This window comes from Thermothelomyces heterothallicus, assembly GCF_042370625.1.
Source record: "Thermothelomyces heterothallicus CBS 202.75 unplaced genomic scaffold P884_scaffold_4, whole genome shotgun sequence".
Classification (NCBI taxonomy): Eukaryota; Fungi; Ascomycota; class Sordariomycetes; order Sordariales; family Chaetomiaceae; genus Thermothelomyces; species Thermothelomyces heterothallicus.
Genome location: NW_027192565.1, coordinates 78 through 70257, shown reverse-complemented (window position 1 = coordinate 70257; position 70180 = coordinate 78). Strand labels below are relative to the sequence as shown.

General features: G+C 43.8%; 9 protein-coding genes across 9 annotated transcripts; 6 read left to right on the top strand and 3 right to left on the bottom strand.

Annotated features, from left to right (window-relative positions):
- Positions 1 to 41712: 41712 nt before the first annotated feature.
- P884DRAFT_194205 (major facilitator superfamily domain-containing protein) lies at positions 41713 to 43433 on the bottom strand (the record flags this gene model as incomplete). The annotated part of the gene is made up of 3 exons (XM_069437815.1): positions 41713 to 41895; positions 41971 to 42112; positions 42226 to 43433. The coding sequence occupies 3 exons, from the start codon at positions 43431 to 43433 to the stop codon at positions 41713 to 41715; spliced, it is 1533 nt and encodes a 510-aa protein (XP_069299891.1).
- Positions 43434 to 45452: 2019 nt separating this feature from the next.
- P884DRAFT_267397 (uncharacterized protein) lies at positions 45453 to 46507 on the top strand (the record flags this gene model as incomplete). Its single annotated transcript, XM_069442106.1, has 5 exons — positions 45453 to 45604; positions 45777 to 45805; positions 45881 to 45891; positions 45924 to 45962; positions 46160 to 46507. 5 exons carry the CDS (start codon positions 45453 to 45455, stop codon positions 46505 to 46507), a joined length of 579 nt encoding a protein of 192 aa, XP_069299890.1.
- Positions 46508 to 47116: 609 nt separating this feature from the next.
- Positions 47117 to 47272, top strand: P884DRAFT_193644 (uncharacterized protein; the record flags this gene model as incomplete). The annotated part of the gene is made up of 1 exon (XM_069437772.1): positions 47117 to 47272. The coding sequence occupies one exon, from the start codon at positions 47117 to 47119 to the stop codon at positions 47270 to 47272; it is 156 nt and encodes a 51-aa protein (XP_069299889.1).
- On the top strand, positions 47212 to 48975 carry P884DRAFT_217967 (uncharacterized protein). The gene is made up of 3 exons (XM_069439367.1): positions 47212 to 47268; positions 47355 to 47595; positions 47653 to 48975. The coding sequence occupies exons 2-3, from the start codon at positions 47359 to 47361 to the stop codon at positions 48838 to 48840; spliced, it is 1425 nt and encodes a 474-aa protein (XP_069299888.1). The 5' UTR covers positions 47212 to 47268; positions 47355 to 47358; the 3' UTR covers positions 48841 to 48975.
- A 512-nt stretch (positions 48976 to 49487) lies between these two features.
- Positions 49488 to 51535, bottom strand: P884DRAFT_318284 (uncharacterized protein; the record flags this gene model as incomplete). The annotated part of the gene is made up of 6 exons (XM_069445334.1): positions 51061 to 51535; positions 50905 to 50987; positions 50584 to 50683; positions 50371 to 50529; positions 49774 to 49787; positions 49488 to 49566 (listed from the first exon to the last, which is right to left on the bottom strand). The coding sequence occupies exons 1-6, from the start codon at positions 51490 to 51492 to the stop codon at positions 49488 to 49490; spliced, it is 867 nt and encodes a 288-aa protein (XP_069299887.1). The 5' UTR covers positions 51493 to 51535.
- A 1013-nt stretch (positions 51536 to 52548) lies between these two features.
- Positions 52549 to 54175, top strand: P884DRAFT_282935 (carbohydrate-binding module family 1 protein). Its single transcript, XM_069443624.1, has 3 exons — positions 52549 to 52926; positions 52984 to 53622; positions 53721 to 54175. Exons 1-3 carry the CDS (start codon positions 52782 to 52784, stop codon positions 53981 to 53983), a joined length of 1047 nt encoding a protein of 348 aa, XP_069299886.1. The 5' UTR covers positions 52549 to 52781; the 3' UTR covers positions 53984 to 54175.
- Positions 54176 to 54835: 660 nt separating this feature from the next.
- On the top strand, positions 54836 to 55136 carry P884DRAFT_255900 (uncharacterized protein; the record flags this gene model as incomplete). The annotated part of the gene is made up of 1 exon (XM_069441023.1): positions 54836 to 55136. The coding sequence occupies one exon, from the start codon at positions 54839 to 54841 to the stop codon at positions 55076 to 55078; it is 240 nt and encodes a 79-aa protein (XP_069299885.1). The 3' UTR covers positions 55079 to 55136.
- A 37-nt stretch (positions 55137 to 55173) lies between these two features.
- On the top strand, positions 55174 to 57449 carry P884DRAFT_282934 (major facilitator superfamily domain-containing protein). Its single transcript, XM_069443623.1, has 4 exons — positions 55174 to 55495; positions 55571 to 55632; positions 55687 to 56102; positions 56162 to 57449. Exons 1-4 carry the CDS (start codon positions 55316 to 55318, stop codon positions 57076 to 57078), a joined length of 1575 nt encoding a protein of 524 aa, XP_069299884.1. The 5' UTR covers positions 55174 to 55315; the 3' UTR covers positions 57079 to 57449.
- Positions 57450 to 58017: 568 nt separating this feature from the next.
- On the bottom strand, positions 58018 to 59096 carry P884DRAFT_318282 (uncharacterized protein; the record flags this gene model as incomplete). The annotated part of the gene is made up of 2 exons (XM_069445333.1): positions 58018 to 58699; positions 58962 to 59096. Coding segments are annotated over 2 exons (390 nt in total), but the record flags the coding sequence as incomplete, so codon positions are not given.
- Between the last annotated feature and the right edge of the window lie 11084 nt (positions 59097 to 70180).

Sequence of the window (70180 nt, the reverse complement as noted above, 5' to 3'; positions counted from 1 at the left end):
TCTAAGCGCGGGCGTTTCTGGCCAGTGGCCGTAGGCAGCGGTAGGTGTACTACCGGCCTAGTAATCGAGCTCGGGGGAGCACCGCGTCTAGTGGTAGCCGGCAGAGGTAGGTAAGCTATAGGCTCCTAGCTCCTAGAAGCCTTCTATAGTATAGCAATTACTATAGTACGCTTGGTAAGCTAGGCGATCGTTTCTTCTAATTACTATATCTTCTTGTCTACTCCCTTCTTCTAGTTAAGGGTGGCTATATAGTTATTATTTATAACTATAGAAGCCTCCTTTAGTTGCTTAAGTTCTTCCTTAATTTAGTTAAGGTCCTTTTTAACGCTATTGATAGCCTTATCCTATCTTTAGACTATAGCCTGACCTATACTAAGAAGGTCGGCCTTAGTAGCTAGGTACTAGCATTTGGCGAAGTCCTTGTTGGTCTTGTTATCCTTAGTAGTACTATAGGCTATAGTGATATATATAGGTATAGAGTATAGGCCCTAGTGACCGGTCGGGCTATAGTGAAGGTAACCGAGTTTAAATAGGTAGCTATTGACTAAGGTATTACTATCTCCCTTTAGTATATAAATATAGGCTACTAGTAGTTCTTTAGGCTCTAGTATACTAGTAGGTACTATACTAGTAGTATAGTAGGCCTTATATATATTCTCTAGCTTTTTCTTAAGGCTATATATAGCTATATTAGCCTTATATAAATCATTACTAGCCTTTTAGTAGAAATGGTAGATCTAGTAGTAGGTATAGATAAGTATTTCCTTATTACTATAGTATTCCTAGTAGGTATAGGTAAGGTAGTCCTTGATAGGTCTAATTATTATAGCTATAGACGGATATAATAGGCTAGACTTGATGATATTAGTGCTAGTAAAAGGGTCGAACTCTATGCCTATAAGGGTGTTTTCTACCTCCTTGAGGCTGTTAAAGGTAATATATGTATTATTAAGCCTGCCCTAGGACTCGGCCTCCTCCTCTTTGTCCTTAGTATCCCTCTTAGTCCTATAGGCAAATCTGCCGGTAGGTACCTTATATTGCGTATACCTAATAGGTGTAATAGGCTAAGGTATAGGCTTAGGCGGTTAGAGTGTCGAATCTGGCTATAATAAGGCCTAGGCTATCAGGCTAGTGGTAGTATTAGCTATAGTCTCATTGATAACCGATATACTCTCTTCGTCACGCTACTTGGTATCTTGTAGCATAGCTATAGGTAAACTAGTATATATATATATATATATAGTTGTATCCTAAGTGGCGTTGGTAGGGCCGGATTCCTAGTAGTCCTACTCTAGTTAGGCTATATCCAATTTATAGGACGGGAAGTTGGTAGGCTTAAGCGTTAGAATTACCTAGCACATGGTTAGAGGTGTCAGAGGCCTCTTCTTATTTACTATGTCCTATACCTTAGTAATAGTAACCTTGATTAGCGATAGTAGAGTCGGTATAGTATCCTTATCTATAGGAATATTAGGGAAGGCGTTAGCCAGCTACTTATACTAGCGTACCTTGATTATATCGATAGGGACCTACCTAGTTTCACCGACACGTTAGGTATATATAACTATATAGGTACCCCCTATCTTATATACTATATTACTATCAGTAGTACAAGGCTAGAATCCTCCCTATTGGTTTAAGGTCTTATAGTGCTTAGCGAAAAATAGCGCTAGTATAATATAGTTATTATTACTATTAGTAGCCTTATATAGGTTAACTATAACAGAGGTACCTATAATAATATTAAACAGTATTACCTTTATATCGCCCTTAATCTTAATAAAAGCAAATTTAGCCTCTAAATAGGGAATCTTAGTAGCGTTATCCTTATCTATACTATAGAAGGTCTTATAATTAGCTATAGTCATTTGCTCTCCCTATAACTAGCAGCTATTAAACTAGTGCTAGCCTCTCCTAGCAGTAGTCACATACCCCCAAGACCAAACCTCCGTCTGGTCAGATAGAGAGGAGTGTTAGCTCAAAGTGTCCAGTGTATCCAGGCACTCGTAGATACAGCAGACAAGTCTAGCCTCCTAGACAGCGGTTACGATAGACGTAGGGACGGCGACAACAAGGCCCCTCTAGGCAGATATAAAAGAGCCTACCTATATAGGAAAAGATAACCAAACTTATAAGTAAAAGAAGAACCTTATCATCGTATAAATAATACTATAGTAGTAGTCTATTACTATTACTATTAATCTATTCTATAAAAACTATCTATCGTCCTTATTATTCCCTAGTACCTCCTAGATAGGCACCCCCTATTTATATCTAGTATATATATAACTTGTTCGGAACCGGAAAAACGAATCTATAACCTATACCCCTCTGGTCATACCAAGAGGTTCCTACCCTAGTCTATACTTCCCCTTTGAATTCGCTCTAAGGCTCCTACTAGCAAATTCGACACTTAAACGCCCTCCTTTCTAGCCTCCTACTATCTCGCTCTCTTAGCCCTACTATCCCCCTCAGGCGATAGTCGCTTCTTAGACTATCGACGCCTCTACTAGGCTTTAGTCTTAGCCTCTAGCTTATCCTAGCCTATGAACCAGGGTAGGTATTTAGGAGCTAGCTCTAGATCTTTAGGCCTAGACTACTTAAAGAGAGGGGGTCGCGTCTACTTAGTAGGATTATCCTTAGGGCGATACCGACATACCTAGCCTTTCTTAATAGTCTAGGGCAATCTAGCCTATACCGATATACTTGTCTTAGTCTAACTAGATAGCCGTTATACTGTCGAAGGCTTCTACTTAGCCTAGTACTACTTCTACTACTACTAGGAGCCTAAAGGTTATATCTACCCTTATATACCTATAGCTATAATTTACTCCTCTACCTATATTACTACTTGCTAGTAGATATCTATCTTCGGCTTATAGGGGTACTCGAGCGCCTATTATAAGAGCTAGGCTAGTTTAAGCCCTTTAGGCGCCTTGCTAAGGAATTACTAGATAGCTATATCTAAGGGAACTTAGGTATCCTTTTTAACCTTTAGCTACTCTTACGTTAGCAGGGGATTATCTTCTTCCTCTGTCTAGACAGAGATAACCGATTTTACGTATCTAAGGGCTAGCTATAGCTACTAGATAGGTAGCTTCTACTACCTATCGTTTACTAGCTATCTAGGTGGCTAATAGGGATTAATATTACCCTATAGAGTCTTTGGCTTTTCCGTATATAAAGGATCATTAGGCCGGTAGCCTAGAGCTATCTAGATCGTTCTAAGCTAGAGTATTAGTATCTTATTCTTAGTAGCTATTATCTTTAGCCCTACGTATAGATGGCCTTTCTGCTAGGGGAGCTTAAGACGGGCCTTATCCTTCTATTATATCTCCTAGAAATAGAACCAATAGAATTTAGCGACCTAGATCCTATATTCCTATTATCCCTACTATCTTGACGTCGCCTATACTGTAGCCTAGACTTAGGTATCCTTAGGTAGAGGGAAAAGGGAGCTTAGGCAGATAACCTTGTCCTATAAGTCCTTATATAGGTCTTTACAAGCCTACTTGTCAGAGAGGTATAAATCTATATAATAAATATAGTACTCCGTCTGGTTATATATAGCCATTACCTAGTATAACTCCTATAGGTAGTAGATAAGGACCTAAAAGCGTTTACCTATAGCCTCCTTTTGCTTCTTTAGGGGTAGAGCTACCTACTTAGGCCTCTAGTTAATTATAGTATCTAGGAAGATATATATATATAGCTTATAAGCTATTAGTATATAGTAAAGGAGATTTAGGAGGTCGAAGCTATTTAGGTACTCCCTTCTTAATATAAGCCCTTTAATATTATAGAAGCTTACTATAATGTCATACTATGGCGTACTAAAGTATATCCCTCCCTAGCTATATAGTCCTATATATAAGGGGAAGAGGTAGCTAATAATCCGCTCGTTTGCCGATAAACTAGGACTTGTAATCTAATCAGGCCTCTATTATAATACTCTGCTTAGGTAGGGAATAGGCCCCTTATGCGGCTCTTTAAAAAGCCTATTAGAATCGCCGGGCCTAGGGTAGTTTCCGGCCTCTAGTCCCGGAGTCTAGCTTATAAGGAGGTACTATAGGAACTATCTTAATGTTTCGGGGTCCTCTCCTAGGAGTAGCAAAGACAGGCTGGTATTTGGCTAGTTCGGCCCTCTAGTCAGATGGAGAGGTACCAATCCCTCTCTTCTTCGGTGCTCTAAGTCTCTAATATTGTCGCTAAAGGTATTTAACGTTAGAAGACTTATATAGAGTCGCTTAAAACCTAGACTATTAACATTTAGAAAAGAATCGCTTAGTAGAATACTTACCTATTAGCTTCTAGCCTTCTGACTAGATATAGAAGACATTTTGTTTAGTGGTTTTTATAAGCGGCCGATTTATAAAGTGGTTAGTTATTAGTTAGAAGTTAGAAGAAGGAGGGGGGTTTAAGTTAGGGGTATTTATAGACCTCTAGGTTCCTCCCTAATTCCTTCCCTATCTAGTTATTCTAACCTGATTTTGCTATTTCCGGGGCTATCTAAAGTAGCTACCTAGTTAGCCCTTATATAACTAGGTCATTCTTTATTATAACTTTAGGGTATAATCCTAAATTGCTTTTTATCTAGTGGTAATAAAGAGGTATAACCTATTATATAGTAGGTTATTCTAGCCTAGGTATACCTTCTTTATATAGGAATCTATGGCTTCTAGAGCTCTAAAGTAGGTAGGCATTAAAGGATAAGTAGCCCTCTTCTCTCCCTAACTTCTTCTAGCTTTCTAATCCTCTAACCTACTCCTTACCTACGTTGATCTTCCTCTGCCTAGACGGCTAATACCCTTCTCTTATATTACTTCCCCTTCGAACTTGCTATAAGCTCCTATAAGCAAGTTCGAATACTATGGTAACCAAGAGAGTTAAGCGCTAGAGATATAAAACCTCTATCTAGGAAGACGTAGAAGTTGATAAAGATGCTAAGCCAGTTCTTCCTATAATAACCAACTGACCGGTAGATTTAACGACTACCTAGGATAACCGTTTTCTTATACCTCCTAAATTTGTATAGGTGGTAAGAGCGGCTTACCTAGAAGATCTTCCTATACCCTTAGATAGTCTAGAAGTAGCCTTAATATAATACTAGTATAAACTTTTTCTTCTATATTATAGATTCTTTACTATTAAGCACCCGAAGATATGGCTAGTTCCTTATATCTATTAGGAACTAAACCCTAACCTAGATACTCTAGAGAGGCTATTTGGAATCCTAAAGCTTGCTCCTTCCTATATAGAATTCTTTTACTATTATAAGGGAGCCCTAGTGAAGCAAATCTACCTAGTATTTATAGAAATTAACAATAATAATCCGTTTAGCCGGTAGATTTATACTATAGTCGCCTACTAGGCTCGAGTCCTTGGCCTGCTTATTTAGGTATTAAGAGATACGTAAAAATAGGTCTCTCCCTCTAGTTATATAAAGAGCTAACTAGGGGACAGGAATCTAGCGCCGTACTAGGCCTATAAGTAGTCGTACCGAAGGTTAACTACCGAGGTTACTCCTCCTAGTAGCAAGAAACCCGTGACGATTTATGCTATATGGCCGTTCTACGGCTACGTTTCCGTAGGTCCCCTTCTAGACGGATAGTACGGAAACTACTACTAGACTAATAAGAAGTATTCTTAGGAAAATGTAGTTAATGACAGCTCCTAAGATCCTGACCCTCGGCTCCTAGGGCGGGCTAAATTTAACCTAAACGGTTAGCCAAAGAATGTCTAGCTTACTATATAGAAGAAGGGTATGTAGATTTTAATAGATTTAGAAGAGGCTGTTAAGAATTAACGGGCTATATATAATTAGGGTAGGCATAGGATAAAGGTAGATGCTTAAGGGGTAGAATAGGGGTAGTAGACATTTATATAATAGGGGGGAATTTCAGGGGCTTAGGTAGTAACGAGTGATTAGAAGTGAAGTTTAAGGGCCTATTTTTCGTATTTTCTATTAACCAAAATGTTAGAATCCGGGTGGTCTCCCTCTGGTTAGTTTGACTATAAGCTCCTATTATTACTATCGCTACTTATAGGCTTTCGATCTAGTAATTCGTTTGGTCGGCTATAGCTAACTAGCTCGTCCGGATACCTCCTCTTCTACTACCATTTCCTCGAGTGCTTCCGGTGGTAAAGATCTTATCTTATAAGTCTAGGGCCCTTAGTTGGCTAGCAAACCGTTAGATCTGTCGGCTTCGAGCCAAACTCTATCCCGCTTAAAGAACTTCTTAATACGGTTCGCGGCGTATAGTATCCCTATAGTTATATCATCAAGAGTCTCTAGGAGGTAGGTATTTCGGCTCCTAACCTCCCAAATATAGTAAGGACTATACTACTAGTACTAAAGTTTTCGAAACGAACTTATATTAATCTACCGGACATTATTATATACTAGGATAAGATCCCTAACCTTGACTTAGGCGTTTTTGGCTCTAAATTTCTGACTATAAGCTTTGTTCTAGCGTTTAGCTATTTGGCATCTTACCTTTATAACTTTTTTGGTAGCAATTTCTAGGTCGAATTCTATGTCTAGTAGTACCTTGGTACGGAGCTCTAGTAGCTATAAGCGGGCTTCTCGTTAATCTTCCCTATCTAGTTAGACGGCTATAGAGTCCTAGTAAAGAATTTACTAAGTTAGGACATCGTTTTTAATCAGGCTAATAGGGTTATAGTTATAGATAAGGTTAAAGGGTAAGCGGCTATAGCTATTTCAAACGGTAGTTCGGTTAGTATATAGGACGTAAGGAAGAAGCTACTACTAGTTCTTTCTAGTCCCTATAGTTATCTTTGCTAGGGTAGCTATAATAGGTATATACCCTACTTTACTAATACTATTAGCTCTAGAATTATAGGGAGAGATAACTATATGTTTTACTCCTAACTCTTCTAGAATAGCCTTTACTTCCCCTTTAAATTTAGATCCCCTATTAATAACTATAACTACTAGGAGTCCCTAGTAGAGGAGAATGTTTCGGTTAATGAAGTTCTTAACCGCTTTAGCTGACTTATTAGGTAGGATCTCTACTTCTACAAATCCTAAGAGATTGTTATACGCCTCGAGAAGGAAATAGGGCTTCCCCCTCTAGTCAGAGGGTATAAACTAGATATCTAGGTACCATTTTGCGAAAGGAATTAGAGAAGGTTACAAATATAAATATACCTCCTTAAATCTTTAGGCATCCTATGCCTAACATTCTAGGTAGGTATAAATCCACTCTACTACGTTAGTATACATTCCCTTCTAGTAATAGTAATTAGTAACCTTTCGGTAAGTTACTTCTCTACCCTTATAGCCTATCTTATTATGGTAGAACTAGAAGATTCTTCTCCTTTCTTCTAGGGTATCTACTATATAGCGAGGGTTCTAGCTATTATTTATAGGGCGTAGGAATAGATATCCCTTATCTATAAAGTATTTAAGCGCTTCTTTCTTAAACAAACGTTACCACTAGTATAGTCAGATAGCTATAGGTTCTTCTAGAGTAGCTAAGTACTATACGATCGCTCTAGAGTAGTTAGAGTATCTATCTTTAAGGTTTGGGTCTATAGGCTCGGGAGGATTACTAACACGATTAGTATAGATTTACACGTTAACCTAATCGTTAATATCTTCCTTGTTTGCTTTCTCCCTCTAGTTAGAGGGACTAGGAGGCTTCTACGAAAGGCTATTAGCTATCGCGTTCTTAGAACCCGGGATATATTTAACCTCAAAGTCGAACAGCCGAATCTACGTAATCTACCGTATTATCAAGGCTCCTAGGACATCACTAGCTATACCGTTTAGCTAATAAACCAGGATAAGAGTATCTGTTTCTATAATAAAGTAAACGCTAAAGAGATAGCACCTAAAGTGTTTCAATAGGAAAAGTAGTCCCCGAAGCTCCCGTTTAGTTAGATTATACCGTTTCTTAGCCTTAGACCAAATCCTACTTTTAAAACGGTATAAGTACCTCTTCTTGTTAGGGCTAACTTATTTAATAACCCCTCTCTAGCCAAATAGACTAGCGTTAGTCATTAGGTATATCTAACTATATCTAGGATTATCGAAAACAAGTGGTATAAGGACCAGGGCGGTAGTTATCCGCTTCTAAAGTTCTTTTATAGCTTCCTACTAAGCAGGCCCCTATTCCTAACGGGCATTCTTCTTCATTAGGTCGTAAAGGGGTTATATAATGGTAGTAAAGTGCTCTATCTAGATCTGGTAGTAGTTAACGATCTCTAGAAAGGTACAGATATCCTTTAAATCTAAATAGGAAGTCTATTCTAGGATTTTCGCAATTTTGGTATTATTAGGAAGATACCCTTTAGATATATAGAGGTAGCTAAGTAAAACCGCTTATAATTGACATCACTAGGACTTTCTAGCTATAATAATAGCTTTAGCAAGTTTAGCATTTAGGAGAATTATATCTACGTTCTAGAGGTATTTAACTATAAACTTCTATAACCTAGGGGTAACTTCTTCCCCTCTATAGTCTGACCACGGGCCTTTTATATAGATATTATCAAGGTAAACGCGGTAGATATCTAGAATTAGGTTCTAGAAGATCCTGGTTATCGCTCTTTGAAATTAAGCTACTAAGTTTATTCTACCTATAGGGAGAGTATATATCCTAAAGAGGCTAATAGGCGTCTAGAAGGTAGTAAGGTCCCTGCTTCGCTTATCTAGGCTGACTTAGTTATATCTAGAGAAGAGATCTAAGAGGGAGATAATCTTATAACCCCTAAAGTCTTTACTAAATTCCTCTATAGCCGGTAGCACGAATACGTCCTATATAGTTATAGCGTTAGCCTTCTAGGCATTATTAATTAACCTAAGACCTCCGTCCTTCTTAAGCACTAGGAACTAGTTATTCTGGTAGCTCCTATAGCTAGGCTTAATGATCCTACGCTAAATTCTCTACTTTAGGAGTTTGATAACCTTCGGCATTAACGGCTTTAGGATAAGGATACTCTTTGATTACTATACTATATAGGGAATAGTCGGGATAACCTAAGGAGGAACAATATCAGGGTAAATCTATCTATATTTAGTGAAATCCTATGCTAGAGCTGCTTCCCGGTTCTATAGGATATATATAAAGAGTTTCTTCTCCTGGTTAGAGAGAAAACTATCTATAGCTATAAGAATTTTCTCGAGACGCTCGTCCGTTAGCCTAGTTCTAGGCTTTAGGTCCGAAAACCATAGCGTAACAAGGCTATCCTACTCCGATTCGAATTTCATTTTCTTAATAGCTTCTTCTAGGTATCGCTCCCTCTAGTTAGGGTTACTATTAGGTACTAAGCTATCGCTAACGGCTATATCTATAGGATAAACTTTCCTAGCTACTATACCTAACGGTACTACCAGCGGCCGGCCCGTTATAGCCATTGCGGCGTAAAGGCCTACGGCAAGGGAGGGAAGACTAGGGAGGCCTAGTGCCCTACCTACTCTAACCAACTCCCTTATAGGTATACGGCCTGTGGGGGCCCCTATATAGCCTGGTATAGAGGCTGCCCGAAGAAAGTCGAGGCCTAGGAGAGGGCTAGGGAGGCCTACCAGTATAGACCTCGAACCTTCTAGCCACTAGAGTAACTATACTAGAAGGTAGCCTTCGAGCTTAGCAGCTAGCTAGAGGACGACGACCACTACCAAACCAGGGCTAAACACCCCCGCGGGAGGCCTACCCTAGCCCAATAGGCGGCTAGGAGTGCCTTGTTCGATGCCCGACAGACCCGTATCTCCTTTCTACAGCCCGGAGCCCCTTCCCTCTCGCAACCGGTTAAGGGGGCAATGGCTATAGAGCCTACTACTACCGTGCCTTCGTCCTCTACTCCGGCTACCTCGAATGCAAATTAAGGTCCTTCAATGGAATACCTAAGGTAATAAACAGGCCCTCGAGGTCCTACTAGAGGAGGCTAAATATAACCTACTAGCCATTTAGGAACCGTAGATTAACCGGTTTACAGGGTTAACGTACTGCCCCCGGGCTTCGAAATACCACCTAGTCTACAAGCCAAAGGGCAAGGCAGCTATTCTAGTAGCTAAACGGTTCCTAGTTAGCTAGTAGGACTATTTAGCAAAGGAGAACTAGTATAGGGTAACCTTTCCGACCCTAGGAGAGAGGGGGTTCAAGCTCTGGTTAGTCTATAATAATAAGGGGGAGCAGGCCCTCTTATAGGACCTACTAGCCCTACCTTGGCCAACTTACCCCCTAGTTCTTATAGGTAACTTTAACCTCTACTACCTGGTCTAGGACCTGTTTAATAGGCTTAGCCTGGGGGCTAGGGACCTTCTTAGCCTTACGAACTAGTAGGACCTTGACCTACAAACGCTATATAGCTAGGTCACTAGGGCCCCCTAAGGGGACCAACGCGGCCGGCCTTCTACGATAGATCTACTCTAGGCCTCGGCTAGGCTAGAAGTAACCTATAGGGATATCGCGGAACGCAGGAAGTCAGACCACTACCTATAGGCCCTAAATGTCTCCTTCTAGGGGACTAACAGGCCTATACCGGCTAGTAAAGGGTAGGATTAGAAGAGCCTAGACGAGGAGGTCGCGCGGGCCGAGGCAGCCTACCTCCCGCTCCGGCTTAGCAGGTAGGCATCGGCCTCGGCCCCGGCTAGGCCCGTCTTCTAGGGCCTAGAGGAGCTTCTATAGGCCTTTAACAGGCTTATAGAGGCCCTCAAGGAGATAGCTATAGTCTCGGCTCCGGTAAAGAAGGCTAGCATAGGTAGCAAACGAGCTCGATAGTAGATAAAGGAGGTTTAGGAGGCCTAGAAGAGGGCTAAGGAGGTAGAAAGGGCCTATAGGGATACCCTAAACCCCTATATACAGGAGGCACTTCGGCAGGCCCTACGGGACTAGGCCAAGACCATTACAGCCGCAAAGACCAAGAGCTAGAAAGCTACGTTACAAGAGGCAACCAACCGGCCGGACCTATTATAGAGACTAGAGCGGTAGGCAAGGCTATAAAGCTACCTACCGGTCGACCCTCTAAAGCTCCTAGCCTTCGAAGGAAGGCTTATAACCTACTAACAGAAGGCTAGGGCCCTGGCTAATAAGTTCTTTCCGAACCTAGAAGCAGACCTATCAGATATTAATAACCTGGATCTAAATGACCACTAGGAGCCGAAGTTCGAAATGAGCTAGGAGGTTATAGTAGGCGATATTAGGGTAGTACTAGCTAGAGCAGCCCTATAGAAGGCCCTAGGGGAGGACCTCCTCCTTATAGGCCTATTAAAGGCCTATAGGCGGCCGCTCTACCGGATACTAGCTATACTAGCCTCGGAGAGCTTATAGCTCGGCTATTTCCTAGCCCGGTTTAAAAGGGCTAAGACAGTAGTCCTCTGTAAGCCCGGCAAACCCCTATAAGCCTACTTTACCCCAAGTAGCTATAGGCCTATAGCGCTCCTACTAATAGTAGGCAAGGTACTAGAGGCTATAGTTACCTAGAAGGTAACGGCCGTCATAGAGGCCTATAGGCTTCTCCCGGCCGAGTAGATAGGTAACCGGGAACATAGGTCTACCGAACTAGCTATTCGGCTTGTTACAGCCTAGGTTTAGGAGGCTTAGAGGTACAAGGCGGCTACCTCCCTCCTATAGCTCGATATCTCAGGGGCTTTCGATACTATTAACTATACCTAGCTACTAACCACTTTACGGAGCTAGGGCTTCCCAAAGTAGTTAGTAGTCTAGGTTAGGGAGTAGCTATAGGATAGGGTAACTATCCTTCACTTCGATAGCTAGAAAACAGAAGATATAGTAGTAAGGGCCGGGGTCCCCTAGGGGTTACCCCTCTCCCCTATACTGTTTATCCTCTATATAGCCTCCCTCTACTAGGCCATTCGCTAGGCCAGCCCTATAGTTAGTTTAGTAGGCTTTGCTAATAATACTAACCTTCTAGCCTTCGGGAGGGCTAAGGAGGCCTATAACGATCAGCTATAGAGGGCTTAGGAGGCCTACCTATAGTAGGCAAGGACCCGGGGTATAGCCTTTACCCCGGAAAAGTACAAACTTATCTACTTTAATAGGAGCCGGAAACAGTGGTCGTAACCGCTAGAGCTCCTACGGCCTAGAGGGGGTACTACTACTATAGCCCCTTCGAAGTCAGCCAGATTCCTAGGGGTCTAGCTAGACTAGAGGCTATAATAGGGCCCCTATTACATAAAGGTAGCTAAGAAGCTAGAAACCTAGGAGTTTGCCCTAACTAGGCTTACCACGAAGACCTAGGGCCCTGACCTACTACAGGCCTATAAGGTCTATACCAAGTATATCCGTAGTGCCCTAGCTTATAGGGCCTCGAACTTCTATAAGCCTACCAAGCTAGGGGGTAAGCCGAAAGGCCCTGCTAGGGAACTATCGAAGGCCTAATACAGGGCCCTCCAGGTAGTTACCAGGGCCTATAAGGCTACCCCTATCCGGTACCTTAAGACGGAAGCCTAGGTTCTACCCTTTAACCTCTATCTTAATAAGAGGCTAGCTAACTTCGAAGCCAAACTCGACCAGCCGCTCTTACAAGCCAGGGCAGGTCTAGGGGCCTCCTAGGTCCCTATAAGGGCTATTATCTAACAAGCCTATAACAGGCTTAGCCAGAGGTTCCGGAAGAGGAGGGCCGGGGCAAGGGGCTAGGAGCCGAAGCCTATAGCCCTAGAGGTAGCAAGGTCGACAGTCCGGCAATAGGTTTAGGAGGGCTATAGAGGGGGTTAACCCCCCCTACAGACCCTACAGAAAAGGCTATAGGCCACGGAACTAGCTATAGTAGCTAGCTAGAGCAACCGCTAGAGGGCCGACCAAGCCGGTAGGAGGATATAACGTATATCAGACAAGGACCCCCCGTGTCTAGTTTTCATAGGGGAGGGCCTACAAAGGTACTAGGGCCTAATAAAGGCCTAGAGCTCCCTACTAGTATAGGCCTGTATAGGGGCTATTAGCCTCTGTGACTTCCTTTTTAGGGTTTGAGTCCTGGGGGTTAGTACCCCCTACTGTGCCTATAGCCAGGGGAGGGAAACTGTGGAGCACCTGGTCGTATGGTGCCCGAACCTACCAAGAAGCCGAACGTAGGAATCCTAGGAAATACGGTCGCAAAGGGACCTAGACCTCGTTTTATAGGGTATAGGGGCCCGTAACCATCGTTTGGCAAGGAGGGTTCTATAGTGGCTAATGGACCTAGGAAGGCTCCCGGAATACCGCCTTGCGAGGAGGCTAGACTGGGAGGCAAGGCCTCTTTAGGGCTATACTAGCTACTTCTCCTTTTCTTTGTAGCGTATTAGTATTCCGGATCGGGCGTTAAAGGAGGGACAGAGGTTTTTATCTAGCCTATTAGGCACGGTTTCCTTTGTATATAACTAGAGAGGCTCTAGCATGCTTATTAGTATAGTAGTGTAGGACTAATAATAATAATAATAATAATAATAACTTTCCTAGCTATGGATTTTCGTATAATAAATGTCTATACTTCTTATAGGCCTTTCCTAATATCTGATATAAGTTTCTTAAGCCCTCTCTATCTATCTAGATGGCTAGTATCTTCTATTTTAGTCTCCGTTTTCTAGTATACTTATATCAAGGTATCCTATCTAGTAAGACAAAACGTTAAAATTTTAGTAAGTATATCGATAAGAGGTAAGCAAGAAATCCTTAGTACTATATTAAAAATGGCTTCTTTAGCCTGATTATTAAGAAATCTAAGTAGAATTTCACTATCCTAAATGTTAGTAAAGGCCGGGGCAGCGGTAACTATTGTTACTAGGCCCTAAAACTCCTCCCTTAGGAGTTAATATTTTCTTTTAAATATTATATAGACTATAACATCTAAGATAACTAATGCCCTAATTAATTTATCCCTAATGATAATATTTGCTATAACTAGATAGCTAGCATTATAGCTAAACGTCAGACTTATATTATAGATAAATAGTATACCTAATAAGATTTAATAGCCGCTAATATCTCTATCTAGGATAAAGAAATGCTCCTAGATTAAGATTACTCCTGGAATAATTATACTAATAGTTTCCCTAGTAAACGGCCTATTATTATAGAGGCCCCTCGAAATCATTACTATCGACTAGATAGGGAGACGGTATTTCTAGGCTAGGCTAAGGGTAATTATATTATATTTAGATCTAGTATCGATAAGGGTAAGTACCTTCTTACCCCTAGGGTCCTTAAAGTTATAGTATAGTATTAGTAGGGTATATATCTGTATAAGTATACCTATCTAGATCTTCTAGCTAGCCGAAAGCGTATAAATTAGCGCCTTAAAGCTGGTTTCGATCTCCTCTAAGTCTAGCTAGTCTTGTCGTCTAGTAAGGTATTCGCTCTAGAATCTATCAGTAGCTACCGCCTACTAGCTATTACTAATAACCCCTAGAAATGCCGGAACCATGATCATAGACTCTTCCCCCTTATCGCTACTCTATCTACCTAGATAGCTAAGATTAGTCCTAACCTCCTAAGAACACTCGTTCCTTGCTAGCTTTACTACTATTAGATTATCTAGGTAAGGGATAGCTAAGCCCTTATACTTAATAACCTCCTACAGATTCTTATAGTCTTGTTTTAGAAAAGCGATTAGGGCATTTCTAAACGCTAGAGAGACTCTAAGTACCTTATTAATAATAAGGGTCTTAGCTTATAGAGCTTTATTAACTAGTATTACTATATTATTAGCTATATTCTCTTAGTTCGATTTCGCTTTCTCCTTAAACTAGATAGCTTGTTTCCGTCTAACTAGAGGGATAGCGTCCCTACTCGTAGGTTGATTTACCCCCTTAGCGGCTAATATACCCCCTTAGCTAATAGGGTCAGACTTTGGTAGCCCTTCCGATGGTAGCGCTCCCAAATTCCTCTTTACTATTAGGATAGTCTTATATTTACTCCCTTCCTTTTATTAGATAATGTCTTATATAGGTTTATCCTCTATTTCTATAAAAAGCTACTTTATAGGTAACGCTCCTTAGACTATCGTTATAGCCTCCCCTTTACCATCGGACACGTCTTTACCGTCTATTTCTAACTCGATAGTATTAAATGTCTGTATCGCTGTCTGGTCAGAAGGAGATATACTCGCCGATAACTCTTTATAGTCTGTAGAGAAGCTAGGGGTATCCTTCTAAGATGCCGTCTGCTTTACTTACTAGATAAGTATCTATCCTCCTTACTTGCGATCTATCTAGAAATTGATTTCTCTAGCCTTAGTATAGTTATAAATAGACTCTAAAGAGGACCGTTTAGAGTTAGTAAGGCGGTTAAGAGATATCCTAACTACTTTTAATAGCTATAGGCCTTTTGCTTATTAAAGGAAGGTAATATCTATAATAAGGTTTAAATTTAGATAGTACTCCTAACTATATTCCTTCTAGTAAGCCTTTATAAACCTCTAGTATAGCTCCTAGCTAGGAAGGTCTAGCCGAAGAGATATATAAGTATAGATAATATACTATTATATTCCTTGATTAGCTATAGTAATTATATCTTCCCTAAGGATTTTAACTTTCTAGCTCTTAGAGAGACTTAGATCTCTCCTCCCTAATATCTACTTAAAACTAAGCTAGTAGATAAGCCTATTATAGATATCCTCTATAAGGATAGGATAACTATAGGCAAAGTACGTCTAGTTACTATAGTAATAGTACCCTTAAGGACTTATAGAGGTTAGACCTAGCTAGTATCCGCTCTTCTTTCTTTACTAAGACTCTTACACGGTAGATAGGAAGGTCTAGATCTCTTTAACCTTATCGTCGCTTAAGTCGCCTATCTAGTTATAGGTATACCTAGCTCTATTAGAGCCCCTTCGGCTAACTTTCCCTCTATTGATCTAAAGCTTATATAGCACGTCCGTAAGCCTATTAACAATCTCATCGAATGCGTTATCCCTCTAGACAAATAGTACCGAAGAACTTTCCTAAGTCTAGGGGGTAGTCAAGCCCTTCCTGACAGGCGAGCTTACCTATAGCTTTACCTCTCCACCCTTTAGATCTAGCTTATAGTAGACTAACCTAGCATTAATACCCTTATATAGACACTCCTATATAAAGTTACAGAACTCCTCCTATTCTATGTCATTAACCTATATATCTCTTCTCTTGTAGACTCGAAGACTAGTCTAGAGAGTAGGTAGAAATTGGTCTTATACCTTCTAAACTATAGATAACTAATAGACCGCCTTCTTCTTCTTAGGCACTCTAGTAAGTAAGATGTCAATATACTCTAGGTAGTTATAGATAGACTTAGCCGAATCCGTATACTAGGAATCTAAAAGACGCTTTAACTCCTAAGTAAAAGTCTCCTATTAGGAATTATTCTACTTCTAGTATTCCTTAATAGTAGCTTCGAACATAGCCTAATCCTTCTTCTTTACCTCTAGCTACTAATCTAGAATCTCTCGAAGGTCGTCTATATACTATTGCTTAAAGTAGGAGATCTTATCTATATCATCTCCTCTAAAGATCTTATATACCTTTGTAAAGCGCTCTAGGTACTTGGTAGCATTATAACTAGAGAAGAGTCTAGGTAATCCCTTATCTATAAGCAAAGGGAATATAACCTAAATGACTTTAGTAAGTCTATCTACTATAATATCTACTCGGCTATAATACTAGACTTCTATATCAAAAGTAAGGTTTCTAAACTTAGCTAACTATAGCAATTCTAATAGTATTCTCCCTAAGGAGTTCTTAATATATCTAGATATAAAAGGCGTAAAAAGTAGTATTTCGGGTTATAAAGTCTACTAAACTAATAAGAAGAGAGGTTATAGTAATTACTATCTATCATAGGCCTAGGCTCCACCCGGGCTAATCGATAACAGGCTATACCCGGTTTCAGACCGGACCTATATACGTTCGTAGGGCGTTCGTAGGGCACGCGCTCAGTACCCGGTTAGGCTCCAACCCGACGCCTAACCGGACCCTAACCAGAGTATACACGCACCCCCTATATTAAGAAATAGAACCCCTTCTGGCACCTATACTTACTTTCTCCTCTTTCTTCCCTTAAGGTAGTTAAATAAAACATTATACGCTTATCTATAGTTACTATAAGGCTAGTATATTACATTTTAACTACCTTTTTTTGATAGTAACCCTCCTAAACGAACGACCGACGACTTAGTTATGGCGGAATCTAGAGTATATACGCCTTCGAGCTTGGCGGAGTTATAGGAACTTGTACGCTCCCTCTAAGCGGCGGTAGCATAGTAGAACACTATGATTAACTCCCTCTAGGCATCTTAGACTTAACCTATACTAACCCCTAACTCGGTTAGGATGTCCCCGGAGAGATAGCGGTCTTAAAGGAAACGACTCCTAACTAGGGAACCTTTCGATGGTAAGAAGGAACTTTTTATAGCCTAAAAGAGTATAATAGAATATATCCTTATAGTAGATAGAGACTTTATTAGTTCTAACTATAACTAGTAGGTTTTTATCTAGGGAAACCTAATACGATAGGTTTAGACTTAGGTCGTAGCCTATTACGAATCTATAGGCCTAAAGACTAGGTACGACCTGGCCTAGTTCCTCTAATACCTTAAGAGCATCTTTTCTAACCCCTATAAGAAGATAGTTACCCTATCGGAGCTCGAGTTCTTACGATAGAGAGATGATAAGCTGTTCTCTGCCTTTATTGTTTGGTTTAAGGCGAAACTCTTAAAGGTAGGCGGTCTTCTTTAGAATGATAAGATACGCCTAATTAAACTATAGTAATATCTCTCCCTAAGGCTTAAGTATACGGCTATTAGACGAGAAATTCCCTAAGATAACTATATAGTAATAGTAGAGAGATACTATAAAATTATAATAGACCTTAAGGCCCTCTACCTAGGCAAGAGACATTAGTAGATATAAAGATAATAGGTAATATTCGAGCTATAGAGAGAGAAGGATATAGATAAGGATATACTAATAATAGGTATTAACTTAGTACGGACTAACCTATAGAAGAAGGGTCCTAGTAAGGACTAACTAAGGGGATATAGAGGAGATACCCTAAGGGTAAAATAGGTTAGCTAGGAGGTATAAGCGGTATAATAGGTAGCTAGAGCGTATATTTAGTACAGATGGAAGGGTTACTTTATTACTAAGTGTAAATATACCCCTACTAGAAGACTAGTATAATAGAACTAGCTAAAGGTTGACATTTATACCTTAGAGGCTAAGGAAGAAAAAGAGGAAAGCGACTAGTCTAATATAGAAGATAGGGAGCAGGGAAAAGAATAGCCCCCGAGCAAAGTCTCGTAAGGGGGCTAGAAGACTATAACTACTAGGAAAGCGAGTTTATAGAGATTAGTAGGAGAATAGATAAACCCCCTTTTCTTATTCTAGTCTTCCTTAACTCTACTAGCTTTATAAATACCTAAGTAGATAGTAGATGTTCTAGCTATAGTATTATTAGTAAAAGGATATACTAGAAGCTTAGACTCGAGTAAATTAGTTTACTAACCCCTTATACCCTTGGTACTATAATAGGGGTATATCCTAACCGGAAGATTACTTAGATAGTCCGTGTTATAATAGATATCGATAGATAGAAGAGTTAGGCTATATTCTATATAGTTCCTAGACTAGTATAGGATGTTATATTAGGCCTTCTATAGATAGAATATTAGGAGGTTAAACTAGATATAAGTACCGGTATCCTTAAGATTAGGGCGTAGCTAGGACTAGTTGTCTAGGAAGTCTCCTTATAGACTAAAAAGATAGGAATCTCCTAAATTATAGGTACGGTTTTTATAGGCCTAGTCTAGAGAGTATAGAAAAGGAAGACCTCCGATACCTTCCTAGTTATAAGTATCTAGGAAATGATAACTATCCTAGAATCGAGGCGTAAACTTGACGGGGGTATAAGAGAAAAGGGGAATAGCCGCTTAGAACTAGAGGTAACTCTACTAGAAGAGCTTCGTAACTTTGCTAACCTCTTTAACAAGGAGAAGGCTAGCGGTTTACCTCCTTACTATAATGCTACCAACCACTATATCAAGTTAAAAGAGGGTCTTAATAGGAAGATTCCCGAACTCCCTTAGGGACCCCTCTATAATATACTACAAGATTACCTATTAGAGGTCTAGAAATAGGTCGTTAATCTATTAGATAAGGGATAGATTTAGGCAAGTTCCTCTTTAGCTACTACCCCTATCCTTTTGGTAAAGAAGGTAGATAGGGGATAGAGATTCTATATAGACTACTAGGCCCTAAATAAGATTATAAAGTAGGATTGATACCTACTTCTATTAATCAAGGAGACTCTCTACTCCTTAGCTAGGGCTTAGTAGTTTATGAAGCTCGATATTAGGGTAGCCTTCTACTATATCTAGATTATAGAGGGAGATAAGCATTTGATAGTATTTCGAACCTAGTTTAGACTCTTCGAGTGGCTAGTCTGCCCCTTTAGATTAGTAGGTATACCTATAACTTTCTAGTAATATATTAATAATACCCTTAGCCTAATACTTGGAAACTTTATAATAGTATACCTTAATAATATCTTAGTATATATAGTAGGAAGTAGAAAGGACTATATAAAACAAGTTAGGGAAGTTCTCTAGAGACTATAAGCGGTAGGGTTAGCTCTTAACCTTAAGAAGTATACATTTACTATAAAAGAAGTTAAATACCTTGGCTATATTATTAAGGCTAGTGCCTAAGTCTGTCCTAACCCCGAGAAGCTTATTACTATCCGTGACTAGGAGGTACTATAGAAAGTTCGAGGAGTATAGAGTTTCTTAGGGTTTGTCAACTTCTACTATAACTTTATCCCTATCTTCTCTAGGATAACCGCGCCCCTAATATAGTTAACCCGTAAGAATACCCCATTTCGGTAGGGAAAGGAGGAACAAGAGGCCTTCGAAGCCCTTAAGATAGCCTTTATCTCGGAGCTAATCCTAGTATAATAGGACCTTAAGAGGGAGATAGTTCTTAAGGTAGATTATTCCGGGACGGCCCTTGGTAGATGCCTTTCTTAATAGGGAGAAGACGGGGTTCTATATCTTATAGCCTATTATTCTATGAAGTTAACCCTAGCTGAAAGGAATTATATGATCTATGATAAGGAATTACTTATAATTATCTCCTACTTAAAGGCTTAGTTAGTAGAGCTTTATAATATTATAGCCCCTTTCTAAATCCTAACCGACTATAAGAACCTTAAATATTTCACCTAGCCCTATCTAATTAGCAAACGACAAGCTTGATAAGCTAAGATACTCTCTTACTTTAACTTCAAGCTCTAATACTGTCCCGGATTATAGGCGTCTCGCCCTAACGCCCTATCCTATCGCGAATAAGACTTCCCCAAAGATATATAGCGTACTATATAACTTCTTCCTACTATCTAATTAGATACCTTTACTACCTTAGAGTCACTAGAAACATCTTACCTACCTAAGGGGAGTAACATTTTTATAGATAGCTTGCTTATATTCCTCTAGGACGAGGGAGTTCTTAAGGATAAACACTATATATATCGACTCTAGGCTATCTAAGATAGGGCCTAGAAGTTCCCTAAAGAGGTAAATATAGTATAAACCTAGATTATAGACTATTCTCTAAGTATATAAGGTACTCTTTAGTTTCGAGGGAGACTTTAGCTCCCTATATAGGAACCCCTTACTATTACTATCCTCTAACAAGTTTATAACTCCCCTATATTAGGTTACCTAGGGAGGAATAGGTTATTTAAGATACTCTAATAGGACTATAATTAGGATCTTATATCCTCTGATACAAAGCGGTTTACAAGGAACTATTATATATACCAAAGGGCCAAGGTATTATAATAACTATAATAAGGACTCCTCTAACCCCTACCTATTGCTAACCGCTTCTAGAAACAGATTTCTATTGACTTTATAGTTAACCTTCTAGCGTAAGAGAAGAACTTACCCTATTACCTTATAGTGATCACCGATCGGCTATCGAAATATATCTAACTCGAGGCTATATCTTCGATAGGGGCCGAAGTATATATGCTCTGGTTCTAGGATATATAGTAGCGGTTTTATAGGTTTCCGACACAGATTATTACCGACCGTAGCTTAGACTAGCTTAGCTAATTCTAGACTTCTCTCTATAAGATTATTAGGATCGAACAGTTACTATCAATAGCCTATCACCCCTAAATAGACAGAGGCATAGAACGCGTAAACTAGGAGGTATAGACTATCCTATAGATTATCGTTTCCTTTGCCTAGTATGACTAGCCCGAACATCTTCTAATATACTAGCTTATAATTAATAACTATAACTTAACGATAACCGGAACGAGCGTAAGTTACCTCCTCTATAGCTACGATATAAGTCTTATTTAGTTTGCTAACCTCCTAGATGCTCCCGCTTTGTCCCTATAGGGGAGGGCTATTAACTTCTTACGCTACCTAGAAGAAGGTATAGAGTAGACCTAGGCTACTATTATATATATATAGTAACGCTAGTAAGAAAACGCTAATCGATCTTGACGTCTAGTTAAAAGGTTTAAGGTAGGGGATAAAGTATAGTTATCTATATATAATATAAAAACTAACTGCCTAAGTTAGAAACTCGATTAGGTTAACGCTAAATATAGAGTAATAGCGGTACTAATACCACTAACCATTACTTTAGATATCCCCTAGGGCCTATACCTTACCTTCTATATTAATCTAGTTAAGCGTGCTATATCCGACCTACTCCCCTTATAACGTATATCAGATACTTACCCTAGCCTAGTATTAGAACTTTCATAGGATAGATTACTATAAGAAGAATATAAAGTAGAAGCGATTCTTATAACTAGGAATATAAGGGGGAGGGGAAACTACCGCGATATATTAGTAAAGTAAAAGGGATATAACACCCTAACTTAGGAATTACTAGAAAACTTGGAGAATACCAAAGCGTTTAACGCTTTCGAATAGGAATAGGGGGATATATACCTAAATAATAGGCCGGTTATAAAGAGAAAACGTAGAAGAATATACAAGCGAATAATCTAAAATTTCTATATATATAGGCAAACCTAAGGCAGACAGGCGGTAGCTACGTTATAGATATGCTAACCAAGCTAACTATAAAATAAATATATATAATAATAACTCGCTACGTATTTACTCCTTATCTTCCCCCGAATACTTAACTTCCTTTTCCTCTTCTACTATATCTTTAGGAGCCGTAAGGGCAGGCTCCTTATAGTCGTAGACCGGGTACGGCACGTGCTTGGTCGGGGAGCTAGAACGTTAGGTATAAGCGTAATTAAAGTCGATAGGGACAGGTATAGGGTACGCGGTGGCAGCGTAGCAGGCCTAGGATATAGCTAAAGGTATACCTAAGATATAGGCGACGAGGGCGGCGTTAGTATCGACTAAAGTCGATATATTCTCGTTCGTATATTATATCTAACGTAGTATATTGTCATTTTACGCCATAGTATAGCGTATAAGCTACCCGGCAGCTTATAGGGCAGGGGTAGGGTTAGAGGCGGTAGGGAGGGCATTACTATAATAGGAGGGAGTATAGGGGTAGGCGACTAGGGCCTAGTCATTACTACGGTAGTAGGGGGAGGCGGCCTAGGTAGGGGAGAAGGTAAGCTAGGTAAGGGAACGGTTAGCCTATATAGCCTCTATAATTATAGTAAAGGAACATACTAAGGTAGCAAATATAGGTATAAGGACTACCTTATATATACTATAGGTCGTAGTCTTTGGCTAAGGGGGGGTCTCTAGGGCTATACCCTTATTATAATAGTATATAATCTTATAGATACCTATATATAAATATAGATTATTCGCCTATAATTATAGGTCCTAGATATAAGGATCGTAGGTAGAATGGTACATTATATAGGATATACCACGACCAGGGACATATATAATATTGTTACTACTTAGAATATAGTAAATATAATTAAGATAATACTATATCTTCTTAGGTAGGAGTTTAAACTCCTTATTAGAAGAGTCGCCCTCGATAGTAAACCTACTAAGGGAAATGTTCTGGTTCTTATACTAAAATTTAGGCAGTTAATAGGGACCTGGTACATATATATAGTAGCTATAGTCAGGAAAACAAAAGGGAAAACTTACACTATAATCTTTATTCTTATTACTACTAGGACGGTAGCCATTACTACTACTACTAAGCAAGCCGATAGTAACAGACATTCTAAATAAAAAAAAAAAAATTTAAGGGTATAATACAGGTATAGGCAGCAGGATAATATATAGTTAAGCATAGGCAGGGAGGGATTTATAGGTTACGAAAAGAGAAGAAGTAGGAGTTAGAGGGAGGGAGAGGAAGAATTTATACGCGTTTAGGGAGTAGGGCTAGGGGAGCGTACATAGGACCTAAACAAAGACCGGGCCCTACTTCGAACTTAAACAAAGGCTAGGACCTATATAGTATCAAAACAAAGACTAGGACCTATACAGGACCTAAACAAAGCCGGACCGTATATATAGACCACCAGTACGCGTAGGACCTGTCACTACGGTGACACCGGGCAGACCTACCTAAGCATCCGACCAGAAAAAGAGGGGGGGTATATTATAGGCCTAGGCTCTATCCGGGCTAATCGATAACAGGCTATACCTGGTTTCGGACCAGACCTATATACGTTCGTAGGGCGTTTATAGGGTACGTGCTTAGTACCTAGTTAGGCTCTAACCTAACGCCTAACCGGACCCTAACTAGAGTATATACATACCCCCTATGTTAAGAAACGGAACCCCTTCTAGCACCTGTATTTACTTTCTCCTCTTTCTTCCCTTAAGGTAGTTAAATAAAATATTATATGCTTATCTGTAGTTGCTATAAGGCTAGTATATTATACTATCTTTAATTATACCTTCCTATTTAGGTTACTTCCTTAAAGGTAATCTCGCTCTTTAAATAGCTAATCTAGGAAGTCCTCCTTCCTTCTTTTAAGTCTTTTTACTATAGTTATAACTAAAGTTAGAGTTAATCTACTATCTTTAGCCCCTCCGAGTATACCTAGTAAAGCTATTCCTAACCTTTCTAGTAAGGAATACTCTATAGTGCCCTAGCCCCTATAGCTAGAGATCTTAAAGTAATAAGACAGATCTATACTAACCTGCTAAAGAGTAATGGTATATAGGCAGAGATAGTCCTACTAGCAAGGGCTAGTACTAAGGTAACTAGGGTTAGGATAGCCGCTAGACTCTCCTCGAGTGTCCTTATAACTCCAGAAGCTCGTTCCTTAACTCTAAGTAGCTCTGAGTATACTAATCAGTTTTCTGAAATCTCTATCCCTCTAGATAGATAGCGAAGTCACCTAGTCTTAATATCTTGTTACTTCTCCCGCTACCACTAGCGGTATTATTATATTAAGGCAAGAGTAGCCTCCTAGCCTACCGCTAGATATACTAATCTCTTAGCGCCTATATTCGCCCTTCTTAGTTTCCTAATAGATTTACTATACGCGCCTCTACATATATATCCTCGCTCCTCTATCACAAACGCTATTATTTACTATTCTCGAGGTCCGGTAGTCTAGTTTAGACCTAGAGCTAAGCTCCTCCCTGATTAAGCCCCTAAAAATATAAACTAGTACTAGCCTCTCCTAGTAGCAGTTATATACCCCTAAGACCAAACCTCTGTCTGGTTAGATAGAGAGGAGTATTAGCTTAAAGTGTCTAGTATATCTAGGTACTCGTAGATATAGCAGACAAGTCTAGCCTCCTAGATAGCGGTTACGATAGACGTAGGGACGGCGACAACGAGGCCCCTCTAGGCAGATATAAAAGAGCCTACCTATATAGGAAAAGATAACCAAACTTACAAGTGAAAGAAGAACCTTATTATCGTGTAAATAATGCTATAGTAGTAGTCTGTTGCTATTACTGTTAATCTATTCTGTAAAAACTGTCTGTCGTCCTTGTTGTTCCCTGGCACCTCCTAGATAGGCACCCCCTATTTATGTCTAGTGTATATATAACTTGTTTGGAACCGGAAAAACGAATCTGCAACCTGTGCCCCTCTAGTTATACCGAGAGGTTCCTACCTTAGTCTACTATTAATAAAGTAATATATGGCTAGTAGGCAAACTACCTTATACTTGCTCTTGCTTATATAGACTATATTAATTACACTTTTAGGGACTTAGGCTATAGCGCCTATCTTACTATTATAACATTATTTGACTATAGTATCCTCTGGAAACTATAGGTATAGAGGGCTAAAAGTGTTATAGGTGACACTATAAGGGGCATTAGTAACTCGAGGGGGTATATACTATAGGTTATACTATAGTATATTAGGATCTTCGCCCTTAAAGGCTATAGCTACCTCTTTATAGCACACTTAGACCGGGCTACCCGTTACTAGGTTATTACAGAATTCCTCTTCGGCACCTAGGTTAGCCATGAAGCCTATACCACTTTCTAGTATTATATCTAGGTTCTTAAGGAGATCTTAGATATTGCTATCCGCCGGGGTATTGTTTTTGCTTATAGGGCTGGAGTATATGCCTGGTATAGGCATAGGTATAGCCTGTGCCTGGTCAGACGCCTCTATAGCTGTCTGCCTCTTTTGCCGATTGATAGGTATAAACGAGGTAGCCGGGGTGTCGGCTGCTTTAGTTACTATTACTAACTGTAATATAGGTGTATCTTGCTAGCTAACCGGAGGCTCGTTTCCGGTGGCTAGGCTTGTTACTATGGCTGCTACCGCCGCTATAGAGCCCTAGGCGCCTTTAGTAGCCTATTTATCGCTTTTTCTAGCCTTGCTTCTAGACTTGGCCATTATGACTGATGGAGCTAAGCTATTCTAGGTTAATAAAACTTAGTAAAAGTCGCGAAAGTAAGTAGTTTTCTTACGCGCGTGATAGGATGAAGTAAAAGGTAGTGGGAAAATACTCTATAGGGCCTCCTTTTGATAGAAATGGTAGTATATAAGCTATAGGAGATAGCTATATAGTTATATTAATAGAAAAGGCTAGCGTTAAAGAGTTTAAAGGTTAGAAAAGAAGGTAGTTATTGAAGAAATTATAGAAGAATTAAAGAGGTTCGAAAAACTAGAAAATAGTAGGAAATCTAGGGGTTTTTATAGTTTTTAAGTAGGGCTTTTGAAGATAAGATAAAAGAAGGCTTAAGCTATTGGTATTTAGCCCTACTATACCGAACAGGTAGGCTATTTAGCCCTATTTACTAAATAGTTAGGTTGTTTAGTAGCTAACTAAACTAGATATACGGTTTAAAGTAGCCTATATATAGTGAATAGTAGAGTTTAGAATGAAAGTAGTAACAAAGATAATAGTATAAGGAATAGTAATAGGTTTTCTGGTATTAAAATAGATTTAAGGTAGCCTATTAAAGGTATATATCTCTAGGTATTATTTGGCTTCTTCCTAGCTAGGTACGATACCCTAGGTCTGGCTAGAAGTCTTCTACTTTGGGGGTCGGCCTTGTTTCTTTCTAGGTAGCGGTTAAATCTAACGGTGATTTATATATTCCTAGATCAATTCGCTAGAAGTAGCCTCTAGTTCACTCTAGGGAAGCTACTAATCATCCTTTACGTTAAATCCGAGCTAGTAAACAAGGTATTTAACCCTCGGGCGCTTCTTTCCATATATACGGTAGTTAATAATCTTCTCGATCTACTAGTATTCCTTACTATTAACTAGAATTAGCTATGGTAGTAGTACGGTTCTTTTGAACGGATCGGGACCTTGTTTAACGTAGTAGAGTTAGGCGACGGATATGACCGGATAGACCTTCTAGGATTTTGGAAAATCTAGCTCGTAAGCTAGTTTTCCTACCCTTCGCTTGATCTTAAATGGTCCTGCTCTCTAGGCTGACTATTTCCTATTAGGTTTGCTAGGTAAATGGTATCCCTTGTATAGCTATAGCTAAATAGTGTCCCTAACTTCGAATTTGGTAGGTATATACCTCTAGTTATACTGTAGTTTGGCTAGTACTATAGCCTGATCAATCATTTTACTAGCTTTAGCCTAGTACTACTTATATAGGATTTCTAGGGCTTTATACCTGCTAGTTTTAGCGGTTTTCTTACTTAGGATATCTAGCACTAAGTATGGTTTAAATCTATATACTAGTTCATTTAGGGACCTCCTAATGCTAGTAACTAGTGTGTTATTAAGGTAATACTATAGGGCTGGTAGGATTTTAACCTATAAGCGGTTAGCATTTACTATAAAGTTTATCTATAAGGCAATTTCTATAGTCTGGTTCGTCCGTTCGGACTACCTATCAGTCTAAGGATAATAGGCCGTAGAAAATAGTAGCTTAGTTCCTAGTAGTAAGAAGATTTCCTTCTATGGGTCGGATATAAATTTAGGGTCACGATTGCTAATGATTTAGGCTAGTATTCCTTAGTTAGTAAATATCTAGGTCCTTAGAAGAACTATTGCCTATTCCCTAGCTATATATATCTAGCGGCTGGCCACGAGAAGCTTCTTCTTGCTAAACTTACAGGTCACGGTATAGAGCGTGTCTATAAGAGTATAGCCTTCGAGTGACCAGAGGGTGCCAGTGGTTAGCGCTAGTAGCAAGTTGGTAATAAAGTCTATAGCTACTATATAGAATGGTATTAGCTAGGTACGAATCGGCTAGAGTTCCCCTGGTAGTAGGTTATGGTTGGTCGAGTTTGCCTAATACACCTTATAATGCCGTACGAACTTTAAAACCTTCTAGGCCTTCCTATAGAAATGAATAGCTACAAGCTCGTTTATTATCTTGTTTTCGCCGAAATAGTATATATTATTATAAACCATCTAAAGGACTTGGTTAATATAGTTTTCTAATAAATAAAGTCTTCTGGTGCCGTCAAAATCTATATAGAAAAGTAGTCCGTTCGAAAGTTCGAACGGTCCTATAGGCAGTTTTGGCCATTTATATTTTCTGGCTCTAGTACGGTTATTTCTGACTAAGTCTTTCTCGTTTTCGCGGAGGGCTTGGTAGATAGGTCCGTACTTCTAGTCCTTAGGATAGCTAGTAATAATTCTAGCCCTAAATTTGTTACTAAGTACCGGTTCTATAATAGTTATATCTGCTATAAAGGTATCGGTATCCTAGTGATCGCTTTAGATATCTCTAAGCTTATCTACTAGGCTATTCTTAACCTTTAGATCATCCTACTCCTAGGTAGGTAACCTCGATAATATATTAGGTATTACATTTAATATCCTAGGGATATAGAAGATATTAAGGTTAAATCCTAATAGATAATTAGCTATATTTACTAGTTTTAGGTTAGCCTTAGCTAGATCTATTGTAATTAGGGATATATACTTTACTATCCCTTTTATTAGGGTATAGTTAGTAAGGATATTAACTAGGTGTCTATTTAACTATACCATCTTCCGAAGTTTCCTAATTACCTAGACAAGTATAGCAATTTCTACCTCTATAGATCTATAGCGCTTTTCCACGTTAGTAGTCGCTCTTAACATAAATAGGATAGGCTATACTTCGCTTAAAGGAATATCCCTACCAGGGATTTTCTTACTATCCTAGTTACCCTTAAGCTAGAAAGTAATGATACTATAGCCATTATAGCAGGCATCTAGCTTAAGGAATAGCAGTTTTTCCGGGTGGTAGTAATAGAGGAACTCCTAGTTATACAAGTGCTCCTAAAGTAACCTAAAGGATTCAAGTTCTTCCTTGGTCGGGGTGAATTTGACAGTAGAAGTGACCGCTTTCCGGGCTCTTTTGGCTTTCCTAGGCTCAAGCTTTCCTTCTTTCTATACTACGGCCATTAGCGCTATCTTCTATGCCTAAAGTAGCCTTACTTTTATATCAAACTATAGAATACCTTTCCTAAGCTATCCGGCTATTCCGAGGTAATGCTCTAGACTGTCAAGTATATCTAGGAACTTTAGCTTCTTAAAGGTAGTGATATAGTCATCGGTTTTGGCGATGCCTTCGCCATTTACGATATACCTAAGGAGCCTTATAGCCAGGTAGCCTATAAATGATTTAGGCGCCCTAATATAAATACAAGCCTTGTCAAGGATTTCGTAAACGGTATATAGGTATTCGAGGTATTCTTCCTCTATTTTGCTAAAGATAATAATATCGTTAATATATACCCTAACAAAATGGTAGTATTTTAGGAAAAGTCTATCTATATAGCGTTATACAAAGGCTGGTATATTCTTAAAACCTATAAGTACTATATTTGATTTTTCTAGGCCGTAGTAGCTTATAATAACTATATGGTTACTATACTCCTTGGCTATAGGGAGCTAGTAGAAAAATCCTAAAGCATCCAAGGCTATATAGAATTTATTACTGACTATAGTAGCTATAATATTATCCTAGTCAGGTAGGGGATAAATATCTAGGATTATAATTACATTTAATAGTCATAGGTTAACTATACTTCGGCTTTTCTTAACCTCTACTCTAGGCTTTTTGGAAACTTTCCTCTATATAATAAAGGCTAGGTATATAATTAGGGTAGGTTTATCTGTAAAAGTGAATCTTCCAGATGCCTAGAGTTAGTTATAATACTTGTTAAGGGCTTTGCGGTCTTTAAGCCCCATTAGGTATAGTCTAACTATATAGACTTACTTTTACCATCTATTAACTAGATTAATCTACATCTTCTAGTGTTCTAGTATTAGTACGATTCCCCTATCCTGGTAGAGGTTATATTTATCTAGAAGTTCCCTTACCTTAAGTATAAATTCGGGGTTTACATTAGTAATACTAATACCATCCTTACTTTTAATAGCTAGGATGTCGTTAGGTTTCTTAATACTATATAGTAAGGTATAAAAACTTGTCCCGTTTAGTAGTAGAAGTTCCTGGTCGCCATCGGCTTTTTCCTAGTAGTATACATGCTAGGTTTCTTCTAGCCTCCTCTTTAGCTCTTGCTTGGTGATTCCGTCCTAAACCTTGGCCTATATATCTTCTATATCTATCATACCAATCTACATTACGATATCCTCTCCTAAGTATTCTAATAGATAGCTAACATTATCTCCTTTTCAGATGATCATAGGGGTATTAATGTCATTTCGGACAATTATTACCCTAGGGGTATACCAGATAATTATAGCGTCCTAGATTCCTTCTTGGCTAGTAGTAAAGTAGAAGCACTTATTCTCTAGGAGGTTATCAGGTAGTAGAATAAAGTATATCTTAAGTAGCTAGGTAGAGTATATAGGTACAACGGTATACCAGGCAGCGATGACTTTCTAAGAGATAGGCTTAGGGTTCTTTTTTATAATATCCCTATAGACCTTTATATTAGCTAATAATCTAAAGGTATAGATACCCTTAATAAAGTTAATCTTAATACTATAAGCGGTTATAAAGTCGGTGCCTAGTAGTATCTTCGGAGTAAGTTTATCGATAATATCGGCCGTAATATAGATATACCTATTAATAGGCATATTCCTAGCCTCTCCTAGGATATAGAAGTTAAATTCGACCTATTTACTAATCCTAGTCTTCGAATTGACTCCCTTAAGGGTATAGGGTTCGCCTTTAATCTATCAGGGATTCTTTACCTATTAGGTAATCTATATCTAGTTAACTAGGTTAGTTAAACTACCTATATCGAGATAGATATCCGTAGTCTAGTCTCCTAGGTTAGCTCGAACCGGAATATATAGGTAAGACGTCTTCTTTAGCCGGTAGAAGGGTATTTCTATACTCGGGTTAGCTTCTACCACTTAGCTAGGTTTAAAGGAGAGGAGTACGGTTTCCTGTTATTACGGTTCCTTGGTCAATTCTAACGGTATAGCCTCTCCTTCTACAAAGTCCCGCTCTACCTAGGGAAGGTCTTCCTTCGGCAGTTTGGGTAGGCGTAGTTTCTTTCCGTAATCCTGATATAGGTGGCGGTATAACGCTCCTTGGCTTGCGAATGACTATTTATAAAGCCTATAGATATTACTATCTTCCTAGATATAGTCTTCCTTAGTAGTGCTAAGGAAGTACGCCTCTCTATCGCTACTATCTCTATTAGTCTCGGATTTATAGTCGCTAATTAGGAGATAGCTAGCGGCTTCAAGCTCCTTATATTCGGCTTCGGCTTTCTTGTCCTTGCTAGATACTACTATAGTGTTATAGTAGTAGTAGGTACTATCCTTATTAATATGCTTCTAGCTATAGTAGCGGAACCGTCTAAAGTAGGGATTCCAGTCGCTATATCTGCCCTTTTCCTAGGCTCTAGTACCCTATAGGTAGCTATTTCTGACCTGGTTATTACGCTCCTTTGGTCGAGACTCCTAGTCACGGCTTCGGAATCGCTTCTCTTACAGGAGATACCTACGTTTCTATTCCTCCCTTCTCCTATAATGGTCGGTCTAGTACTGCTAACCTTAATTACCCTTTTAGGGGTTAGTATATAACCAATTAGCTTATTCCTTATTAGTGTTATTACTATTATTACCACTAGTCCTATCTAAGGTATTATTAATATTAAATATAGCTACCTTCCTTAATCTCTTTTTAGTTCTAAGTTCCTCTAAAAGGGCTTCCTATTTTTTAGAGATATAGAGGAGGTACTAGTTAATAGTGTCCGTCTTATATAGCTTAGGGCAGAGCTTATAGAGTAAGGGAGTTATCGCTAACCAAAGTCTAGTTAGAAGTTAGTAGTTCGTCTTATCTCCCTAGACTAGGTATAGCGGAAGAGGTCTATAGCAAATTTATAGATAGATTTGCCTAAGGCTAGGTTGTCTTTGATATAGCTATTCTAAACTAGCTATTAACCTACCTAGTTAAACTAGATGCCGAATCGTTCCTTAATCCTCTAGAGCTACGTCTCTATACTTAGGTATAGGGTTTCCTTCTTAGTTAGTAATAGTTATTACTTATATTACTATAAGGCTGACCTATAGAATAATACCTATAGGTCATTTTATAGGAGAAGCTCTTTAGATACGTTTCTTCTAACTATATTATAGATACGTTCGATCTAGAGATTAGCATTAATGTAGTAATAGATCTTTTCGTAATAGAAGATTAGCTAACCATTTATAATCTTTTGGTTAGTATCTAGCCAAAGTAGGCCAATATTAGTAATCTTCTAAGCTTAGTCTATTACTAGTTATAGCATTATATATACCGGCTATAGCTAAGGGGAACTAATATCTGCCTAATTAGTTATAGTATTCTAAAGAAGTCTAACTATTACCCTCTAGAGTAGTCTTATAATCGTTTCCTCTATTAGGTCTAGTAATAAGAGGGGTATATATCCCCTTATAGGGTTATCCCCTACCGGTGTTAGCATTATTATTAGCGATCCTCCTATCGGCTAGACTATTAGCCGGGGGTTTTATAAAGGTCCCTACTAAGGTTCTTCCCTTTCTAGAAGTTCCCTTGGTATATTAGTTATAATTATAGTTTAAATGCCTCTAATAGGTCTACTTAGTATCTAATCACCCTATCTACTTAGACCTACTAGGTTTAGCTCGGGCCTTAGGGTCTTTAGTAGATTTAGTAAGCCTATAGGTAGAGTTATCCTTTATAAGGCAGTTTCTAACGGTATAGTAAATTATTAAACTAGGTCTTTAGGACTTAGCGTTTTCGGGGTCTCTAAAGGTCCCCTATACTAGCTTTCCTCCTAAACTCGCGCTTCTAGCGTAGCTCTCGCTACTAGTAGTAATAGTAGAATAAGAGCTTCATTCGAGAGCCGGGGAAGGAGTCTTGCAAAGTGCCTAACGAGTCCTTTTAGGGTGTAGTTATCAAGAGTCTAGGATTCTAGGTAATCCTTGTCTATCGGGTAGTTATAGAAGTCCTAAGCGTAAGTAGAGTAGTTATTAGCCTCCTCGAGAGATACTACTAGCTTAAGGAGTCGAAGGTCCGTTAGAGAGAGCTTCTAAACCTAACGCCGGTAGGCGTTTCTGATAACAAAGTAGTAGGTCTAACGCGCTTGCTGTAGTTTAGACTCGTTTATTGGTTCTTGATAGTATTAATATTACCATCGTTTTTGACCGTTTAGGCGTCTGCTTAGAGTAGAGGGATATAGTCGCTTGACTTAGGTAAATGGTCTCCTATAGCGTTCGAACGTAAATAGTAACGAAGATTATAGATTTAAACTAGTAGTAGGTACTACTTACTATAGCTCGATGGCTATAAATGACTATAGCTTGGACTAGCTATAAGATACGATACTATAGCGGTATTCGTGCCGTAGGTGGTACTCTTGGACTAATTAGTACGGTCTGTAGAAGTGGTGATAAGATGCGTTGATTCTTCTAAGTGCTAGAGGCACTTAGGGATGCTATCTAAATATATATCTATGACCCCTGGCTTATTATCCCTGTTGGTAGGTCTGTCGGATCTGACCTATTGATAGCTATATGCTGTAATATAAGGCGATTGTAAGTAGTAGGAAGGAAATTAAGATAACAAGTTCTATAAGGATGATCGCTAGTAAAAGGACTATTATGACTATATATACTTTACTAAGGAAGCTAGCTTTAGCTCTAAGTCAAATCAAGTTAACGATTATTTAGCTACTAGTATCCTTAAATCTAGATCTAAATCTTCGGATAGTGATACTAGTATCGCGTATATTATTTTAGACTTATAGCTTACCTGTTATAAGTGCTATAACGCCTTTAATTCCTAATTCGAAGTACGCTCTTATGCTAAACGGTACTACGGAAAAGGCCCTCTTCCTTCCGTCTGTAACTATAAAGCTAATCTTACAGATTTGGCCTACTATACCTATAGATTTTATAATACCACCCTAGATTCGCGAAACGCACTTTTCCGGTACTTGAAGTCCTATTAGGAAGCGAAAGCTAGTAACGCTTACCGCCCTGTTAAAACTAGTAGTACTCCTACTAATAAGTTAGAGGAGCTTACCATACCATTAGAAAAGGCGTACTAGGCGTCGGATATAATAACAATGTCGCTAGAAAACGCTATAGTAGATACGTACCAAGTCAAGGATACACTAGTTAGGTATATAGCTAACCTCTATAGATTACCTTTAGGTTATACCTATCTACGTGTTTAGGCGTACTATAAACTAACTAACTATAGCGTTATAGAGATTTGCCTAGATCCTGGCGCTAGTCGCTCTCTTATTAACTATACTTTCTTATAGCGATTAAACTACTAGATTAAGCGATATAAGGGCAGAGTCAAAGGCATAGGAAACGCTATACTAAGTCTTAACGAGTGGATGACGTTCGATATCTATCTACTAGGTATAGAAAACGGTATCCCTACCCTAGCCAAGTTTACCTATTCTATATAGGTTATCGACTCCCTAGCATTAAATCTCCTAATAGGTAACGAATTCCTAGATTCCTATAATGCTAATATCGACTACTAGTATAAGGAAGTCAATTTGTAGTTATTTAACTTCTATATTCCTTTTTCTATATATATATACTCCATACCCTATATATAGAAGGTCAAAATAACTAGGGAAATCACCTTCCTACCTAATTAATAGGCAATAGTACCCGTCGAGTATAAGCCTCTCCTAATAGATCGTACCTTTATATTTAACTTAGCCTATATAGCCGTTTGTAACTTTATAGTAAATATAAAGACTCTAAAAGTAGTACCTGTCAAAAATACTATATAAGGAACGATCTATATCCCAAAGAGGTACCCTATTAAAAGGATCGAAGAAATAGAAGATAATAGCTATTTCGCCTATTCGTAGGAAATAGCTTTTAGCGCTACTATGGTCATAACTACCGCTATAATAATAGCTACACCAGCCATGGTAACCGACGTTAACCCTATGTTAATAATCGCTAATCACTATAATATCATTCCTATTAATACCTCCTTCGATTTAAACAACTATATAGGAGTAATCCTCGAAGGTAGTTACGTCCCTTTAAAGCGACTTATACCTATAGTAATATTTGCCGATATTAAAAACGCGAATTCGAATATACCTATTAGCGACTTCGTCTTCTAACTTACCTAGCACTCTAAGAGAATCTAATAGCTAGATATTTTGTCAAAAGTAATGCCTAGAGCCGCCGGCGACGCCGCTAGTAATAAGAAACGTAAACTACAAGTACTAGAGAAGTATTCTACCCTAGGATTAAGGATATCTAGCTCCCTACCTAAGATCGTTACTAATAATAGTATCTATATCTATATAGGTAACTCGGCCCTAGCTACGAAGTTTGCCAACCTAGTTAACGAATTTCTATAACTCTAGAATGACAACGGTCTGATTGATATACTAAAGAGCAAATAGATAAAAGTGCCACTAGTAGAAGGCTAGTAATACTAGAAGATACGCTCCTATATATACCTATTAAGCTAGAGGGATAGGGAAGTCCTAGACAAGACCTTCGACGCCCTCTATTAATAGGGAAAGATACGATTTGTAAAAGAGGCTACGCCTTTCGCCTATCCTGTCTTCGTTATTTGGTGTAATATTAAGGGCATTACCAAGGGTCGCGTTATCATTAATCTATATAGTTTAAACAAGGTTACTATCCTAGATAACTACCTATTGCTATTATAGTTAGAGATTATCATAGCCCTATATAGGAAGAAGTTTATTACGGCTATTGACGCTATATCATTTTTCTATCAATTCGGCGTATATCTATAGTATCATGATAGGTTTACGCTAATCAGTCTATACGGTTTAGAACAACTAACTATAGCACTTATAGGTTACCGTAATTTGCCTATGTAGATATAACGGTTTATAGATCAGCTGTTACAACCATTTTCTACCTACTATTATACGTTTATCGATGATATTATTATCTTCTTAAATATAGCCGAAGATTATATATGCTATTTAAGGACCATCTTTAGCCTGTTTGAGAAGAAGAATATCGCTATTTCTCCTACCAAATCCTACATCGGATACCTAGACGTAGAACTCCTTGGCTTTCGGGTAGATAGTCTTAGCCTTACCAATATAGCTTAGTATATTAAAGCGTTTAAGTAACTATCCTTTCTATATATATTAAAGGCGTTAGAACAATATTTAGGCACTACTAGATTCCTATAGCATTTGATTCTATACTATATAAAGATTGCCAAACCACTATAAAAACGTAAGACTAAATTGCTAGTATAAGGGTGTAAGTCTGGCAGTTTGGAAGTTAGCAACTGTACTAAATAAATAGGCTATTGTAGCTATACTTCTTTCGAACCGACCAAGCAAGAAAAGGCGTCTTTTTCAGCCCTATAAGAGGCTATCTATCGCGAGAACCTAGCTATCCTATACTACTTCAATCCTAGTAAATAGCTATATATTTAACTAGACGGCTGTTTAGAGCGTAGATTTGGTGTTATAGTCTTCTATACTTACAACGAATACGACTAGTACCTAGGCGTACCTATCCTAGCTAACCAAGTGCTACTAGTTATATTCCTAAGCCGCTTGTTAATAAAGGCTAAGATGTAATACAGGCCCTCTAAATAAGAAGTTACTTATCTAGTATAGGCAATTCGTAAACTATATATAATGGTCCATTCGGCGCGTATACTAGTTATTATATTAACTAACTATGCCGCTATACGCGGAATTATAGAACAAACTAACCTAGATATAAGCTCTACTAATCACGCTAACCGCCGCCTGATTAACACGTCTATCTACCTGTTATAGTACGACCTCAAGGTCTACTATCTTCCTAGAAGGCTTAACTTCGTACTAGACGCCTTAAGTAGATTAAGTACGCTAGGAGACCCCGAACCGTCTAAACGCTCTAATAGATTAGCTATACTTGATAACGTATAGTTTGCCTTTGCCGAAGCGCGGATAGATCCTGACCTTAAGGCAAAGTTCGTTAGTAGCTACAAAACTAATGCCAAATACGCCTATATCATTAAGGACCTTAAAACTAAGCGTGCGGATAGAGCTATTAACAATAAGGGCATTACTATCTTTTCGCGCTATAGGCTACCGTTCGTCTTAATTAACGAGCTCCTTTACTACATTTACCTAGATAGTACTCGTATATTATATATACTGGTAAGCCTTGTATAATATATCCTTAGCTTGGCCTATAATAAGAAGTATCACTTTGGAACTAATAAGATGATATATAACTTATATAGTATCGCGATCGATAGAAAAACTAGGTAAGTAAAGGACTACGTAAAATACTATCCTATTTATCAAGTTAACGCTATAGATCATAACCTTCCTATAGGTAACTACTAGCCAATCCGCCTATCGGATACGCTACCAATGTAGGTAATCGCTATCAACTTTATAGTGGCGCTACCGTTAGTTACGTCAGCCGGAACGCTATGGCACTTAGATAGGTATAATAAATTCGATTCGATGATAATAGTATCTTATAAGTCGTCTAAACGAACGCTCCTTATACTAGGCTACTCTAGCTATACTACCGCGAACTAGGGCTACGTACTAATACGACAATTGCTCCTATCTGACTAGGGAGTGCCGATAGCCGTTATATCTAACTACGATTGTAAATTTACTTCCGAACTATAGACAGGTATATAGAAGGCACTAGGTACGAAGCTATTGATAATAACTATATACTACCTACAAGGAGACGGTCTTACAGAGCGAAAGAACCAGACTATAGAAATTGCTCTACGCTTCTTCGTATATAAGAAACTAGATAACGATTAGACCACTATACTTCTATAGCTTTAGTAGTATTTAAATAGCTCCTATACTACCTCTATTAGAGTGTCACTATATAAGCTACTATACGGTTTCAAACCTACTAGACCATTAGAAGCGCTAACTATACTATCGTCAAATATGGTATAAGATATCCTGGTCCTATACGAATATCTATACTAGGATGCCTAGATAGTAATAGATTTTGTAGTAGCTCGAGCTAAACACAGATATAACGCTAGCTACTATAATATTGAGTTTAAGCTAGGCGACCGAGTATATTTATACCTATACCACGGCTACTATCTACTAGGTCGACCGTTATATAAGTTATCCTAATAGCATATAGGCCTATTTAAGATCATTAAACGCGTTAGCTATCTAGTATACTACTTACGATTACTACCTAATATAGATATACACCTAATAATATCTATAGCCTATTTATTACCTATACCTCCTAGAACCGACCTATACAACCACGCTATACCACCTACTAGCCCTATTAAAGATAGCTATACCAATAGTAGGCTAGAATCTAGCAATAAATATAAAGTCAAGTATATTTAGGACTATAAGCTTATATATAGCAAATATAAGTATCTTATTAAATAGAAAGGACTCGTCTATAAATATAATATCTAGAAAACTAACTTCTAACTACACCATATATATAAGATGGTAAACGAATACTAGGCTTGTCAAGGAAGGCAACTAACCGCCTTAAAGACGTACCTAGAGGCAGGTATGGCTAGAAAAGCCGCGTTAAAGACTCGCCCAGAGGCAGGCACGGCTAGAAAACGCCTACATGGAACGAGTACGGACCAGAACGACATATAAGACACTATAGTAGTGGCATAATACTACTATTTGTAACTAGGATATTTACGTAGAAAGAGAGCTCAAATTAGGAGCTATTTGGAGCCTGTAGTACGGGTACTACGTTTTCTTTTCTAGGCGGGGGACTTGATATAGTACGTGTCCGTGGATACGTCTATTATATAAGGTTAGATTAGTAAGCCCTGTGGATGCCTGCAAACGGTGGGTTCTTTGTGCCTATCTTCTTCTTATATAGAGCCATAGGGCTAGCAAACGTTGATAGAGGACATCGATCTTTTGAACTATTTTGACTACTACAACCAGACCTCTATCAGATACCTAATTATCCGACTGCGCGTCTTTGGTCTCTCCGTAGGCAGTACCTGGATTCTCTACGACAGTAAGAGGACAGCGCCCCCCACATTAAGTGGGATGTTCTCCTATCCATGCATAACGTTAGTGCTAATTATTCTCTCAGCCTGGCACCTTCCGGGTCCAAACCCCTGATACGGAGTACATCAAATAGAATCAATGTTCCAGACGATCCTGGGTCACGGAACACCACTGGCCCGGATCCGAACACCTGTGGTCTGGACTCTCGACAGCCCTGGCCTGGACGGGATCTCGCAGGTACACACGGTGGTGTGACTTGATGGCTTCAGCCTGTTATTGGGCCAGATATTTCTCAGGGCTCGAGAAACCAAAACCTGAGGGATCCGAGCACGGAGGTGTGCTCAGTCGGGAAGGGATCTGGCTCGGCGCAAGAGCCCGTCACACATCCCAGGGCTCCAGCCTATGAGGTGTTGAGAACACGCAAAAGGACACTACCGGGCAAACATGCTGCAACGGCAGCAATCAGCATCCTGGATGAATTAATTGTTGTATTCAGAACTCCCAGTGACGTATTATGTAAGTGCGTAGTAATTATAGTAATTAAAGATCAGTATTGTGTCTCCCGAGACCAAGATAAAAGTCACCTGTGGTTGTTCCCATCTCCGCGAACACCGTCATATATGGACCCGGTCTGTTCATCCCAAACTTCTCAGGACTCCGGTTTCGCAACACCTGGGACGAGCGCCACAAAAGTGCGCAACGTGCACCTCGGTCGAGGGGTGGCTTCAGATCCCGCAACATGGCACCTCTACCCCCTGCGGTTCTCCCCTTTCCCGACCATATCACAGAGACGAATGCTGCTGTTAGCCGAGGCGGAACACCGTTGCTACCCAGAGGAGCGAACTGAATGAATCATTCTCTGTTTACCGGGTGATGAGGAAAACAAACAGAACCACGGGAACTTCCCTTCCCCCCCCTTCTAAAAAAAAAAACCCTTCTCTTCTTTTTACAGATTTCAGCACGAACTTTATAGTTGCTTAGCGGTAGTGCGCGGAGCGGCGAGCGAGCCTCGAAGCTGCGAATCACTGGTATTCTGGACATGGAGTTAACTTCTAATTAGAAAAGGTACATATAAAAGATACGTATACCCTCTGTCTCTGCTGTCTGTCTCGGGAATACCCTGTCATCTTCTCGACTCGCCTAGAAGGAGATAATTAGCTTTTTGTATGTAACAAATGTCTTAATAACGTGATGAACGCAGCCCCTGCGTCTACCCGCGACAGCACCCTTCCAACATTTCCAGTAATTACTGCCACCAGGGGAAAGGGGTAATGGCCCGTGTTTATTATGGTCGCTTGACTCTGTTCCAACTCTGCCATTCTCTGGTTCTCAACTTTGCGCGGAAAGCCAACAGCAGTTCGGGACACACCACGGTGCTGGTTTAATTAGTTGGGTTATGCTCAATTGACATGTGTTGCGCTGCTTTTGCCGTCTTCCTAAATCGACATTCAGGGCGTTCTGGTCCTGCTTCACCAAAAAAGCATACTTGGAAATACCAACCAAAAGGTATTAAGGGAACAAGGAAACATTCCAAATAGCCTCCGAAGAAGCTACCCTTAGGCAAATTGGTAGACCAATCGAGCTGAAGACAAGTTGAGATTTCATGAACCCAGAGCCAACAGCACAGTCAGGAATCCAAATCAAAGCGCCCATATGAGAATGGAGAAGTATTACGGGTGAAACACATATATCAAGCAGCAGTAAAATCAGTCAAACTCGCCTGAAGATTGGCCCTCGGGGAGGATCTACGGGTGAGATACGACTTGACAGCCAACCAACATCATCTCGACGCCAGGGTACTTCGGGGGTCATATCTGAGCTGAGAAGGAAGCTCTCGTAACAATCAGGGCTCTATAATATGTAACCTGGGAATTCCAAGGCTATGATCGAGTGACAAACTTGGCTCGTCACTTTTGAAGAACCTGAAGTACCCGGAGACATACGTCCAGCTTCGCTGTGAGAGTGAGAGCATTACCACCTAACCGTGACTTTGTTATTAGCTGCCGGCGTGAGTTTCTGGCGACTCTACCCTCTGTGATGGTAAAGAGCGATAGGCGATGTTAGCATGCCTATTCGGAACAACAGTAGCCGTATCGCCGCCATACGATGACCGGCTTCGTAATCACAAATCGAGCAGACCGCGGTCATAGAGGCAATAAAGGAAACGTCATGCATTTTCATCGTTGACAAATGCACAAGTGCGCAGTGGGTGAACATTGAAAGCTGGAAAAAAAAGGAGGAGGAGGAGGAGGAGGGGAGGAGGAGAAGAGGAAGGAGAGGGTCAATCTAGTGTCTGACAACCGGGCCCAACGATAAGTTGATGTCCCAAGAAATCTCAAACCACAAAGTGGTTAGGTAATTACACACAGCAAATGATGCATCGTCAAACATTGGCCAAGCTATATCGGGGTGTTAAGGCCAGACGTCAACGCTCGGCTGGAAGCTCTGGCCGATGTCTGCCCAACACTTGACGGGATGAGATGATTTCCAGAGCTCTGACCGGAAAGCATTTGGCCGATTTTTTCTTCTTCTGTTTGCCTGCTGTTGTCGAGTCCTAGATGTTCAACATCAAGCGTGGCAAGGGAGGGATCCGCCTGCTGTGTCTCGCACAAAATGGTCAAGAATTGTTGGACGTACCATAAAGCTCATGAGAGTTTGGAGTAAGGGCCCTCTTGGAGTTTCAACGCCTCTCCTTTCGTATGCATAGTCCTGGGCTGAAGTCCTGTCCTGCTGGGGACCGGAGTCAAGCAAGCTGAGTGGTTACACGATAAGGAAAAGAGAGCCGAGAGGATGAAGCGACAAGGAGCGATTGGCAACTCAGATAATATATTATTATCTCATATATTATTATACCTGGTATCATTCAAAGCCACTCAAAGTTGATATCTCCTCCGCTGGGCACAGCAAACATCAACTTCCTCTGCTTCTAGCCCCTGCCTGAGCTAGCGAGGCAAACTAAACCTCCAGACTGTGACATACAGCAAAGCAACGCAGCATCAGGCCGAGCCAGAGCTTTCCTTGCCCACCACCTTGATGTCGCCTGCAGGGACGGCGTCGGGGACGACGTCCTGAATCGTCTCGTCACTGAATTTGAGATCCTCCTCGATGGAGACCGTGTCCTTGATGCGCAGGAAGATGACGGGGGCGGCGATGACGAGCGCTCCGGCGAGAAGACCCCACTGCGTGTGAAGGCGTCGAGTCAGCTCCGGGACGTCTTTGAACAAGAGTGAAATGGCGGGGGCAAAGAAACATACCGACGCAGCAAACATGGTATCGAAGGACGTCTTCAGACCATCCAGACGCCAGAAGACGGCGGCGCCGGCCGACTGGATACCCTTGTAGAAGCCGGCGAGGTTGGCCGCCTTGCGGCCCGAGTTGCTGAGCGCGCCCATGTACCTGGTATTGCGAGTTAGGAAATTTGTGCCGTCTCCGGAGAGTGAACAGGGGTGGTTAAGGGTAAAATGAGATAAAAAAAGAAAGGGGGAAGAGAGAGAGAGAGAGAGACGAACCAGTAGATGCAGGTCTGCCACGCGGCATCAAAGAAGCCGTAAAACATGTACAAGAACATGGGCCCAATGTAGAGCTTGCCGCCATCAGTCCAGTCGTAGCCGACGAAGTTCTTATCCTCGGTGACCTCACGAGGCGCCTGCTGCTTCTGCCAGGCGTAGCCACCGCCCCAGATGATGAAGAGGAAGGAGAAGAGGGCGACGAAGCTGGCCTTGGCACGGACGGAGCGGCGGACCTTGGGCATGTCGAGGCCGTAGCCGAAGATGATGGCGCCGATGATCTGGCTCAGCCAGTAGAGCAGGTTGTTGAGGGCGCGGGTGCGGGTGTTGAAGTGGGCGCCGTTGAAGTCGTTCTGCTGGTACGTGTAAAAGATGTTGGAGGCAAAGAACATGGGGAACAGGAGGACGACCCAGGGCGCCGAGGTGATGGTCTCGAACAGGCCCATGATCTCGGTCTTCCAGCTCGGGTTCTTCATCAGGATCACCTTGCTGCCGTCGTCGCGGCGGACCCTGTCGGCGTTGCACAGGGCCAGGGCCAGGGCGGCGCCGAGGACCATGAGCACGATGAAGCCAATGTAGGTGCCGTCGGTGACGTTGGTGGTGCCGGTGGCGTTCACGTTCTGGCCGAGGGGGACCAGGGAGCCGATGACGGCGCCGAAGTTGAAGATGATCCAGAAGTACGAGATGTACCGACCCTTCTTCTGCTCGGGCGGGTAGCTCATCATGATGGTACCCTGGGCAGTCCAGAGCAGGCCAGCGCAGACACCGAGGAAGGCGCCGGCGAAGACAACGAAGCCGTGGTTTTGGTTGTGGTTGTAGCTGAGGAAGCTGGCCGCGTAGATGCAGTAGCCGAGGCCGCCGATCGCCATGGTGATCTTGACGCCGAGCATGTTGGCGATGGTACCGGAGAAGAAGCCGACGACAGCAAAGGTCGAGTACAGGGCGGTGCTGGCGTCGTTCTGGGCCGTCGCGTCCACCTGCCCACCGCCGCCAAGGCCGTTGAGGGCGTTGAACATGCCGGGGCACAGGAAGCAGACCATGGCGACCATGAGCAGCTGGACGATTGGCGACGCGTACCAGATCTCCTTGCCCCCGATCCTAAATCCCTTGTACATCCATCCTTTTGGCCGTTCAATCGGGCCGGTGGTATCCTCGAGCCTCAGCCCGGGCGTCTCCGCCGTCGGCTCTGTGGCGTGTTTTTCGTCCGCCATTGTTTGGTGTTTCCCTCTCGTATTCCGTCGGACACGGCTTACCCGGGATTTCGGGATCGGTATGAGTGTTATTGGTGGTTTGGGAGGGGGAGGATGCGCGAGGAGATTGTCCGGTGTTTGGAGAAGGTGTTAGAACACCCCGTAGCCGGGTCTCGCGTGAAGGGAATAACGGAGCTGCAAGCGGGAATGATCACGCTTGGTGAGCGACGGCAGCTACTCTGTATATGAAGGCAAAATCCCCCCGGCACGACGAAAGCTTGGCCTGGCAAGGGAGCGGAAACACGCGGTGCACTAACAAAAATAGAGCCGTCCGGGGTCGCTGGGATTACAGGCGCGCAGCAGCAGGATCGGTATCGGGATTGGTCGCCAGCGGGGTACCCTAGGGAAACCGTGCAGCCTCGGTGCGGTGCAGTCCAGTGCAGATGCAACGCTGCAGCGCGCCGGGTTCGTGTCGCACCCCAGAGAAGGCGGGTCCCTCGTCAAACGTAGCAACGGGGGATGGGGTCTAAAGTTCTGCCTGCGTCCGACGACGCCCTATCTTTTGCGCCGCGGCTGGGCGTTGGGAATCCTACCACTTGTTATCGTCCGAAGTCAACGTGACAATCGAAGGAATCGAGGCGAGGATTGGTAGCCTTACCCACTCATTCCCGTCACGGGATCCAAGGCCGCTTGCAGTGGAGATAGTGCAAGTTTGCGCAGCCGTGTTGGATGCGGCCGGGCCGTGAAGTTGACGTCCGAGGTCCAATCAGGTTTCTGCCGTTTCTGCTGCTTTCAGGTAGTTAACCTATAACACTCTTTCTCGTTTTCCACACTGTCAGTTTCGGACTAGAATTTCAAGAGAAACCCTTTTTGCTTGTTATCTCGTCCCACCAATTGGTTATCAAGGAGATCGGCTGATGCTCGAAGCTTGAAAGATAACCGATTGGGCCGGACCGAATAAGTTGTAGGCTTCGAGGGGGTTGATTGGCGCCGCTGGTTGCTGCTCCGGCCACTCTTCCCCGGGTTGGCCTCGAACGCTGGGGAAGGAGCGCCGGGCGGGAGCGCGCTAATTGGCGGGGAGGTGGATCGAGGGTCACTTTAGGAAGGAGATCACAGGGGATTGGGGAGAATACACTAAGCTTGGGCAGGGCTGGTGCGGGGACATGTCCACAACGATTCGAGAGGCTTTGGGCTGGCTGGAGGCCGGCACGTGCCCCCTCTTTCCGTCATGTAACGTTTCCTGGGTTCCAGTGGGAGGGTGCCACCACAAAGTCCCTTGCAACCAAACAATCGATCTATCGCTCGCTCTTGCGGACCTCTTCTCAGCGATAGAGCACACGGGCGTTGGTGGATAATGACGAGAATGTTACACGGGCCCTCAAGTTCCAGCGATCTGGAAAAGTCATGTGAGAATGGAACACTCTCCAATCCGGTTTACAGCGATCTTCTGGGCCCACGCTCATGGCACCTGGCTCCCAGGTCGGCCGCGAGCTTCAGGTCTTGGATTGCTCGCCACTACCGCGTCGTGTTACTGCACTTACGCACATACACTACCAAGGATTTTCATTTACGGCTGGTGAGCAAACCGAAAAGCAGTCATCAACTGGTGTTTTGTCACGCCTCGGATAGATGCTACAAATACGAGAGGGATTGTCCCCAGATGCTGTCAGAGCTGATCTGCTTCTGTCCGCCGAGGGAGCGCCTGCTGTGAGATTCCATCCAATCCAAGATGTCGCGGCACAGCCTGATCTAGGGCAAAGGAAGATATGTAATCCGTACGTACACCGTGTCGCTTATCATTATCAAGATGCCGGGTACCAATGTTTTGGTGGTGCACACTACGCAGTGCTATAGCGTACTTGTATCGCCGCCTCACCTGAATGAGCTGCTACAAAAGGGCGAGGTTACATCTCGGCCCTGCACAGTGGTTCAGGTAGTTTGAAGCAACAAGAGCCCGTGCATGTACGCGACCTGTGTACATGATAGTCAACTGCCAGAGTCCGTTGACCTCGTCGTTGAGGTGGGGCTGATGTTACCTTGATGTTTCCCTGGCTCCCTCGTCTCGCCTGCTTGCTCTTACCAAGCTGCCGGTTTCCTCCCTCGTTTGTCGTTGGACAGCCAGGACCTTACCCCCGCAAACGTGTTATAAAGGACATTAGCGGAGATGTTGGGACGATTTTGCCCATGAAAAAGTAAGTGTCCTGTTCCGTTAACCATTTAAGATATGCTCTTATTCTGGTTCAACATATCAGCGACAATATTCTCGATGCAGACGTTAGAAATGTTCATAAGGATGTCGAATTGTTTTCTTTAATTTTGTCAGTTGCTTCATTCAACCTCGAACCTGATTTCTTTAAATCCTAGCTTGCTCATGCTTCCCGTGGTGTTCGATCGTAAGCTGGCCGGGCTTGGCCCGGCTTGAACCAGACATTAGCGGGGGAACACGCCACTCATAAGGCACGCACTAGCATGCCGAGTAGTGCGTGCCGAGACCAAAATACGGACGTACAGCAAACCTACCCCTTGTTCCCGGGCCGGAAGACTACCACAGTAAGCGGATTCCCCTTCTTTCCCCATACGGAGCTGCGCCCCTTTCCCGCCCGCTTGTGCCGCTCGGCCCGGCAATGTGGAGCCCCCCGCGCGCCGGGCGCCGCTCGCCTGGAACGACTCCGGCTGGCTCTCTCGCGTTGCGACAGGAGTCACTACTGCGTTGGCCGTAAACTCCGACTGCGGCATCTTCATAATAGGCGTGGTTGCGTAACATGACGGCCGCGTTTTCGCTGCTTGGTGTCGGTAACGATCCGTCTTGTGTTCACGATTCCCATCTTGTTCCCCCGTCGAGCTCGACCGCTGAGGTCTTCGCGAGGGCGCCTTCCCCCGAAATAGTCACGACAGAGCATCCCAATGAACCCGGACAGATTCCACCGAATCTCTGTACTGAGTTGATGCACGTAGACAGCTCGCGGAGATGTCTCGAGATTCGCGCTTCGGCGAAACGGCGAGCGGGAGACCCACAGCACAGCGCCATAGCCGAGCTTAATGGCTTCGGCGCGGTTGAACGGAGCTTCGATGCAGTGCTCCGGTGGGTCTCTTGAGTCCAGACTTGGGCCGTGCCCTCAGGGTTGCAGGGCTGCCGCCTCCCAATTGGGATTCTGATTGGACAATTTTGGGTAAGTCACCCTTTGTGACATCACCGGCTTCGCACCAGAGATTCTTTCCCAGCATGGCGCAAAGCGCGAATGTGTGCAGCATTAAGGGACACAGGCTAAGCTTTCAAGAAGTTTGACATAAGAGATGCATGTTTTCAGGATGCATCTTCTGCGTGAGAGTGAACAGCTTTTCCCCGTCACAGCTTTTTGTCCATGCGAGACTGAGTTGCGAGTTCTTTATTGGGGGGAAGGGGGGTAGTTTCTGTGAGATGGAAGCCTGACTGGGGAATGATGGAGACAACCCGGAATCCGGGATCGCCTGCATTTTCTATCTCCCCATCTCGACCTGGGGCAATTTATTAAACCGGCCCAGCTGCCACCCGGAACCCCGGACTCTCTTCTGCAAAATACCTTGACCACTCTCTCCTCTCTTCCCTCTCGAATTGCACCAGCGGTTACCAGGGCGTCGCCTATCTGCTCCCGTTTCAATATCTCTCCGTCCCCCCCCCCCCCCCCAAAAGCGCTTCTCGTCTCGAACAGCCCGGAGACTCGGCAATGGCGTCATCAATGGCCTCGGCGGCTCTCAAGTCGCGCATCAAGCGCCCCTCGATGCTGAAGAAGCTGTGCCAGCCTCAAGACCTGCTCCAACACTTCCCTAACGGCGCCTACATCGGCTGGTCCGGGTTCACTGGTGTTGGTTATCCAAAGTAAGACATTCGCCCGTGACGGAGAAGCCACAGGATTCGATTGGGGTCTCGAGTCGATTACTAACCGCCCGCTCGCCCCTCTCCAGGAAAATGCCCACCTTCCTTGCGGACCATGTCGAGAAGAATAACCTCCAGGGCAAGCTACGCTACACCCTGTTCGTGGGTGCCTCATCGGGCGCAGAGACCGAGAACCGCTGGGCGGCTCTCGACATGATCGAGAGGCGCAGCCCCCATCAGGTTGGCAAGAACATCGCCAAGGGCATCAACGAAGGCCGCATCAAGTTTTTTGACAAGCATCTGAGCATGTTTCCCGTCGACCTCGTATATGTAAGCGCTTCTTCTACAGCGCGGGCAAGCACGGCAGCGTGGTAACCGGAGTCGCAGGGGTTTTACACCAAGGATAGGACGAGCAACAAGATCGACGTGGCCGTGGTGGAGGCGACCGAGATCAAGGAGGATGGCAGCATCGTTCCAGGCGCCTCTGTCGGTGCCACGCCCGAGCTTCTCCAGCTCGCCGAAAAGATCATTATCGAAGTGAACACGGCCCTGCCCAGCTTCGACGGCCTACATGACATTACGATGACCGACTTGCCGCCACGCCGGAAGCCATACCTTATCACCAACGTCGAGGACCGCATCGGCTCCAACTCGATCCCCATCGACCCCGAGAAGGTCGTCGGTATCCTTGAGTCGGATTACAAGGACCAGACCCTCCCCAATTCCCCGGCGGACGAGGTCTCGCAGAAGATTGCCGGCCATCTCATCGAGTTCTTTGAGCACGAGGTCAAGCACGGTCGCCTGCCTCCCAGCTTGCTACCGCTGCAGTCTGGCATCGGAAACATTGCCAACGCCGTCATTGGTGGCCTGGATAATTCCAACTTCCGCAATCTCAAGGTGTGGACCGAGGTCATCCAGGACACCTTCCTGGACCTGTTCGACTCGGGCCGCCTCGACTTCGCCACGGCCACTTCGGTGCGCTTCTCCCCGTCCGGCTTCGAGCGCTTCTACAAGAACTGGGAGTCCTACGAGAACAAGCTGCTGCTGCGTTCGCAGCAGGTGTCCAACTCGCCCGAGATCATCCGCCGCCTCGGCGTCATCGGCATGAACACGCCCGTCGAGGTCGACATCTACGCCCACGCCAACTCGACCTGCGTCATGGGCAGCCGCATGCTCAACGGCCTGGGCGGCTCCGCCGACTTCCTGCGCAACGCCAAGTACAGCATCATGCACACGCCCTCGACCCGCCCCTCCAAGACGGACCCGCACGGCGTCAGCTGCATCGTGCCCATGTGCACCCACGTCGACCAGACCGAGCACGACCTCGACATCATCGTCACCGAGAACGGCCTGGCCGACGTCCGGGGCCTCAGCCCCCGCGAGCGCGCCCGCGTCATCATCGACAAGTGTGCCCACGAGGTCTACCGCCCCATCCTCAAGGCCTACTTCGAGAAGGCCGAGAGCGAGTGCTTGCGCAAGGGCATGGGCCACGAGCCCCACCTGCTGTGGAACGCCTTCGACATGCACAAGGCGCTGAGCGAGGAGGGCAGCATGCAGAAGGTCAAGCTGTGGTAGCCAAGCGGCAGTGACAGCATGGGATGTCAAGAAAGGCTTAGAATAACGGCAGAACTTTTTTTTTGAATTGGGAATTCTTGTCTTTTAGCGATTTGGCATGGGCTTGTCGGCGTTGGTATTGTACAAATAAAGTTCGCATATAGAACGTGCGGTGCAGAGAAGGGAGTATAGATTGAATCGCTCGACCCTTTGTTCCTTAATAGGTATGCTCAATGCCGAAAGGCTTAAGGTGATCATGGTTTGACGATCTCCATCAAGGGAGCTATACTTTTACTCTTCATGTTCACTTATGTTCCATCATACAACGTCTAGTGTTGCTGCGTTCTCAAGGGATATCCAAAACCCTGTGAGGCTTTTTCAACTTGGGGAGTACGTACAGGGCATTTCTTGTTCCAATTGAAGTTATAATACCATCTCTGTTATAGTGCTCCAAGGAACCCTGAGAGTATAGTCTCTCTTTCTTCCTGTTCTCTGAGTCCTCTAGAGCCCCGTAAGTACTTCGTGTTCCTTCAAGTGTTCCCATTCATGGAAGGAGTGATTACGCAATTGAGCCTAGATGGAGCTTAGACGGGCAGGAACAACTAAGAGGGTTAGCAAAGCAGGACGGCAGCTGCCGTCCCAACGCGATTCAAACAAACCTGAGTACCTTATTCCCGGCCAACCACTGCTAGCTGTAACCAGCACATGCCGCATGTTTGAGCCATCTTTTGTACTACTCCCAGCATTCTAGGTAAGGTAAGGTACTTAGTTCACACCCCTATTTTGGCCGCATTAGATGCACGGCTCACATAGGTAGGTACCAATAGCTTAAAATTGCAAAACAGAACAAGACGAAACGTATTGTTGGCAAAGCGTGGTCACTTTCTACACTCGAGGGTAGCCTAGAAACCTATCTACATTGGTCTAGCTCTATTTTGCACATATGAAACGTACCTTGCGAGCATCATCTATTATCAGGTACATATCAGGACTCTTTGATCGTCAAAACTCGCACAATATCCCTCGATGGTGCGGTCTTGCTTCCATCTGTTCCCTGCCATCGGAAGATGCTCTCTTTCTTCCCGCCATCGCATCATTCCACCTTCTCAGAAGGCTTCCCAATCATCACCAAGGCCCGGAGGACAATAAGCACCTGCATCACACCCCCCACAAAGGCCAAGACAGCGCTGTACTCCGTCAGAAATACACAGTACAATGACGGCCCGAGAAACGAGAGAATGTGTTACAGAATCTGACCAACAGGGGGTCAGATCAGACACCCCGACAACAGGGGGATGATTGTATTTAATTAGACTGCATACCCCAGAGGCCTTCTGGCATCTGGAACAATCAACCATTATCACCACTTTTGAGGCTCAGACAAGAGTACCAGGAGTGCCTGCCACAGCGCGTATACCCTCGTTGACAGTCAACCTTGCAGCACATCCGACCGTGCTGTAGCAGAATGACTCCAATCCATAGAAATGCCCAGCTCCGCAACCAGGGCTGCCGCGCCATGTCGGTACCATGCGCCAAAAAGCAAACAGGCACCATGCCAGCTAGTTGCATGAAAGACGACTGAAGTAAGAACCAAAAGTCTGGGTCCTGAATCGTGCCGACCTCGTGAGGTGACGCCACCCAGCCTTTTGTTGTCAGGCCAGCAGCGGTCAGAATTAGGATCACCATGATGTGGAATATTGTCGCGTTGTACTATTACAACAAGATTAGCTCAACCCTCATCTCTTAGAGAACGAAAGCACCAACCTTGTATCCAGGAGCGGCTTGCCCAAAGGTAGATTCGGCATTTGTTGCGCCGTCTACACATTCGGAAATTTTGCCGGCATAGTGCCAACGATGAATAGGACTGGCATCTCAACTCATGGTGTCCACCGAGGTCAACATTCCAAAGGAGGCATTCTCGCGGGTCTGTTCTGCCGTATAATTAGTTGCCTTCATACGATGTATACCTCCTACTCTCAGGGGTTGGCCTCGCTTTGACAGTTCAATTACGGCAAACCCAAGATAGTTAAAATTGAGCTCTGGTTTGTTAGAGTTTGCTTAAGGCCAATCAGGAGCAACACTTACAATGTGTCGGCATATTCGGTCGAGAATTGTGGCCGATTCTCTGCTCTTGCCCCTTTCAGGGCTCGGAAGAGTGTATTAATAAGCTGGGAATCCGTGCATTGCAGCCTGCGGATAGTTAAGCCCGTTGATAGGGGCGGCGCCAGTGATGCGGCTGACGTTGACCGCCTTCTGCCAGGTATCCGTGCCTGCCTTCTCCAGTGCTTCCAGCCAGAGTTCCCATTCAATGCGCCGGGCCTCAACAGTCGCAGTGAAATAACGGATGACAGAGCGGTTATGATTTACCCAAATGACTTCAAATTCGGGCAGATCAGCCACGTATCGTTTCATAGCGTCGACATCGACTCTCCTGTCTCGGTAGGCAGTCCTCGCAGTCTCAGGTCGTCGAAGTTGTGCCTCGGTGGTAGGAAGACCTTGACCGATAGACTTGTTGGGCTGAGAGTTACAAAGGGCTTCTCTGCCCATTTCGATCAAGAGGTTGTCCATCGTCTCCAGGCGAAGCACCGTCGTTTTTAGATTGTCAATATCGATTAGGGCAATAGCCTCCGGGATTCCATTAGGAGACACCCAGTCATCTATGAAGTCATCCATGGCCGCAATACAGAGAAATAGTAGTCAAAGTGCGACAAGTCAGGCGCTAAACCTCGGGAACTTGAGCATGAGTACGGTTAAGGATTGGTCTTTTCCCGGAGCAGAGGGGCGAGTCTAGCAGGTAGCGATGCGATGCTAATGCGAATGACAATGTTGCCGTTGCGACACAAGGATGTACCCGCTTATTATGTATCCATATCGCAGATGCGGGATAGTGGGAGGAGGGCGGATCTCGCCGCCCAGGCGCCTCTAGACCAATCATTCCATTCCCGGAACTGCTAGGTCTCTAACGCTTCATCAGCCCAAGAATGTTTCCGAAGCTTTCTTCCTTTAAGTACATCAAGGTAGGCTGCTTCATTGCCGATGCATCTACTATTTAGACAGGACTTAGCCCAGTTTGAGAGTATCTAACCCGATCCGTACATTGTGCCTACCTATAATACCGCCTACCTTCCCTGCCCTAGATGCCAGCCGAACTCTCCTCGAACATGCGCCCGTGAATGCTGCTCTCTATACGAAGTACCTACGTGGCCTGTACTTCGCAGTTGGTCTCGAGGCGCCAGAATGCGAATCGGGCAGCAGGTTCGAGGGTAGCGAATGGCAATCAACAATCCATCTTTCACTTTCGTGCAAGAGGGGCAGAACCGAGGGTGCAATACACGTCGTCACACAGGAAAGGGCTCGCTAGAAGGAAAACGGCGAGTTTCACGTGGGCATCCATTTACCAGGCTGTGTGGGAAGCGGGAGTCTTTGATTATTATTTTCGGAATCCTGGATTGCGGCTGCTTTGGCTCAACAGTCTCGAAATAACCGCACAAGCTTCTGGAGAGAACTCTTGGCGCCCCCTACTGTCCGTTTGATTGGCGCGACTTCCGTAGCTTCGGAAGGAAGACCAGACAGGGCTCCACCATTGCTCATGCGAAACCAGAGGGACCAGAACCAAAAAGGGACATATTTCGAGGTCCTTCCGCAAGATTGCAACACTGGAAGCCTTCTCCCTCCGCACCCGTATTTGAAACGGGCCGCCTTCGCGGGCGTGAGAAGCCCCGGTGCCCTCGTCATGTCAAATGGCCACGGACCATGTCGCATTCTCGCAATTTTGCAGCCGTGCTCCCCTGCTGCAACGGGTTCTCTACCAGACGACGACCAGGAAACCGGGATAAAAGTCAGCACGGTGGGGCTGGCGCTGCCATCCCTATAATAATACGGCGACAGCAGTCTCCTATCCGTAGGCCGTTGAGCCTGACATCCCCCCAACCATCGAGGTTACCGGTTTTCAGTTGGCCAAGATGAGATTTTCGGTCCTCTCCAGCATCCTTGCCAACGCGCTGTCCGCCTCGGCGGGTACCATCCTGTGGGATGGTCGCTTTAATGACCTTAGCTCCTCGAAGGACCTGGAGAAATGGTCGTGGTCCAACCAGGTCGGGCCTTACCGTATGTTCCGCTTCCTTGCTCCGACGGAAGCGGACAACAGCTGACCGTTCTCATAAGAGTGGTACATCCACGGCCCGTCCTCGGTGACGGCCTACGTCAACCTGTCGCCCGATTACAAGAACCCGGCCGACTCGGGCTCCAAACAGGGCGCTAAGATCACGCTGGACAACACAGCCTACTGGAACGGTCAGAACATGCGCCGGACCGAGCTGATCCCGCAGACGAGCGCCGCCATCAACCAGGGCAAGGTGTACTACCACTTCTCGTTGATGCGCAAGAACACCAACCCCCCAGCGACCACGCGCGAGCACCAGATCGCCTTCTTTGAGAGCCACTTCACCGAGCTTAAATCCGGCCTGCTGTCGGGCGCCCCGGGCGAGTCCGACTCGCTGCTGCGGTGGTGCGTCGGCGGCCAGACTCAGTGGAGCACCGAGTGGGAAGCCGACGTGTGGCACAACGTCGCGTACGAAATCGACTTCAGCGCCAACACGGTCGGCTTCTGGCACTCGACCGGCAGCGACCCCCTGACGCGGAAGGTTGCCCCCATCAGCGCGAGCACTAGTAGCAACGGCGCCGACTGGCACGTCGGCGTGCTTGAGCTTCCGCGCTCGGGCTACCCCGACACCACCGAGGATTACTACTGGTCTGGCGTTTACATTGAGAGCGGCAGCATCACCACCAACATCGCCGGCCCTGGTACGTTTGATGGCGCCGGGTCTGGGACATGATTAATACGTCATTGGAGATTTAATATAATGTGACCAAACAGCTGACACCACCCCGCTACTAATTAGGTGCTCCATCGGACGGCGGCAGCGGCAACAGCACTACTAGCGTCACTGTGCCCCCCCCGTCGACAACGCTTGCTACCTCGACCACCAAGGCCTCCTCGGCCACTACCACCTCGGCTCCTGCCACCTCCACCACTGCGGGCTCCGGTGGTTGCACTGCAGCGCAGTGGGCGCAGTGCGGGGGCATCAATTTCACCGGCTGCACCACGTGCGCGTCGCCCTACAAGTGCAACTTCATCAACGACTACTACTCACAGTGCTATTAAGTCCATGCATGTATGGCTGAGAAGGGTAATTATTTGTCGAAAGGAGTGCACCATCGGAGTCGCGGGGGCCTGCATATGTTTCTAGAGGCCACTGCACGCAGGATAGTGCGTAAGGCAGTGCCTAATTATTCGCTTCTTGTCGATATTTGTTGCTCATTTGCGATTAGCCCAAGCCGCAAACAACCGGTAGATAGACTGCGTCACCACCACATGAGCTTGTTCCGCTGCTGTGTCCAACTCTGTTCAGTGCGCCCCCTAGGGCGCATCTGGAATCAAGTTCTCACGCAGGGCTCTGCGCGATGTCAAAATACGACCCGAAACGAGTGCAGCAGCGGGAAAGTTGACCACACTGCTTTCCGAAGATCGCCGCATCCCAGGCCTCCCGCCTGCCTCTTGTTCCGACCGAGGTCTGCGTGGCTGGGGCAGATCCAGGGTCGGCGCAGCAAAGGGATCCGATTATCCGTGCTTTGCGGTGTTTCTTGGCTTCTGACTCGGTGTAAAACTTTGAACAGGCCCACACCCTTTCCCGCCCCACGTTTTCGCCTCTTGGCTGACGAGCGCCAAGAGTGCCCCTCCAAACACTGGCAGCCAGTCACAGTTGCTGCTGAAAGCTCAAAATGGAAGTTGAGCACCAACGCGCCACTTCCAGCAGCAGGGCTCTCCCAGAAAAACCCAGCATACCGTTCAATGGAAGGGTGTTTGGAAACCCACAATCGACTCCACGCCAGCTCGTCGATCTTGTCCTCATTCAGATGCAGCCGAGAGGCGTCAAAACGTTGGCACCGTTGGTAGCCACGGCGGCTTCTGGAAAAAAGGTTCCTGAGGCCTCGAAACCCCCCTCTCCCCCTCCCCCCGATGTGCTGTTGCCCGCTCTTCCCGGATCGAATAAGATGGCCCACGAGGACCCTGTCGATCTCCCACCTGTGTGATTTTCTTTTTCCCTTCTCTCGGTTCTCCTCTCAAATTTACCCCTCTCGAATCACTTGCGCCTCATGGTGTAGAGAACAATCACAAGGGACTTTGGATAAAGATACTCTCCTGGAGTTTGATCGCTCGTCGTTCTCCCCCCTCCGAAATATTTTGTGCAGGCTCTAGCCGCTCGCTGTCTTCCTGCGTTTCTTCGTTGTTTCTGAGAGAACGAAGAACTGGCCCCCCCCCCCCCCCCCCCCCTTCTTCTACTGGTGGTGTCACCGTTCTCTCTTTCTTCCGCCTTCTCGCAATCCCGAGCCGGTGCTCCCCAACAATCGTCAGACTCCTCCTTCCTTCGCCCGTTCCCACGAGACGTCAATTGGCCACGAGAGTACGTGCGCCGCGCACTGCTGTAACATCGCCATGTCTACGGAGAAGAGTCTCACGCCGGGTCTGCAGCCCGATGATGAGAGAGACATCGGCGGCTATGTCTCGGAGCACAGCAATGATGACTCCATGTCGGAGTCGGACAAGGAGAGGGATTTGCTAGCGCATCATGGCCAGGATCCTGCGCTGAGCAGAAAGATGTGCCTGGTCAACAATGTTGGTTCACCTTCTCCGAGGACTCCCCCGAGCCCCCTAATTTGGGTGATTTTCGAGGCTGACCTGTGTCTCTAGGCCATCGACGAGCTCGGTTGGACACCCTACCACACCAAGCTGTTCTTTCTCAATGGTTTCGGGTAAGCTCTATGCCCGCTAGAGCGGCCAGTCTTGCTGACTGAGCCCCCTCTTAGGTACGCGGTTGACTCCCTCGTGATGCTGCTCCAGTCCGTCATTGCCGGCCAAGCCTACCTCGAGTTTGGGCAGCACGGCTACGAGACGGCCATGACGATTGCTCTCTACGCGGGCATGTTTGTCGGGTCGCTGTTCTGGGGCCTCGGGGCCGACATTATCGGCCGCAAGCACGCCTTCAACTTCTCGCTGATTATCTGCTGCGTCGCCACCATTGTTGCCGGCGGCATGCCCAACTGGCCCTCGCTCGGCCTCTTCATTTCGCTTCTCGGCTTCGGCGCTGGCGGCAACCTCGTCTTGGACACCACGGTCTTCCTGGAGTATCTGCCGGGCAATAAGCAGTGGGCCGTGACGTTGATGGCGGCGTGGTGGGGCGTCGGTCAGGCCATCACGGGCTTTATCGCTTGGGGTTTCCTTGGTATGTGCGCCGCTCGAGCGAACCGATCGCCCGCCGGTATGCTAACGCGAGGAGGTTAGTCGACGAGAAGTGGAATTGCTCCTCGGTGGAGACCTGCACCAGGTCCAACAATATGGGTTGGCGATACGTCATGTTCACCAGCGGCGCTTTGGTCCTGGTCATGTCGATCCTCCGCCTTACGCTAGTCCAGCTCAGGGAGACGCCAAAGTACCTGCTCGGCATGCGGGAGGACAAGCAGGTGGTCGACACCTTTGAATACCTGGCCAAGAAGTACAACCGTCCCTGCAGCTTGACTCTCGAGAAGCTCGAGGCCTGCGGCACTTTGTCGGTCGAGGCCCACAAGAAGTTTTCGTTCTCCGAGATGGCCGGCCATCTCCGTGGTCTCTTCATCACGCGCAAGACGAGCATCTCGACCATCATGCTCTGGCTGTCGTGGATCATGATCGGCCTCGTGTACCCTCTCTTCTACGCCTTTCTCCCCAGCTACCTCGCCTCGCTGGGCGCCAACCTCAACGTCACGCCGTTTGAGAAGTGGCGCAACTACACCCTGACCAACATCAGCGGCATCTTCAGCCCCATCCTGGCCGCCTGGATGTGCAACATCCCGCTGCTCGGCCGCCGTTACACGATGCTTATCGGCGCGCTGCTGACGTCCGCTTTCTTCTTCGCGTACACGGCGGTGCGCACCAAGGACCAGAACGTCGGCTTCTCGTGCACAATCGCGTTTTGCCTAAACATCTACTACGGCGTGCTGTTTGCCTACACCCCCGAGGTGCTGCCCAGCGCGCACCGCGCGACCGGCAATGGTGTCGCGATCGCCGGCAACCGCGTCTTGGGTGCCCTGTCGGCCGTCATCGCGACCGAGGCGGATACGGCGACGTCGGCGCCCATCTTCATCTGCGGCGGGTTGTTTGCCGCGCTGGGGGTTGTGGCGGCCTCGTTCCCTTTCGAGCCGTATGGGAGGCGGAGTTCTTGATTCTATAAATAGAGAGAACAAAAACCAGGGCCGGCTTGCGTTTTTCTGGCCTGTTAGAGTGTTGTGCACAGAAAAGAGGCGAGGTTGCATCTAGATAGCGTTTTATAGGGGACCAGAAATGGGGGTCCTCAGTACTCAACGTTGCTCCCTCTGGCTTTGGATGTGCTGGTCTTTGGGATATTCTGTCTTCTTGCTCGTATGCTGAGCAACGGCCAATGTCACGGGGCGCTTGCCAACTGAAGCAATCCGGTGATGAGTGATGAGATAGACACCCGGCCATTTACGAAGATTTCATACGAAGGAACGCCGAAAGGATGCATCGGATTTTGGATCTCTTAAAGTAGATGTATGTACAGTGCATATTACACTGCGGTTTGTTATTCTCCGTGTTGGCGTTGCAGGTCGTCCACGTTGAAAAACCTGTATTTGAATGAATCAGAGCTAATACGCTAGCTACTATGTAATTAATTACTGAATTAGCTAAGCAGATGTGCCCGTACCGATGCACCACCCCCTTCCTTAGAAAAGGTACAACCTGGCCAGCAGAATGGCGATGACCAGGCCGATACCGAGGAGAATGAGGTTGAGAAAGGCTCTCTCGATCCAGCGCTTGTTAGTCTGCTCCTCGCGGGCCTTCCAGCCGCCGTTCACGGCGTTTGCGTGGGGGAAGGGGACGTCGGGGACGGGCTTGCCGAGGAACTTGCACAGCGGCTCCCAGCCATCCTCGATGTAATTACCACCCGAGCAGGCGTTCCTCGGGCGTCAGGCCGCGGATCATGCTGGCGTGTTCTTGGGGGGCCGCCGGGAGGGCAACACAACAGTGTCAGCATGTCCGTTCTTTCTTTGTGTTTATTTTTCTTCTTCTTCCAATGTCCCAGTCGTGGTGCGCGTATGGTAACCGTCCGGCGGGTAATATATTGGGGACTCGACTCCACGTGATTAATTATTATAATTAATTATATCAAATGCCAGGGAAGGACTTAGCCGGGCCCAACGTGCCGGAACTCTGCCAAACCATGCCCTATCTGATCCTCTCGACCCGAAACCCATGGGGAACAATATACTCGGGGGGAAGACCGGCGTTCGCATGCGCTTTGTTTTGTGTGCTTAGCGGGTGAAACAAGGCAGGCCATGATTATCAGAACCCCTCTTTAGGGTCGATAGGTTAGATGCGGCCGTTATTGTTTGGTCACTCCGTTCGAGAAAAAGGGGGAAAAGCAAAGAAGAAGCGAAGAAGAATAGACATAAGTCAAAGAATAGGAGAAAAAGAATAGAGGAATACCACGCATTGCGGCAGATCGTTGGCGCCCTCCCTTTCCCGATACCTATTAAGTACCTAACTTACAAGACTTGTCATGAAAAAGAATCAGTATGACATACTTGGTGACTGGGCAGAAAGGATCGTGGTTATGCCATACACCCCGAGCCGGTACGCCACGCGGGCGAGATCCTCCCAGGCGAAGTCGATGTCGCCGCAGATGGCGAGCCGCGGCACGCCGTCGTCAGCGAGCGCGACCTCCTGGATCACCCACCGCAGGCCGAACCCAGGCCGACACAGGACATGGGCGAGAGGGCGCCAGTTGTGCTCCAAGAAGCTGGGCTTGCCCTCGCGCTGGAGTTGCTCTCGGGCACAAGCGCGGTACGGCAGACGGCAAGCCCTTCTTGTTAAACCAAGAGAAAGAGAAAGAGAAAGAGAAAGAAGAAAGATAGAGTCAGACGAGAGAAAAAAAAAAGAGCTTGCCTACCAGGGCCTCAGCAAAGACTCGCTGCGAAATCTGACGAAGCTCCTCCGGCTCAAACACGTCGGGCGGCAGCAGGTCGAGCGCGGTGCGGAGGCAACCGGGCAGCTCGCGCAGCAACTCCCGGTCAGTGGAGTTGTTGACGCCGCCGCCGTCCTCGCCGAGGCAGACGAGCACGCGAGCAGGCCGCGAGTAGATTTCGCGTATCAGCCGCGCTTGCGCCGTCTTCTCGCGCGCGCGGCGGCCTGGTTGATGCACTCCGCGTCCGCCCAGAGCACCCGCGGGTATGCCGGCGGGGCCCCTCCTCCTCCTCCTCGGATCGGTGGTGATGGGCGCAGGCTCGAGGTAATTACAGCAGCCAGATCTCGTCGTCGTCGTCGTCGTCGTCCGGGAACAGGGGCGCGTATGTGTACCTAGCTATGCTGCCCATTCTCTTTTCCATCTTCTTTTTTGTTACTCTTTTTATTCTTACCTTTTTGGTGGGTGTGTGATCTGGGTATCCATCGTGAAAGTCTCTCGTCGTAACTCGCGCCCGAGGCCTGCCTACCATCTTGGACATGTGGTATATGGACATACTTTTCAAGCAACATGACCCCCTATAATAACCACGCAGGTACACGTGGGCCGTTAACCAGCGTCTCGAATAAAAACTGGTCGGCGACCATTGCGGCATCTGTCAAGAGGGGCGAGGCGGTTGGGCAGACCGCTTCACGACACCAACTTGAGCAGAGCACAAGTGTGAAACAGGGCCAGAAATGCGGGCGTGCGGGACAGATGCTGTTGGTGTTGGCTTCACCGGGCACTCGCGAGTGTGGGAATGCATGAAGCACAGTGCGAGGGCATGTCCCCCAAGTTGCCTCTCTGTGTTCTGTGAGGGGCGCGAGTTTTCCCGCCCGCGTGTAAACACACCCTCAGGCTTCAACAAAGGAGAGGCAAGCCAAACCTCTACATGCCATCGCTATTAATCCCACGCCTCTTTCAAGCGCTCATCATCTCATTGAGTTGCGACTGGCCCTTTTGGTTTAAAATCTCTTGATTTTATCCCTTCTACGTCGCCACACCAGGAACAGGCGAACAGGCCTTAATTAATTAATTAATACCTTACGGAAGGGAGCTGCAGGAGCAAATAATTAATCTCAAGAATCAACGACCAAGGGTCAACCATCATTTTAAGTATCAGCCAACTTGGCTACATGCTACAGCTCGATGGCTGCAAGATACGACACCACAACGGTATTCGCACCGTGGGCGGCACTCCTGGACCTACTGGTACGGGTCTGTAGAAGTGGTGATAAGATGCGTTAATTCTTCCAAGTGCCAGAGGCACTTAGGGATACTATCTAAATATATATCTATAACCCCTAGCTTATCATCCCTATTAGTAGGTTAGTCAGATCTAACCTACTAATAGCTATATACTATAATAGGTACTAGGGTTTAAAAAGAAAAATATAACGACCTGTTATAACTTAGTAAATATATTAATTATTTATCTATAGTAATAATCCTAGTAAGTGTCTTATTTGTCCTCCCTATTATCAAATCTATCTGTCCCTTAGTCCTTCTTCTTCCTAGTAGCTCCTAAGTTTATAATGAATACCGATACTATAGACGGACGCTCCTAAGGAGGCTATATAAGTGTTCTAGCCCTAGCCTGGGTATCTCTAACCGGGGTACGGTTACTATAGACCGTACTAGTAGCCCTCTTATATAAGGGACTCTCTTATATAGGTATATCCAAGTATAGGCGTTTCTAGCTAGTGGCTATAGGCAGTAGGTATACTACTAGCCTAGTAATCAAACTTAGAGGAGTACTATATCTAGTAGTAGCCGGTAGAGGTAGGCGAGCTATAGGCTCCTAGCATTTAAAAGCCTTCTATAGTATAGTAATTATTATAGTACGCTTGGTAAGCTAGGCGATCGTTTCCTCTAGCTATTATATCTTCTTATCTACTCCCTTCCTCTAGTTAAGGGTAGCTGCCTAGTTATTATTTGTAACTATAGAAGCCTCCTTTAATTACTTAAGTTCTTCCTTGACTTGGTTAAGGTCCTTTATAATATTACTAATAACCTTATCTTACCTCTAGATTATAGCCTAAGCTATATTAAGAAGGTTAGCCTTGGTAGCTAGGTACTAGTATTTAGTAAAGTCCTCATTAGCTTTGTTATCCTTAGTAGTACTATAGGCTATAGTAATTTATATAGGTATAGAGTATAGGCCCTAGTAATTAATTAGGCTATAGTAAAGGTAGCTAAGTTTAAATAGGTAGCTATTGACTAAGGTGTTATTATCTCCCTTTAATATATAGATATAGGCTACTAGTAGTTCCTTAGGTTTTAGTATACTAGTAGGAACTATATTAGTAGTATAGTAGGCCTTATATATATTCTCTAGCTTTTTCTTAAGGTTATATATAGCTATATTAGCCTTATATAAGTTATTACTAGCCTTCTAGTAGAAATAGCAGATCTAATGGTAGGTATAGATAAGTATTTCCTTATTACTACGGCATTCCTAGTAGGTATAGGTAAGGTAGTCCTTAATAGGCTTGATCGTTTTAACTATAGACGGATATAATAGGCTAGACTTAATAACCTTAGTACTAGTAAAGGGGTCGAACTCTATACCTATAAGGGTGTTTTCTACCTCCTCGAGGCTATCGAAAGCGACGTATATATCATTAAGTCTACCCTAGGATTTAGCCTTCTCTTCTTTATCCTTAGGGTCCCTTTCGGTCCTATAGGCAAATCTGCCGGTAGGTGCCCTATACTACATATATCTAATAGGTATAGTAGGCTAAGGCGCTAGCTCGGGTGGTTAGAGTATCGAGTCTAGCCGTAATAAGGCCTAGGCTATCAGGCTAGTAGTAATATTAGTCATAGTCTTATTAATAACCAATATACTCTCTTCGTTACGCGACTTGGTATCCTACGGCATGGCTATAGGTAAGCTAGTATATATATATAGGTATATAGTCGTGTCTTAGGTAGCATTAGTAGGGCTAGACTCTTGGTAGTCCTACTCTAGTTAGGCTATATCCGATTCGTAGGACAGGAAGTCGGTAGGCTTAAGCGTCGGAATTGCCTAGTATATAGTCAGAGGCGTTAGAGGCCTCTTCTTATTTACTATATCCTATACCTTGGTAATAATAACCTTAATTAGCGATAGAGGGGTTGGTATAGTATCCTTATCTATAGGAATATTAGGGAAGGCATTAGCTAGCTACTTATACTAGTATACCTTGATTATATCGATAGGGACCTACCTAGTTTTACTAATACGTTAGGTATACGTGACTATATAGGTACCCCTTGTCTTATATACCATGTTACTATTAGTAGTACAAGGCTAGAATCCTCTCTATAGCTTTAAGGTCTCGTAGTACTTAGCGAAAAACAGCGCTAGTATAATATAGTCATTATCGCTATTAGTAGCTTTATATAGGTTAACCATAACCGAGGTACCTATGATAACGCTAAATAGTACTACCTTTATATCGCCTTTAATCTTGACAAAGGCAAATTTGGCCTCTAGATAGGGAATCTTGGTAGCGTCGTCCTTATCTATATTATAAAAGGTCTTATAATTAGCTATAGTCATTTGTTCTCCCTATAACTGGTGGCTATTGACGAAGTAGTATATAGCTAGTAGGCAAACTACCTTATACTTGCTCTTACTAATATAGACCGTATTAATTACGCTTCTAGGGACTTAGGCTATAGCGCCTGTCTTACTATCGTAATACCATTCGACTATAGTGTCCTCTAGAAACTATAGGTATAGAGGGCTAAAGGTGTCGTAGGTAATACCATAAGGAGTATTAGCGACTTAAGGGGGTATATACTACAAGTTATACTATAATATATTAGGATCTTTGCCCTCGAAGGCTATAGCTATATCTTTATAATACACTTAGACCGGGCTGCCTATTGCTAGGTCATTATAGAATTGCTCCTTGGTACCTAGGTTAGCTATAAAGCCTATACCGCTTTCTAGTATTATATCTAGGTTCTTAAGGATATCTTAGATATTACTATCTGCTAGGGTGTTATTTTTGCTTATAGGGCCGGAGTATATACCCTATATAGGTATAGGTATAGTTTATACCTAGTTAGACGCTTCTATAACTATAGCTGTCTACCTCCTTCGCCAATTAATAGGCGTAAATACGGTATTTAGGGTATTAGCTACTTCGTTTACTATCGCTAACTATGATATAGGTATATCTTGCTAGCTAACTAGAGGCTCGTTTCCGGTAGCTAGGGTCGCTACTATAGTTACTACTACTATTATAGGGCCCTAGGTGCCTTTGGCAGCCTGTTTATCGCTCTTTCTAGCCTTGCTTCTAGATTTAGCCATTGTGACTAATGAAACTAAGCTATTCTGGGTCGATGAACTTAGCAAAAGTCGTGAAAGTGGGTAGTTTTCTTATATACACGATAGAAAGAAGTAAAACTTAGTAGGAAAATACTCTCTAGGGCCTCCTTTTGATGGAAATAGTAGTATATAAGCTATAGGAGATAGGTATGTAGTATATTAATAGAAAAGGCTAGTATTAAAGAGTTTAAAGGTTAGAAAAGAAGGTAGTTATTAAAGAAATTATAGAAGAATTGAAGAGGTTTAAGAAACTAGAAAATAGTAGGAAATCGGGGGGTTTTTATAGTTTTTAGGCAGGGCTTCTAGAGATAGGATGAAAGAAGGCTTAAACTATTAGTATTTAGCCCTATTATACTAAATAGGTAGGCTATTTAGCCCTATTTATTAAATAGTCAGGTTATTTAATAGCTAACTAAGCTAAATATATAGTTTAAAGTGGTCTATTTACTATAGATAATAGGGTTTAGAATGAAAGAAGGGAGAAAGAGAGTAGTATAAAGGAATAGTAATAGAATTTCTAGTGTTAAAATAGATATAGGGAAGTATCCTATTAAAGGTATATACCTCTATATATTATTTAGCCTCCTCCTAGCCGGGTATAATACCCTAGGTATAGCTAGAAGTCTTCTACTTTAGGGGTCAGCCTTATTTCTTTCTAGGTAGCGGTTAAATCTAATAGCGATTCATATATTCCTAGATCAATTCGCTAGAAGTAGCCTTTAGTTTACTCTAAGGGAGCCACTAATTATCTTTTACGTTAAATCTAAGCTAGTAAACCAGGTATTCTACCCTTAGGCGCCTCTTTCTATATATATAGTAGTTGATAATCTTCTCGATCCTCTAGTATTCCTTGCTATTAACTAAGATTAGCTATAGCGGTAGTACGGTTCTTTTAAATAGATTAGGACCTTGTTTGACGTGGTAGAGTTAGGTAATAGATACGATTAGATAAACCTTCTAGGATTTAGGAAAGTCTAGCTTATAAGCTAGTTTTCCTACCCTTTGCTTAATTTTAAATGGTCCTACTCTCTAGGCTGACCATTTCCTATTAGGTTTACTAGGTAGATAGTATCCCTTATATAGCTATAGCTAAACGGTGTCCCTAACTTTGAATTCGGTAGGTATATATCTCTAGTTATACTATAATTTAGCTAGTACTATAGCCCGATCAATTATTTTACTAGCTTTAGCCTAGTATTACTTATATAGGATTTCTAAGGCCTTATACCTACTAGTTCTAGTAGTTTTCTTACTTAGGATATCTAGTACTAAGTATAGTTTAAATCTATATACTAGTTCATTTAGGGACCTCCTAATACTAGTAACTAGTATATTATTAAGGTAATGCTATAAGGCTAGTAAGATTTTAACCTATAAGCGGTTAGAATTTACCGTAAAGTTTATCTATAAAGCGATCTCTATAGTCTAGTTTGTCTATTCGGACTACCTATCGGTCTAAGGATAATAGGCTATAGAAAATAATAGCTTGGTTCCTAGTAGTAAGAAGATTTCCTTCTATAGGTTAGATATAAATTTGGGGTCACGATCACTAATGATTTGGGCTGGTATTCCCTAGTTGGTAAACATCTAGGTCCTTAGAAGAACTATTACCTATTCCTTGGCTATATACGTCCGGCGGCTAGCTATAAGAAGCTTCTTCTTACTAAACTTATATATTATAGTATAGAGTATATCTATTAGGGTATAGCCTTTAAGTGACCAGAGGGTACTAGTAGTTAGCGCTAGTAGTAAGTCGGTAATAAAGTCTATAGCTATCGTATAGAATAGTATTAGCTAGGTACGAATTAGCTAGAGCTCCCCTAGTAGTAGGTTATAGTCGGTCGAGTTTACTTAATATACCTTATAGTACTATATAAACTTTAAAACCTTCTAGGCCTTCCTATAGAAATAAATAGCTATAAGCTTATTTATTATCTTATTTTTACTAAAGTAGTATATATCGTTATAAACCATCTAAAGGATTTGGTTAATATAGTTTTCTAGGAGGTAAAGTCTTCTAGTACCGTCAAAATCTATATAGAAGAGTAGCCTATTCGTAAGTTCGAACAGTCCTATAGGTAGCTTTAGCTATTTACGTTTTCTAGCTCTAGTATAGTTATTTCTAACCAAGTCTTTCTCGTTTTCGTAGAGAGCTTAGTAGATAGGTCTATACTTCTAGTCCTTAGGATAGCTAGCGATGATTCTAGCCCTAAATTTGTCACTAAGTATCGGTTCTATAATAATTATATCTACTATAAAGGTATTAGTATCCTAATAATTGCTCTAGATATCCCTAAGCTTATCTACTAGATTGTTCTAGACCTTCGGATCATCTAGCTCCTGAGTAGGCAACCTTAATAGGGCATTAGGTATTATATTTATTATTATTATTATTATTATTAGTCCTATACCATTATACTAATAAGCATACTAGAGCCTCTCTAGTTATATACAAAGGAAACTATACCTAATAGGCCGGATAAAAACCTCTATCCTACCTTTAACGCCTAATCCAGAAAACTAGTACTATAGAGAAAAGGAGAAGTAGCTAGAATAGCCCTATAGAGGCCTTCCCTCCCGGTCTAGCCTCCTTACGAGGCGGTATTCCAGGAACCTCCCTAGGTCTATTAGCCACTATAGTAGACTAGGGTAGGAACCTCTCGGTATAACCAGAGGGGCACAGGTTGCAGATTCGTTTTTCCGGTTCCGAACAAGTTATATATACACTAGACATAAATGGGGGGTACCTATCTAGGAAGTGCCAAGGGGAGAACAAGGACGACAGACAGTTTTTACAGAATAGATCAACAGTAACAGTAATAGACTGCTATTATAGCATTATTTGCGCGATAATAAGATTCTTCTTTCACTTATAGGTTTAGCTATCTTTTTCTACGTAGGTAGACTCTTTTACATCTGCCCAGAGGGGCATCGTTGTCGCCGTCCCCGCGTCTATCGCAACCGCTATCCAGGAGGCTAGACTTGTCTGCTACATCTACGAGTGCCTAGATACACTAGACACTTTGAGCCAACACTCCTCTCCATCTGACCAGACGGAGGTTTGGTCTCGGAAGGTATATGACTGCTGCCAGGAGAGGCTAGCACCAGTTCAATAGAACCTTCCTTACCAAACGATGGTTATAGGTCTCTATACCCTATAAAACGAGGTCTAGGTCCCTTTGTGACCGTATTTCCTAGGATTCCTACGTTCGGTTTCTTAGTAGGTTTAGATACTAGATAACTAGGTACTCTATAGTCTCCCTCCCTTAGCTATAGGCACAATAGGGGGTACTAACCCCTAGGACTTAAACCCTAAAAAGGAAGTTATAGAGGCCAATAGCCCCTATACGGGCCTATACTAGTAGGGAGCTCTAGGCCTTCGTTAGGCCCTAGTGCCTTTGTAGGCCCTCCCCTATGAAAACTAGACACGGGGGGTCCTTGTCAGACACGCGCTATATCCTCCTACCGGCTTGGTCGGCCCTCTAACGGTTGCTCTAGCTAGCTACTACGGCTAGTTCCGTAGCCTATAGTCTTCCTCGTAGGGTCTATAGGGGGGGTCGACCCCCTCTATAGCCCTCCTATACCTATTGCCGGACTGTCGACCTTACTACCTCTAGGGCTATAGGCTTCGGCTCTTAGCCCCTTGCCCCGGCCCTTCTCTTCCGGAACCTCTGGCTAAGCCTATTATAGGCTTGTTAGATAATAGCCCTAGTAAGGACCTAGGAGGCCCCTAGACCTGCCCCTATCTATAAGAGTAGCTGGTCGAGTTTAGCTTTGAAGTTAGCTAGCCTCTTGTTAAGATAGAGGTTAAGGGGTAGTACCTAGGCTTTTGTCTTAAGGTACCAGATAGGGATAGCCTTATAGGCCCTAGTAACTACTTAAAGGGCCCTATATTAGGCCTTTGATAGTTCCCTAGTAGGGCCTTCCGGCTTACCCCCTAGCTTAGTAGGCTTATAGAAATTTAAGGCCCTATAAGCTAGGGCGCTATAGATATACTTAGTATAGACCTCGTAGGCCTATAGTAGGCTAGGGCCCTAGGTCTTCGTAGTAAGCCTGGTTAGGGCGAACTCTTAGGTTTCTAGCTTCTTGGCTACCTTTATATAGTAGGGGCCCTATTATAGCCTCTAGTCTAGCTAGACCCCTAGGAATCTAGCTAACTTCGAAGGGGCTATAGTAATAATACCCCCTCTAGGCCGTAGGAGCTCTAGTGGTCACAACTACTATTTCTAGCCCCTATTGAAGTAGATAAGCTTGTACTTTTCTAAGGCAAAGGCTATACCCTAGGTCCTTGCCTACTATAGGCAGGCCTTCTAAGCCCTCTATAGCTAATCATTATAGGTCTCCTTGGCCCTCCTAAAGGCTAGAAGGTTAGTATCATTAGCAAAGCCTACCAAACTGACTATAGGGCTAGCTTAGTAAATGGCCTAGTAGAGAGAGGCTATATAGAGGATAAATAGTATAGGGGAGAGGGGTAACCCTTAGGGGACCCTAGCCCTTACTACTATATCCTCTATTTCCTAGCTATCGAAGTAAAGGATAGCTACCCTATCCTATAGCTATTCCCTAACCTAGACCACTAACCACTTCGGGAAGCCCTAGCTCTATAGAGTGGTTAGTAGCTAGGTATAGTTAATAGTATCGAAAGCCCCTAAGATATCAAGCTATAGGAAGGAGATAGCTACCTTATACCTCTAAGCCTCCTAAACCTAGGTTGTAACGAGCTAAATAGCTAGTTCGGTAGACCTATATTCCTAGTTACCTATCTGCTCGGCTAGGAGAAGCCTATAGGCCTCTATAACGGCCGTTACCTTCTAGGCGACTATAGCCTCTAGTACCTTACCTACTATTAGTAGGAGCGCTATAGGCCTATAGCTACCTAGGGTAAAGTAGGCCTATAGGGGTTTACTAGGCTTATAAAGGACTATTATCTTGGCCCTTTTAAATTAGGCTAGGAAATAGCTAAGCCGTAAGCTCTCTAAGGCTAGTATAGCTAGTATCTGGTAGAGCGGCCGCCTATAGGCCTTTAGTAAGCCTATAAGGAGGAGGTCCTCCCCTAGGGCCTTCTATAGGGCCGCTCTAGCTAGTATAGCCCTAACATCGCCTATTGTAACCTTCTAGCTTATTCCGAACTTTGGCTCCTACTAGTCGTTTAGATCCGGGTCGTTAATATCTAACAGGTCTACTTCTAGGTTTAGAAAGAACTTATCGGCTAGAGCCCTAGCCTTCTATTAATAGGTTATAAGCCCTCCTTCGAAGGCTAAGAGCTTTAGAAGGTCGACTAGTAGGTAGCTTTATAGCCTTGCCTACCGCTCTAGCCTCTATAGTAGGTCTAGTCGGTTAGTTACCTCCTATAGTATAGCTCTCTAGCTCTTAGTCTTTATAGCTATAATAGTCTTAGCCTAGTCCTATAGGGCCTGCCAAAGTACCTCTTATATATAGAGGTTTAAGGTGCCCCTATAGGCCCTCTCTGCCTCCGTAGCCCTCTTCTAGGCCTCCTAAACCTCCTTTATCTACTATTAAGCTCGTTTACTACCTATATTAGCCTTCTTTACTAGAGCCAAGACTATAGCTATCTCCTTAAGGGCCTCTATAAGCCTATTAAAGGCCTATAGAAGCTCCTCTAGGCCCTAGAAGATAGGCCCGGCTAGGGCCGATACCTACCTACTAAGCCAGAACGGGAGGTAGGCTACCTTAGCTCGTATAATCTCCTTGTCTAAGCTCTTCTAGTCCTACCCTTTACTAGCCGGTATAGGCCTATTAGTCCCCTAGAGGGAGACGTTTAGGGCCTATAGGTAGTGGTCAGACTTCCTATATTCCGTAATATCCCTATAGGTTACTTCTAGCCTAGCTAAGGCCTAGAGTAGGTCTATTATAAAAGGCTAGCTATATTAGTCCCCTTAAGGGGCCCTAGTAACCTAGCTATATAGTATTTGTAGGTCGAGGTCCTACTAGTCTATAAGGCTAAGGAGGTCCCTAGCCCCTAGGCTAAGCCTATTAAATAGGTCCTAGACCAGGTAGTAGAGGTTAAAGTCGCCTATAAGAACTAGGGGGTAGGTTGGCCAAGGTAAGGCTAATAGGTCCTATAAGAAGGCCTGCTCCCCCTTATTATTATAGACTAACTAGAGCTTAAACCCCCTCTCTCCTAGGGTCAGAAAGGTTACCTTATACTAGTTCTCCTCTACCAAATAGTCCTATTAGCTAACTAGGAACCGTTTAGCTATTAGAATAGCCGCCTTACCCTTTGGCTTATAGACTAGGTAATATTTCGAAGCCTAAGGGTAGTATATTAACCTTATAAACCGGTTAATCTATAGTTCCTAGATAGCTAGTAGGTTATATTTAGCCTCCTCTAATAGGACCTCGAGGGCCTATTTATTACCTTAGGTATTCTACTAAAGGACCTTAATTTATATTCGAGGTAGCTAGAGCAGAGGATAAAGGTATAGTAGTAGTAGGCTCTATAGCTATTGCCCCCTTGACTAGTTATAAGAGGGAGGGGGCTCTAGGCTATAGAAAGGAGATATAGGTCTGTTAGGCATTAAACAAGGCACTCCTAGCTACCTATTAGGCTAGGGTAGGCCTCCTATAGGGGTGTTTAACCCTAGTTTAATAGTAGTTATTATCCTCCGGCTAGCTGCTAAACTCGAAGGTAACCTTCTAGTATAGTTGCTCTAGTAGTTAGAAGGTCTAGGGTCTATATTAGTAAGCTTCCCTAGCCCTCTCCTAGGCTTCGACTTTCTTTAGGCAGCCCCTATACCAGGTAGTATAGGGGCCCTTATAGGCTGTATACCTATAAGGGAGTTAGCTAGAGTAGGTAGGGTACTAGGCCTCCCTAGTCTTCCCTCCCTTACTATAGGCCTTTATACTATAATGGCTATAATAGGCCGGCCGCTAGTAGTACCATTAGGTATAGCCAAAGCTCTAATACCTATAGTATTACCTTAGCTCTAGAGTATCCTAGTAAGGCTTATAGTCTAGCACCTAG

Bases quoted from the DNA above. Each gene is read 5' to 3' on its own strand.
- P884DRAFT_217967 (XM_069439367.1), top strand. From the start codon at position 47,359: ATGCCCACCTTCCTTGCGGACCATGTCGAGAAGAATAACCTCCAGGGC. The intron at 47,596-47,652 runs GTAAGCGCTTCT...CCGGAGTCGCAG, and splicing joins TTCCCGTCGACCTCGTATAT to GGGTTTTACACCAAGGATAG.
- P884DRAFT_282934 (XM_069443623.1), top strand. From the start codon at position 55,316: ATGTCTACGGAGAAGAGTCTCACGCCGGGTCTGCAGCCCGATGATGAG. The intron at 55,496-55,570 runs GTTGGTTCACCT...CTGTGTCTCTAG, and splicing joins AGATGTGCCTGGTCAACAAT to GCCATCGACGAGCTCGGTTG. The intron at 55,633-55,686 runs GTAAGCTCTATG...GCCCCCTCTTAG, and splicing joins TTCTTTCTCAATGGTTTCGG to GTACGCGGTTGACTCCCTCG.
- P884DRAFT_282935 (XM_069443624.1), top strand. From the start codon at position 52,782: ATGAGATTTTCGGTCCTCTCCAGCATCCTTGCCAACGCGCTGTCCGCC. The intron at 52,927-52,983 runs GTATGTTCCGCT...CGTTCTCATAAG, and splicing joins CAACCAGGTCGGGCCTTACC to AGTGGTACATCCACGGCCCG. The intron at 53,623-53,720 runs GTACGTTTGATG...GCTACTAATTAG, and splicing joins CACCAACATCGCCGGCCCTG to GTGCTCCATCGGACGGCGGC.